The 70,012-nt window shown below is 42.2% G+C and overlaps 2 protein-coding genes across 4 annotated transcripts in view; both read left to right on the plus strand.

The window, feature by feature from the left end:
- Positions 1 to 26,060: 26,060 nt before the first annotated feature.
- On the plus strand, positions 26,061 to 60,546 carry top3b (DNA topoisomerase III beta). 2 transcript variants are annotated; one of them, XM_080739148.1, is made up of 19 exons: positions 26,061 to 26,325; positions 28,308 to 28,414; positions 34,299 to 34,430; positions 36,458 to 36,564; positions 37,466 to 37,540; positions 38,099 to 38,295; positions 41,060 to 41,216; positions 41,744 to 41,857; positions 42,407 to 42,497; positions 42,972 to 43,126; positions 45,388 to 45,493; positions 45,719 to 45,865; positions 46,826 to 46,999; positions 47,732 to 47,860; positions 48,758 to 48,907; positions 49,776 to 49,876; positions 57,246 to 57,447; positions 58,044 to 58,231; positions 59,987 to 60,546. In XM_080739148.1, the coding sequence occupies exons 2-19, from the start codon at positions 28,324 to 28,326 to the stop codon at positions 60,272 to 60,274; spliced, it is 2,604 nt and encodes an 867-aa protein (XP_080595274.1). In that variant the 5' UTR covers positions 26,061 to 26,325; positions 28,308 to 28,323; the 3' UTR covers positions 60,275 to 60,546. The 2 variants fall into 2 exon arrangements, with proteins under 2 accessions (XP_080595274.1, XP_080595275.1); XM_080739149.1 differs by lacking the exon at positions 28,308 to 28,414.
- Positions 60,547 to 62,725: 2,179 nt separating this feature from the next.
- Positions 62,726 to 70,012, plus strand: part of ppm1f (protein phosphatase, Mg2+/Mn2+ dependent, 1F) — a 17,957-nt gene continuing 10,670 nt past the window's right edge. Inside the window, exons 1-3 of one of the 2 annotated variants that reach the window (XM_080738266.1) lie at positions 62,726 to 62,813; positions 66,631 to 66,835; positions 69,960 to 70,012. The exon at positions 69,960 to 70,012 is cut by the window's right edge and continues 75 nt beyond it. In XM_080738266.1, the coding sequence (XP_080594392.1) occupies positions 66,654 to 66,835; positions 69,960 to 70,012 (235 nt within the window). In that variant the 5' untranslated portion in view covers positions 62,726 to 62,813; positions 66,631 to 66,653. Of the gene's footprint in view, positions 62,814 to 64,760; positions 64,836 to 66,630; positions 66,836 to 69,959 lie in introns of those variants that run through there. The other variant, XM_080738267.1, reaches the window with a different exon arrangement.

Below are 70,012 nucleotides of genomic sequence, written 5' to 3' on the forward strand. Positions count from 1 at the left end.
GGCTGCTTTGAAGGCCAGCATCAGTGTTTTGTACTCTGTGCGGGCAGCAACCGGGAGCCAGTGGAGGGAACGGAGAAGGGGGGGAAGACACGTGAAGACATGTGAACATTTTGATATTTGAACACCGTTTGGCACAACTTCAAATGGGGCTCTGTGGCCAAAATCCAAATTAATTTGGGGGTTGGTCCTAATGCAATTTTTCTAAAACAGACCTGTTAACAACAGTATCTTCCAAAAGGATTTCACGTCACCCAGCAGGGTTTAATTAGCTGGATAGGTTATATGAAAATTGTAAATACCTGAGTAATTCTGGACAGTGGTGTAAAGTAATTAAGTACATTTACTCTTTTTTCAGAGGCAAATATTGTACTTTTAACAATATTTTAAAACTTTAGTTACTAGTTACTTTATTTGATTATTATTACAAAACATGCATTAACTGATTCAGCCCTACTTTTCAATCCAATCTACAAGCTCACAATGCGTCGCGCAGGCACGTGCAAACATATAAAATGGGGCTTGAGCCTCTGCCCTTTTACCTGTATAAAAAGTGCCCTCTCCAGACCATGAATGCAGTTTTCACTATGGTGAAAGAAATGCAAATGCCCTCCTTTCCATGCCATATACCTGAAGGCAGCATTCAAGAGTATTGCCTTGTCCAAACTCTCCTGAACTTGAATGCAGCATGATGCATCTTATGTTGAAAGAATTGCCCTCTCAGTGTAGAAATCCATGATGTATGCAACATTTCGGGTATTCACTTGATTATGCTTATTTAGTGTGGTAAGTACCGAAAATAGCCGACCTCCAAGCGCAGCACGACGCGTTGTGAGCTTTGGGGTCTGCTATTTTCAATATTTTTACCATAGGGCCCTTTTAGCCATTTCAGCCCCTGCCTCTAACATTCTCTGCACGTCCCTGATGTTCGCAGTATATGTGTGTGATCTGTGCGATCTCTTCTTGCTCAACACATTGTAAATATTAACCTGTGCAATACAAACAACTGTGGACCCTGGCCATGCATTAGGCCAGTTGTTCTCAACCAGTGGTCCAGGGACCACCAGTGGTCCTTGGGGGGGGTTCCAGGTGGACCCCAGCTAAATGATGGAGAGTTGGTAACCAAATTGACCTTTATTAGATCTTTAACTTAATTTGATCTTTAACTCTTGAGGGCATAAAATGAAACCAAATGGGCCCATTTGCCTTTTGTATTATTGTCAAACATCAGCATTACTTAAGTCTACACAATTAAAGCTTGTAGAGGAATTGTTATTTTGATCAACGTTTGCCTGTTAGGCTGTTACCTATCTATACCACTTCAATACAGCATGGAATTGTGGACAAAATCTTATCCAGTGACAAACAAAATATTCAAAGTTTTGGGTCAAATGCTGAATGAAGAATGGTCCTTGATATGAAAAGGGTTGAAAACCACGGCATTAGGCACGAACACACTAAAACAGTGTTTAAAAGTGAGTTTCTCAAACTATGGGTTAAGAGTGTCCGTGGAAAAGATGACATTGACAAACTGAAAATGTATATCCTTCCCATTGGGTCTGTTTTGTTTTGTTAATGTATTTTCTTATTAAAGCACTGTTTCCTGTTTCCCAAACAGCGGGTGGGAACATTTTTTATGTTTTGCAAGTAAATATCTCCCTTTTTCCGTTTCCTACATAAAAAATAAAAAATACCTATTTTTCAAAAGATGAACAAAAACATTTCATCAATTAGCCTACAAACAATTACAACATTTTTCATAAGGATTTTGTCAACAAAATTAAAACAATCGAATAATTTCCAGAAATAAATTTTAAAAAAGTTTCACAAAGTATAGTGAAAATAGCAGATCGACAAGCTTACAACGAGCTTGTAAATCTGCTATTTTCACTAGTTTGGGTCCCTTGCAAAAGTCTAGTTTCTCTTTTACATTATGTCTTGAGCACTAAAGTTTGGGAACCACTGGTTTAAACTTCTCCCGGACCCCACTTTGAGAACCAGTGAAGTAAAGCAAACCAGTTAGCAAAAGGTGGCGATAGTCTTTAAGTGCATGTCAACCAAATTCTCCCAGCCGTCATGACCATATATGGGCATTGACTTCCTCTGGCCCACATAGCTCTCGGCTGCCAATTATGCACGCGGCTCCGCCCCCGTGTAACACGCGCGCACATGCTCAAAGAACTTCCACACACACACACACACACGCACACACACACGCACGCACGCACGCACGTACGCACGCACACACACACATACAGTGCACACACAGAGAGTCTCTATTGCGCGTGCACATTCGCGTGAGCGCGCATTCCTTACATAGCATCTCAAACACATCACAGCAGACATGTTTCATCTAAGTACGTTAGGGGCCAAACCGCCAGAGAGGGAGAGAGAGAGAGAGAGAGAGAGAGAGAGAGAGAGAGAGAGAGAGAGAGAGAGAGAGAGAGAGAGAGAGAAAATACTATTGACAATCATGTATGTGTTTTGCTGTTCTGCAGGGTCTGCACCATAGTATGCCTACTGGTCACAATATGGTGTACATATAGCCTACAACAACTACATATATATATATATATATATATATATATATAACACATAGATATATGACACACACAGACAGACAGACACACACACATACATACACACACACACACACACACACACACACACACACACACACACACACACACACACACACACACACACACACACACACACACACACACATACATACATACATACATACATACATACATACATACATATATATACATATACATATATATTTATGTATATATATGCGTGAAGCTTGCGTGAATCACGCAACATCACATATTATAGGCGACCACATTTGCAACCTTTCTATTACTATTGTTATTATTATTAATCTCTTATATTGTATTGAAATGAAATGTAGGCTATATATATGCACAATAATGTAACTTGTACTAGTAGGTATGCTAGTTCATACTACAAGTTACACTTGTGTTGTGTTCATATACATTTCATTATTCCAGTAGGCCTATAGGGCAATAACCATAACTGCACATGTGTTGCCTTTTGTTTTTTGTTTTATTTCAGGCTTTACTTCTGGTTTGGCAGTGTATAACGTATGTTTCCCATGCCAATAAAGCCCCCTTTTCAATTGAATTGTGAGTGTGTGTGTGTGTGTGTGTGTGTGTGTGTGCGTGCGTGCGTGCGTGTGTGCGCGTGTGTGTGTGTGTGTGTGTGTGTGTGTGTGTGTGTGTGTGTGTGTGTGAGAGAGAGAGAGAGAGAGAGAGAGAGAGAGAGAGAGAGAGAGAGAGAGAGAGAGAGAGCGAGAGGGGACACCTCTGCACGCTCTTGTATATGTCTCTGTGGTGTGGTATTCTCTCTCTCTCTCTCTCTCTCTCTCTCTCTCTCTCTCTCTCTCTCTCTCTCTCTGGTGGACATCAAACGACTCTCCGCCGATTAGCTGCACAATCACTGGGGGGAGGGGGGGCGGAGGCGGGGCCCTTTCCCGCCGGACAATGCCATTATTTCAGCTCCATTGGTCAGGAATGCCACATTTCACAGCCCAGTGACCTCCTCCTTTTACACCTCTCTCTCCTCTTCTCTCCTCCTTCTCTCCTTCACACCCCCTCTCCTCTCCTCTCCTCTCCTGAGTCTCCTCTCCTCCCCGCTCAGAGAGGAGTAGGCCTAAAGGCAGTGGTGGAAAAAGTACTCAAATGTTTCACTCAAGTAAAAGTATCAATACTGCAATATAGACATACTCTGTTACAAGTAAATGTCCAAAAGTAAAAGCAGGCCTACTCGTTACGCAGAACGTCCCATTTCAAGTTTTCAAATGTATAGGCCTAGGCCTACAAACATCTTTTGAAAATAGCAGATCTGCAAGCTCACAATGCATCGCATTGTGACGCATTGTGAGCTTGTAGTAAGGCTATTTTCAAATGGCTGAAATGTATAGGCCTATAACAGGGTTGAAGAGCTTATGTTTTGTAATACAAATAAAATCTACAAAGTAGTCTAACTAGTAACTAAAATATTCAAATAATTGTAGTAAAAAGTACAATATTTGCCTCTGTATATGAGATGTAGTGGAGTAGTAAGCAGAAGTATTGGACATTGGAAATGCTCAAGTAAAGTACAAATACCTCAAAATTGTACTTTTACTACTTAGTTACTTTACACTATACTGGGAGTAGGAGACTCCTCCTTACACCTCCTCCAGCCTAAAAAAAGAAAAGAAAACTGGAATAACGACCTTTACAACTCCACCCTTTAGATCTTTTACACTCTCTGCGCGGACTCGCCCTGTAGTGTAGCTTGTGTGATTCTCTGTCCAATTTACGCCATATAAGCTGTACAGCGTAGAGGCACATGGGCGTTAACATTAAGTTATAGGCCTATAGCTACCTTACCCTACACCAGCGCTCTTCAACAGGGGGTCCGGGACTCCTAGGGGGTCTTCAGAGTTCCTACTATACAGGGGGGCTGCCAAATCTTTGTGTGATATAGGATCATTCTTTTAAATGAACAACTTGCACCCTCGCATCCCTATTCTGAGGAGAACTTTAGCCACAAATAGCGCTGCGAGGCTTTGAGAGCTTGTAGATCAGTTTGATTGAGTATTTCCAGTTTCCAATACTTTTACTCCACTACATCTCAGATCCAAATATTGTACTTTCACTCCGCTACATTCATTTGAAAACTTGTTACTAGTTATACTTTGTAGATTGATTACCAGTAAGCCGCCCTATAAGGACGATAAGTGACCTCTCCCTAAAGAGCAATGTCGCATTGAAACAACAGAGACTGACACAATATGTCCATATATGGGCATTCCTCCAGGTATGGGCTTAATATGGATGACATCAGGGATCTGGGCATCAAAGGGACAAGGACGGAATTCCTTTTCAAGTGTGACTCGCTTTGTGGTTGGCAGTTGGACAAAATGTGGCCATATTTTCCCAAATATGGAGATGACTGACTGATATATGTCCATATATGGGCAGAGGTGTGACGGACACATACCTGATCTGTAGGTTTTCATACTAAATGCGGCCTAAGGTCGTAATTATTACAAAACGTAGGCTACAAGATTACCCACTTTCATTTGAAAATAGCAGATCTAAAGCTCACAATGCTCACCATACGATGCATTGTGAGCTTATACATTTGAAAACTTGAAATGGGACATTCACATTCTGCATATTGAATGAGTAGGCTACTTTTACTTTTGGTACTTAAAGTACATTTTTTGAGTAGGCTACGTTTCCCATCACTGTACAAATGGATACATTATAACACTGAGTAATTTTACACAAAGTCTTGGGTGGCCAAAAAAAGGGAGACTAAAAAAAAGGAAAATCTGGCACCTCCGAGGCGGGTAATCACAGATTTGTGAATGGGGAACCGGAGCATTTTTTTCTTTTTTTTTTTAGCAGTTCATTGTTAAAATTAAACCATATACGGTGACGCCCCCCTCCCCTCCCTCTCCCCACACCGCCTCCCACTCCGTGGCGGGACGAGCCAATCCCGATCGCGACGAGGTGAGGTCCCCGCCAATGGGGGCGCGGACGGGCGCGGGAGCGGACCAATGGGCGCGGGCATGCAAATGAGGAGAATTCGTCTCGGCAAAAGAGCTGAATGTCAACTAGTCAAAGATGGTGGTGCCCGGGGTGGCCGTGCGGTTCGATACCCTACCTTACCTTTAACCAGTCCATAAATATACCTTAAAGTAAAACAGAAAAAAAGGAAAAAAAGAAAAGGTGCATGACTTTGGATCCGCGCGCAGTGGACGGAGGAGGGTAAGCGACAAGAAAATGGAAAAGCGTCTGACTGTCGCGCAAAGGGGTTTCCAAGAAGAACAACATGCCTGCTAGATCGGCGAGTGGTGGTGGGGCGCACGCACACACACACACACACACACACACACATACACCACACACACGCGCGCGCGCGCACGTTGGAGAATTTACACCGTGCATTTGCGTGCAAGAAAGAAGAGCGATCGGCGTTCTCCATGATAACTACTCAACTTTACTACGTTTTTTCCTCTTTGATGGGGGGGGGGGGGGGTCTTGTGTGTGTGTGTGTGTGTGTGTGTGTGTGTGTGTGTGTGTGTGTGTGTGTGTGTGTGTGTGTGTGTGTGTGTGTGTGTGTGTGTGTGTGTGTGTGTGTGTGTGTGTGAGAGATTTTTTTTCCTCCATTCTTGGTGTGTTCCGTGGATTCATTGGCCCTCCTCTCGCTCTGGGTCTGCTGCTCTGCTACCATTCATGAAAGGCGGGGAGGGGATCGAGCACCAGGCTCGGTGGGGGTGCATATGGCGGGAGCCAGCGGCCGTTCTGTGCTCGGTGATCTGATCTGATCTGGTGTGCACGGTCTGTGGTCTGATGGTGATCTGGTCTGTGATCTGGTGGTCTCTGGTCTGGTAGGAGAGGAGATGTTGTGTTTGGTTGCATTCGTTCGTTCTTGCACGGATGCATTGCACGGATGTCGGTGGAGAGAGAGAGAGAGAGAGAGAGAGAGAGAGGGTCGCAGGCACAGCGGATTCCAGAATCTAATCTGGATTCATTGGGGAGGGGTTCGCATGCTGCTTCTCCGACCGGCATTCAAGTACTTTTAAGTGTTATCGTTGCCTAGCCCTACTGTGTGTGTGTGTGTGTGTGTGTGTGTGTGTGTGTGTGTGTGTGTGTGTGTGTGTGTGTGTGTGTGTGTGTGTGTGTGTGTGTGTGTGTGTGTGTGTGTGTGTGTGTGTGTGTGTGTGTGCACGCGCGCGTCTGAGGTGCACGCACGGGTCAGATATGCATGCTGATTGACAAGTGGCTATACTGTATTGTGTGGTGGTGGTGGTGTTGTTGGCAGCATGCAGTGTAGCCTACATTAGCCTAGACGTGCGTGGATGCGTTAAAAAAAACCACATCATGCACATCCTATATTCATGTATAATCGCAAAAATAAGTGCTATTTCCACGCAGCGTGGCTGGGTAATATTATTGTACATGTTTGTGGTCCTGTATTCCAGTGGCTCTCAAAGTGGATTCCAGGGACTATTTTGGGTGCCTTTAGAGGGGTCTAAATTGACCCATACAAGTCTGTAACTGACAGTGTACAAATGCAACCAAATGGACCCCAAAAAGGTCCATTTGGTTCCACTGTCAGAGTTAAAGGGGGGGGGGGGGCCTTGAAATGTTTAAGTTTGAGAAACACTGACTGCTGCATTCTACTTGGCATAGTGTAGCACTGGCATGGAGGTTTACCAGTTTTAATGCCTTTTTCAAATTGTGTCTCAGTCTCACTATAAGCCTACTTTTACTCACCAGTCACCAATAACAACAGTCAGGTCTTCTAGTCTACTGTAGGCCATCATTCATGTCGGGGGGGAAAGCTGTATGTAGGCCTACTGGTGCCTAAACAGAATCCACATGTCTTGGCTGTTACAAGGAAGGAATTAATGTAACCTCCTTATCTTCTGATACCCACTGGTGCAATGTCAATTTTGACTTCACCTTCAAGTCAAAGGAGATTGGCATGAATGAGAGAAGATGCCTTTACATTGCCAAAGCAAGTGTCAAAATATAATACAAAGTTGAAAATGGGGACCACATGTATACAGTTGGAGGGGCAGGGGTTACAGCATTGTGTTAAACAGAGCTGTGTGTGTGTGTGTGTGCGCGCGCGTGTGCGCGTGTGTGTGTGTGTATGTATGTGTGTTTGTGTATATATATATATATATATATATATATATATATAAAATGGGTATAAAGCTTTTTGGAACAAATATCAGCATTTCTTTTTTCCCTTTATTTTTTTTAACCTAAAGCCAGTTTTATATGCATTGTGGTGTGTTCATGCTATATTGAGGGGCCAATATCGCCTGTCAAAATGAGCTACTATATATAGCTCATTTTTTACATATGTGTGTTAGTTGGATCATGATTCTATTACTAGCCTACTCCGAAACATATCTCTTTTAAGGGAAATAACACCCCACACGACCCCTCCCCCTCCTCGTCTTCCCAAAAACGAGGAAGGGTTTCAAATTGCCACTTTGGCCTAAAGGGGACGAGAATAGTAGGTATTAAATGAAGGTTTCTGGTATTGTATCGCGGGGCGGAATGTGCTCTTTGCCCTATATATACGTCCCGGGCCCCGCCCTCGCTTCCTCCGGGGGCCAAGTCCCGTTCTGGAAGTTCTTTTAGCTTATAGTGTGTGTGAGTGTGTGTGTGTGTGTGTGTGTGTGTGCGTGTGTGTGTGTGTGTGTGTGGAGATAAAGCCATGTGAACAAACTCTTGTTATGATTTTTTGTTTTTTTTCATGGTTATGTTTTTATGATAGCTAATGTAACTGCTGAGCTCTCGGGGTTACATTAAACTCTGAGGATTTTTACTGCAAACTGTTTTGTTGTTGTTTTTTTTTTATTATTTTCACGGTTTTCGTTTTTATCTCACTTGTATTCCTTTTGCTTACAAAGTGTGTAGGCCTATTAGGCTTATAGGTCACAGTAAAATGGGTCCATTTGTTTTTTTTTAATCATCACTGAGGTTTTACTGTGTATAACAATGCAAAGGAATGTGTTCATTAGAAAGCTATGTAGGCCTTCTACGTGTGTGGATTTTGTTTTTGGAATGTTGCAAAGGATATTCATAAACCCCCCCCCCCCCCCCCCCTCTCCATTCTTAATAATGACGTGTCTATACATCTGTTTTACATAATAGTCACTGACAGGGATGTTTTCTTTCAAGTTGCACTGCTTATAGACTTATAGACAATTAGCCTTCCTATTTATGTCCTTTACAAAGCATTTGCACATAAGTGTGTGTGTGTGTGTGTGTGTGTGTGTGTGCGTGCGCACACTGCACGTGTGTGTGTGTTTGTGTGTGTGTCTAAAGTAAGTCTTTTTAAGCCGATAATAGTCAGTTTTGTTTCACGGTTCTTGGTTTTGCGTAACAAATCCAAGTGGTTGTATAGTTGTCAAGTTTTGGGGGTGGGGAGGGTAGAGAAAGGGGGTGCGGGCACCACGCACGGAGGCTGTCAAAATAGTTTAGCATTGTCAGGGGGGTGAGACGTATAATCGAGATGGATTTCAGGCGAAGCAACGTGTTGTCCGACGCCCTTTTTCTGTTGTACTACTGTGAAATGAGATGAGCAGTGCAATATTAAAAGGGCATTGGCTGATGACACACACCCCTTCCCCTTCCCCCCCCCCCCTGCTCACAACTTCCCCCACTATCAACTTTCATTTGAGTATATTTGGGATGGGATGATAGCCGATATTATCGTTTATCCTGATTAAAAAACGCTCATGATAATCATATCGTGGAGATTTAATTTATCGTGATTATTGTCCTCCGTCATGCACTGGGATCAATTCACCTTTTATTTGCCAAGTACCACTTAAACCCTCTATAATATACGTACTCGATATAGTTTTCAATATATCAAATGTCTTCGCCAAAAAATAGCCGATCTACAAGCTCACATTTGATTATTGCGATAATATCGTAAATCGGGATTTCCTTTCTCACAATAATCGTGATATGAAATGTTCATATCATCCCATCCCTATTTGAGATAGATTGTACAGATCTGTCTTCGATTGCATTGATGGGGGTTATATTTTATGGTCACGTAACTTTTATTGAACATAAGTAGCCTAGGAGGCTATAGGTAACTGAACCTGGCATTGTCTTGTCTTTTTTAAATGACCATGGCGGCTCCAGCATTTCTGTGAGAGAGTTAAGGTGCTACGAAGTGACGATTTGTTAAAACGTGTGTTAAATGGCTCTATTGCCATTGAATGTTTGTTCCGTAACAAGGGGTCTCCTTGTCCCTGAAAATGTATTTTATTTATTCATTAAAGTGCTGCAGAAATGTGCATGAGGCCCCTGTTACTGAACAAACATGGCAACCAACAACGATTGTTATCACAATATAGACCTTTAAGTTTTTAATAGAATACCTTTTGTGTTATAACAAAATAATATACCATTCAGTCTTTAAATGTTTTTAAAGACTCAATGGCCCCAAATTCTTTAAAATCCTGGCTGGCCAGTGTGGACTGTGAGTCCCATTGGGTCATGTTCTCTGTGTGTGTGTGCCCCTTACGTGCACTCCTGTCACCCTGCAGTGCGCAGAGGTCAGCTGCTTTGACGATGTTGCACTACTGTTCCATCCGTGTAAGCAGTGCAATAGTATTGTCATAGCATTCGGCCTTTGCCAGTTCAGCAACCACTGATCCACTAATATATGGGACCCGGGTTCGAGTCCCGTCCCGGGTATAGGACGTGACAGGTCTTGCGGGTTCATACCCGGTGGCAGAAGTCAAAAGGACACTCACTTGTCTTGTAACAGTAACTATAGGGGTACAACAGTGGTTCTCAAATGTTGAAATTCTAAGGTCACTTAACTTTGAAGAACCAACAGGTCCATTTGGTTCCATTTGTACACTGTCAAAGTTACATACTTGTAAGGGTCAATTTAGATCCCCATAAAGAAACCTAAAGAGTCTCTAAAATCCACGTTGAGAACCACTGCGTTAATCGAACTAATCTAGCGGTTTATTAAAAAAGAATCGATAGCTGTGGTGCTTGCAAGGTGTTTGGACCTCCTATTTCTGATTCATAATTTGACCAGTTATTAATAATCCAAATCATGCCAAGTACCCTGTAACTGAAGCTGTCAAACTCTGAAATGTAGTGTAGTAGAAGTAGCCCATGAAGCATCAAGAAATGCAAATACTCAGGGAAGGCAAAAAAAGTACAGTGAAATTAGTACTCGAGCCGAGTGCTTGAGTAACTGTGGGCTACTATGCTGCGGACTGCAGCTTTAAAACCGGACATCAAACAGAAGTGCTGGGAGTGAGATTCCTTTGTGGATTCCTAAGGAGCCCCCCCCCCCCCCCTACCCAATCCCACCCACCAATCATGATAGGTTTCTACCCCCAAGTCCACATATAGCTATTATGTTCAGTGTTAATTTAACTCGGGAAGAGCACACACTGTTTGTGCTCTCACACAGCTAAATTCACATTATATGTGGATATTTACTGTGTATTATTCACTGTATATTATGGATGGGACGATAATTGTTATCGTTTATCGTGATAAAAAAAAAAAACTCACAATAATCGTCTTGTGGAGATTTAAATTTATCGTGAAATTAACCTAGGACCAGTTCACCTTCTATTTGCTGAGCTGCATATCTGGTACCAGTTAAACCCTCTATAATAATTGGTAAAACGGACCTGGAAATAACATACTTGATAGTCTTTTTTTTCACACTCTACCAAATCTCTTTGCCAAAAAATAGCAGATCTACAAGCTCACAACGCCACCAGGATAATGGATGTTGGGGGTATTTTGATTATCGCGATAATATCGTGAATCGCAAATTCCTTAGGTCACAATAATCGTGACATGAAATTTTCATATAATTCTGCAAATAATATCCCTACTGTATTATTATTATTATATACTTGCTGTTAAGGGCCTCTTTGACCACAAGTCTGGGGGACAAAAAAAAGGAACATTTTGTTCACGGGAACTTCAGAGGCCTAGTGTGTGTGTTTAGGGCATGGCGGTCCCACATGTCAGGTTGAGCAATACACTTTGAAGTCACACTGTCAACCATTCACATGCTGCTGTTGAGAGATCCAGGCTGGTGATTGGCGCAATAGTGCATACCGTGTTGTTGCCTGTTGGGCTATAGCAAGGCCTGGTTAATTTCTTACAGTGAGTATTGTGTCCATGACTTTTCTGATTAATTGAATAATCTTAGAGGTGTGTTTTTAACTTTTTTCCATAAAAAAAAAAATCAACTAATCGAGAAGTGTGTTTTTAAATGTTATAACAAATGTTATAAAAAAAACAGAAAGAAATACACACACACACACACACACACACACACACACACAGTCACACACACACACACAGTCACACACAGTATAATCGATTAATTCATTTTACACTAAAGTGTCTTACAAAAATAGCATTGGCCATTTCTACTATTTTTTGAAAAGTTTCAACTATTTTCGCCTATATAATTTATAATTAATTGATTATTTTATTATGTAAGGATCGCCATTTGTTATAGAAATGTATTTAATTACAAGATATTAGATCTACTCCATCAGTCGAATGAACAGGATGTTTAGAAGTGTAAATTAGTCCATTTGGTAGAAAATGAGAAAATATAGAATAGCAGGCTGTATTTTGAAATAGATTCTAAATCATATGATTATTTATATGTAGCCTTGTGTGTGTGTGTGTGTGTGTGTGTGTGTGTGTGTGTGTGTGTGTGTGTGTGTGTGTGTGTGTGTGTGTGTGTGTGTGTGTGTGTGTGTGTGTGTGTGTGTGTGTGTGTGTGTGTGTGTGTGTGTGTGTGTCTTTATATATAATCATATTTTCTGTAATTTTGCCTTCTAAGCCAAGGCAGATGTCATTCATTGTGTAGGCCTGCTACATTTTAACGTAACATTTTGGTTCCATGCGTGACGCCTACACTTTCTGGGCCCTATTTCTGCTGGTGCCTTAGTCCTTATCGCTATACACTCTTTTTTTTTTTTTTTTTTTTCAATTTTGAAAAACATTTTGAAATAGCTCAAATAGACCATCTACAAGCTCACAACGTGTTGCCATTTGATTTATTTTAAAACGTTTTTCAAAATGGTTAAAAAAAAGGGCAAAGAAGTATAAGGATATGGGGTAAGGCGCGGACAAAAATGGGGCCATCTGAGTTAAACACCTTTTGGTTTCATGTGTGTAGCAGTGATGGGACGACAAGCTATATTATCGTTTATCGCGATAAAAAAACACTCGCGATAATCGCATCGTGGAGATTTCATTTATCGTGATATCATCCTCTGTCATGCACTGGGATCAATTCACCTTTTATTTGCAGAACTGCATATTCGGTACCACTTAAACCCTCTATAATTGGTAAAAGGTACTTATGTATTTAATAGTCTTTTTTCACTCCCTATCAAATGTCTTTGCCAAAAAATAGCGATTGTGAGCGTTGTGAGCTTGTAGATCAGCGATTTCTTTTGTCACAATAATCGTGATATGAAATGTTCATATCGTCCCATCCCTAATGTGTAGCCTACAATCCTCAGTGTTTATGTGACCTTTTGGTTCCATTTGTGCAGCCTGTAGTGCACTCTCTATATCAGTGGTTCCCAAACCCAAAAGAGAGATTAGACATTCGCCCGGGACCCAAACTAGTGAAAACAACAGATCTACAAGATCGGTTATTTTCACTAATACTTAAACATTTGTTTTAAAATGTGTGGAATTTCTCAGATTTTCTTTTATTTCTTCATGGAATTACTGTTTTACTGTTTTGAATTGAATTCATGGAAAATGTTGCTTTTGGGGGGGGGGAATGTTTTTTGAACAAATGTTTTGAAATAATATAATTAAAAACAAAATGTAGGAAACAAAATTTGACTGGACCCATAAAAACGCGTCCGCGACCCACAGACGGGTCCCGACCCACTGTTTGGGAAACAGCACTCTTATATGTTAAACAATCCTTAGTGTTAATATAACCTTTTGGTACCATGTGCAGCCTACACTCTCTGAGTTAAACAAACCGGTCACGCAGCACATTTTAAACGAGTCCTCCTCTCTTTTTTTTCCCTCCCTCTCTCTCTCTCTCTCTCTCTCTCTCTCTCCCACCAACAACACGTCGACTTTCCTTTCAAAGCCTTTTCTGTTTTGTTGTCGGCTCTGACGGATCCTATAGACGTGAGGACGTTACGGTGCGTGGGTGGGAAATGGGTGGCGGGGGTTGTGGCGGGGGTGGGGTGGGGTAAGTTTCCTATTTGTGGCAGGTCGTTGGCGGGGTGGGGGGTGGGGGCTCCTCGACCAGGAATGCAGAGGGCAGGTCCCCCCCCCCCCCCGATCTACAGCAGCATGGAGAGAGAGAGAGAGAGAGAGAGAGAGCAGGGGCCCGCCTTCGGTAGTATATGTTTCATTCTTGATTACCTACCATGTTCTTGTGGCGTGCGTGTGTGTGTGTGTGTGCGCGTTTGTGTGTTTGTCACAGTCATGTAGATGTGAGAGAGTGTGTGTGTGTGTGTCTGTGCGTGTAACACTTTCACACATTGCATTGTAACGGCGTGGTTTTAATGTCACATTGCAGTGCAATTGCACGGGGCTTGAACAAGCTGGCGTGTTGTCAAATGAGACGAAGAAGATGATGTGCAACGTTTTTTCTCTTTCAAAAGTGTAAAGGCGATTGTCCAACATCTTTTGAAGGTATAGCAGATCTACAAGCTTGTCGTCGTTCGTTGAGCTTTTAGATGGCCTGTTTTCGTAACAACGTGTAAAATGCAGCTCGATTGGTTCATGTAGGTTTTGTGAAGATGATCTAAAACCTACAAAGTGGCATAACGTCACTGTCAGTCAGAAACCTTGTTTCAAATGTGTGTGTTTTTTGGTAAATTAAAGCCCTGCTTCATCATACAAAAGTCTTGCACAAAAGTAGTGTAAATAGCAGATCTACAAGCACACAACGCCTCGCACCGCGAGGCGTTGTGTGCTTGTAGATCGGCTATTTTCACTATTTTAAATTGTTTTTTTTTAAATAACAAAAAAGGAAGGTTTTGGACATACAAGATTTCCACCCGAAAGCGACGATTAAATAAATAATTTGTAGCGATGTCGTGGAGTAGCGTTATTGGAAAATGTAAATACTTTCAAGTAAAGTAAAGTGCAATACTTATAAGTAAATGTACTTGTTGCTTCCCATCACTGAGGGAAAGGGAGAACGGGGCCCGATGTTTATGGCTACTTGCAACGTTGCAGCAAGTATAAGCTTGTTGCTCTCTCTCTCACTGTGCTGGCAGGCAAATACCAGACAGAGCCTATATGAAGGTTAACCTGTAGCAACATCATGCAGGAATGATGCCATTAGGGGTGGGACGATATGCAAATGTCATATCACGATTATTGTGACACAAGAAATCGCGATTTACTATATTATCGCGATAATGAAAATCTGTTATCCTGGGGCGGAACATTTGCCAAAAAAAATTCAGATCTACAAGCTCACTACGCGTTGCGACGCGTTGTGAGCTTGTAAATTGGCAATTTTTTGGCAAAGAAAAAATACTGTATCAAGTACGTAATACGTATATTATAAGTATCTTTTACCAATTCTGGAGGGTTTAAGTGGCACCAGATATGCAGCTCGGCAAATAAAAGGTGATTGATCCCAGTGCATGATGGAGGACGATATCACGATAAATGAAATCTCCACGATACGATTATCGCTAGTGTTTTTTATCACGATAAACGATAATATCGCTTATCGTCCCATCCCTAGATGCCATTTTGTTAAAAAAAGAGAAAAAAAGGCAAGAAGAAATTTGTAACCCACTTGTAAACACATTTCGTGTTTATACGAAAGAGCTGGGGAGAGACTCCTGTTAACGAATAAAAACTCGGAAGCAACGATTACTTGTCAGAATATGGAGCTTTAACCTTTAAACAAAAAACAAAATGTATCAAAATGTTTTGTTTTAACTAAAAATAATATCAGCACCTTCAAATGAACACAGGTATTTTAGGTTTAAATCGTCTCTGCAGTATTATCGTCGGTTACTTGGAAACTGTTAACTGTAACTTTTACCGTGAGTCCAAAACTGCGAAGTATCAGATCGACTAGCATGTCGCTTTGTGCCGCGTTTCAGGCTTGCCGTGCTTCTGTGTGACGCTGTACTGACTGTAGTAGGGTGTTAATTCATGAAAAAAAAAAAGTAAAAATATGGAGATGGGACATTTCTGCCTGACCTCAACGATATATATAAGCATTGCATATCGTCATTGTCGTGTGGAAACCTCGTATCTCCGAGTGTCAAATGTGTACGTTTTTTTTTGTAAAGTAAAGCCCTGCTTCATCACTAGAGACTGTTGCACAAAACTAGTGCAAATAGCAGATCTACAAGCACAAAACGCCTCGCACCCACGAGGCGTTTTGTGCTTGTGGATCAGCTATTTTCACTAGTTTAAATCATTTTTAAAGTGATAAATACAAAACGAACGGTTTTGGACATGCATGGTTCCCACCCGACAACGACAATATACAGCGAGTAGTGCAGGAGATGATGAGAGAGTCCAGTGCGTTGACAGAATGGTGGTGGGACACACAGAGGGCCTCTCTCTCTCTCTCTCTCCCCCTCTCTCTCGCAAATTTCTGGGAAACAAGAGGGGAGAAAAACACGGCGGAATTTCTCACATCTGCCCGGGTCTCCAACGTCTTTGCCTTTTTAATGGGGTCAGAGAGCAGTGTTGCTGCCACTGAAAATAATAGAGGCTCCATAGAAGCCTGTTTCTGTTTAAAATGACCCCGGCGTTTCCTCCTCGTCCTCCGCTGTGGAGACGCGGAAACGCACGCGGCGCCACGCAACAGCAGCAGCAGCAGGGCCTATGGGCTTTTAGCTGGAATGTCCCGCTGAATGTGCTCATTCCGGGGTTAATTGAATGACGTTTTTGAATTGCGTCTTTATTGTCAACCGACCTGTCTGTCTCTAGTCTACATAGGATACGTAGCTCTACATATACCTCTGTTTCACAGTAGGCCACACACACCACCTTGTAATGGTAGCTCTCCACAAGGCACGTGCACACATAGACATGAAAGGGGGCTTGAGCCCCTGCCCTTTAATCCGTCTCTGTAAAAAAGTGCCCTCTCCAGACCATGAATGCAGTTTTTTTCCTCTTTCCATGCCATACCTGAAGGCAGCATTCAAGAGAATTGCCTTGTCCAAACTCTCCTGAACTTGAATGCATCATCTTATGTTGAAAGAATTGCCCTCACTGTGTAGAAAATGATGCCGTTACGCCACATCTCCAGTATTGCCTTTTTTATGCTTAGTTTAGTGTGGTATCATAGCCGACGTCCAAGCTCACAACGCCCATTCAACAGCAGATGTTCTCCAACAGACACTTTCCAACACTGCACCGCCGATGTCAGTGGAGAGCTACATCTAGGCCTACAGGTTCAGCAGACTATGGAGGGTGTTGATTTGTTGGAGATGACACAGCCTTGGAACCTAGAGGATAGTTTAATACAGCCGTTCCCAGCCAGTAGGCTGATATACAGGCTCACGAACGCGGCGTTGCGTTCTCGCACCCCTTGCATCAAACGGGTGACAGTTTGGGGACAGGATTTGACCGTGGGGCCACCCGTCCCTTTACATTAGATGTCATGTCTGGAGTCTGGACTAACAAGTGTCTTTGAATTGACTTTGCGCCACTCGAAACAAGTACCTTAGCGTCCGGTGTGAGCTTACCTCTATAGTTAGTCACAGAACCAGAACTTTTCAGGGACCTCTGGGGGTCCCCTGGACTATTTTTTTAGAACCACTGCTCTATACCTGTGGTTCCCAAACTTTTCAGGTCGAGACTCGAAAGAGAGATTAGATGTTTACCCCGGGACCCAAACAGGTGAAAATAGCAGATCTACAAGCGGCCAACGTGGCACTTTGCTCTCGGCTATTTTCTCTACTTCTTAATTATTCTTTTTTTATTTGTGGAATTTCTTAGTTTGGTTTATTTGTTTGTTTTGCAACAATGTATATATATATATTTTTTATTTATTTAATTGAATTTAATTGAATTATATATACGAACCAATGCTCTACAGTCTTGGCTTGTTGTGGTGTTGGCGTTTTTTGTTTTTGTTTTTGATGAGTTTGTCGATGTGGTTGTTGTTTTTTTCTGTTGTCTTTGTGCTCAGCACATGCAGCCTCTGAGACGAGACCCTATCGATATTGCCTCTGCTTTTTAGAGTGTTGAGGGAGTAGTGCAATATTGCTTATAGGGTCTTGACTTGGAGGGTTCAGTCTTCACCTGTCGGTTCACTCCCATGATCCTCCTCTGTTCCCATAATCCTCCTCTGTGCAGACGCAGCGTGCTTACTGCATAGTTCATATTGTCCGTTGTTCATAGTGTGTCTAGTATATGTGTTAAGGGGAATAATCTCTAATAAAATCATGTATAGTTGCAACCCTAGGTAATACCCTCTAAGACAGTGTTTCTCAGCCTTTTTTCTGCATGGGCACACATTTCATGTTCCAAGAATCCATGGGCACACCAACATAATACGGGGGTGTAAATATCGTCACTGTCGGGAAGAAACCTTGTACGTTTCTTCGCAAAGTACAAGGCATCATACAAGGCTGTCGCACAACAGTAGTGAAAACAGCAGATCTACAAGCACACAACGCCTCGCACCGCGAGGCGTTGTGTGCTTGTAGATCGTCTGTTTTCACTAGTTTAAATAATTTTTAAAATGATAAATACAATACTGGCTTTCAGGCAGTTGCAAGGGGCACACTTGACCCTTCTTCAGGGGCACACCAAAGGTCCCCAGGCACAGTGGTTGAGAAACACTGCTCTAAGAAATGTTCTATAATAAAGCATAATTTCCTGATGGTTTGTGCATGGCATGCTTTAGAGGTGTAACTAGACTGGCTATGAATGTATATTTTGTTATCTGTTTTTATTTTGTTTCATAATGGTATTTGTTTTTCACTGACTGATTATGCGCCATTGTTGGTTGTACAAAACGCTTTTTTACTTTTTTAAGTTAAAGGTTCAGTAGATATACTTTAAGTATTTGAGTGAAATAAAAACGTCTTGGTCAAATAAGATTAATAAGAGTTATATTAAAAGCCCTGACGATTAGAATTCCACCCCTGTCCATGAAATATATTTCTTACAACCTCTATAGAAAGTATACAGTGTGTTATAGTTAAAAAGGACCACAAAAAGTATATTCTGGTTTGTTATTGCCTTGTCCCTCGAACCCCAAAGTGAACTTTGACCTTTCTACCCCTCCCTCTACTTTAGATGAGCTGTGCTGTGTGCAAACTGAACTCAACATCCTCACTGTTCATTTAAAGGGGGGTGTACATGATATGTTGGATTAAAGTGGTGACCCACCAGAACATCTATTTTCTGTTTACAAAAGAGCTGGAGAGACAGGGAGACACCTGTTAAAGATCAAAGTAAACGCTCATTGATTGCTGTCAGAGCTTTTGGGTCCAATATGTTGATACGGTGTTATGTCAAAGTGAAGCCATTTGATTTGTAAAACCTCTTCAATGTGTTTTTATAAAGGCTTTCAAAACAGCTTTTACTTTATCCCCAAAATATCACTTACAATATCTTATACTCTGAGGTGTTCAAATGGAACCACGTGACATTGGCACACTCTGAGTTTCAACTGTAGATTGACTGTTTTCACATTTTTGTGTTTGGAATTTCTTTTTGTATTTATTATTTGATCTAACATAAGTAAAATTATAATTATCATCCACATCGCCCAGCCTTAGTAGAAAGGTACACTGAGGACCATTTTGATTGATTGATTACATTTTGTATATAGTGTAAATATGTGTTTGTTTTGGGAGGTATTGTATTATAATGGATAAAATGGAATTGTTGCTGCTGGGTGAAAACTTTGTACGTCCAAAACGTATTTTTCAGGAAATGCATTTTTTTTACCTGTATTCCAATGGCTCAGTTATTTAGTTACAAGCTCTCGTCAATACTTTTCATTGGTTACAAAATCCACAGGCGTGCTTAAACACTTTCACTTTCAAAGTGTTTCAACAATGGCAAAAATAGCTGAAGTAAAAGCGCACGATACTGCGTGCGCTCGTAGTTAAACTGTTTTTGCTATACTTTTGCGCCACACTCTTGTAAGACAAAGTAGTTCATTAATTTAAAAAAAAAAAGTTGAGATATACATGGTTTCCGCCTGGCAGCAACGCTAATGTAGCTATGGGTGTTGGGCGTGGTTGAGGTGAGGCTTTAGGATGCCGCAGCAGCGGTGGGTGGAGCCCTCTGCAGGTGTGGATGCTGAAGTCTCCGTCGCGCAGTGCAGCGCCACCGTGTGTTCTGGAGGAGGAGGGACATCCGTGCTGTAGCGCTCACTGCTTGACACTCTTTCCCTGTTGCACTACTGGGAAGCTGCCAGCGAGCAGTGCAATAATGAAAGGGCATCGATCAGCTGGGCCTCCACACAGCACAGCACAGCACAGCGCCCTCTGCTGCTATACTGGAGCCACGCACGTCAGACATGAAGGCATGTGCACACACACGCACACACACATGCACTCACACACACTAACACGCAAACACATGCACGCACAAAGGCAAATATATATCCTCAAGTTTCCAACGTCCCATCGTGCATTGCGCAGTCACAGCCGAGTGTGATCTACTAGCTCACAGCGGTTGCATCTGCGACGGGATGTGAGCTTGTATGTCTGCTGTTAACCGGATGTGTCCCACACATAATTCTACAGTAAATTCTGGGGGAAACGGGTGGATAGACACGCACAGGCATACGCATGGCGGGTCTTCACCCCACACACACACATGCATGCATGCACATATTGTAATACTATTAGTGGACAGAAATGCATGTGTTATAAATGTTTTTACCTTTTCTATTGGCTATTTTTAACCCTACAACGCTGTGGCGAAAATGGCAGATCTACAAGCTTTTCTACCTTGTAGAGATGCCATTTTCGGTGGCGCACACGCCACACACTAAGTATAAAATCAGACAGAACTCCTACCCAGACCCCTAAACCAAACATCTAAATGTCTAATCCGAACCCATAAAGCCGGAGTTATACCTTAGTTGTGCGTGGGGGTGGTCACATACTGAAAATAGCAGATCTACAAGCTCACAACGCAATGTCACAGAAACTTGGTGAACTCTATTTTCAGTGCATGACACGGGCGTGCAACTAAATATACACCGGGCATAACTCCAACCCTAACCCTTAAACCTGTAACCTCCGAATGCCTAAGGCGTGAGCAATCCATAGATAATGTCATTTTCGAGGTGAATTATTCCTTTAATCGCAACCTCAAATCTTTTACTAATTGTAAACCCAATTTATTATTGTGCTTGTCTATGTCTAATTCTCAAATCCTGCTATATTTGTGGGTACATTTGGCCCTCACAAGTATAGAAAATCAGTACATATACATGCACACACACACACGAGTCAAACCTCACAAGTGACAGTGACCACACACGTCTCTTAACACATCAGATTTCTGCCCAATGTCTTGTCCTGATCGTCAATGATTTAATAAACACTTTAAAGGAGTAAAATGTTGTTGTTTTTTTCTTTGTGGTTAATTTTTGACTTTTTCTCAAATATGGGGGTAAAATTCTAGGCCTACCCTAGGATACGCATGGTTTCTATGAAGGTAAAAGTTTTTAATTTAAAGGGAAGGACCAACCATTTTCAACATTGTACTACCGGTATGTCATTAATATACCTTTTGAGTTGTTATGTGGCAATAAGAAAAGTGTGTTCTGCGTTGCCTAAAACTGGAGGATTGATTTGGGGTTTGGCTTGCAAAGTACACTGTGATCACGGTGTACTTTGCAAGCAAAACCCCAAAATGGTCAAACAATTCACAATTCATTCCTCTTCTATTATTTCTATTATATCTATTATTTGGCCAATGTTTGACAAGTTTCTATATGGTTTGTTGATTACTTTTTTTTTAATTAAAAAGTTCTAGTCAGGTAAATGGTATACTTGGATTCAGTAATCACAGAAAGGGGTAATCACAGAAAGGGGGTTATAAGCCAAAAGAAAGGTTTGAGGCCACAGACCCTCATTGTACACAAAATAGTTTATCATCATGGGACCCCAGGCTGTGTTCATTTAGCTCGGAGAGTTAAATTAAAGCCCATTGTAAAACTAACTGGCTGTTTGCTGTAACAGTTAAGAAAGCCGCTCCTCAAAGTGGGTGCTGTCACTGCTGTGGCAGTGGTTTTCAAACATGGGGCACCCCTGTAAATGTTTTCATCCACGACACCCCTGAATTACATTATTACTTATACCTTACATTTGTTTCAAATGTGTAAGTATTTCCCCTTAAGATGCAGTACAGTGAAAACTTGAGAGAATATCTGTTTCCATTATAGAAACGATTGAAAATAACTTTTATACTTGGCGTTTAGCCAAGCATCCCTATTCTGGAATTCACCTAAAATAGATGATCTACAAGCTCGTTGTGAGCTTGTAGATCTGCTATTTTTGGTGCAGACACTTGGTGTATATATAGACTGAAAAAGAACACACCAAGTACAGTGCAACTCAGGTCTGTTTTACTAAGTATAAGTGGTTAAACTGAAGTGATATTGATCATTTCCAAATATTATTAAAATATTATTCTGAGGCACCCCTAAACTTGAGTCACGGCACCTTAGGGTGCTAGGGCACTTTGGGTGTGCTGTGAAGCACTTTGATCTGCAACTCTGTATGAAAGGTGCTGTACAAATAATAATAATCATTATTAGTATTATTATTAAATACGGGGAACTGTCACAGGCAATCCCAAACATTTCCAGTGGAGTGGTTGCTATAACATCCCATTTGAAGGCCTCTGACGCCATCTAGTGGCTAACCAAATGTATTATTAGGTCTACATAGATGACAGAACCAACCCTCATTTACAATGGAGAGAGAATGAGAATAAAATACTTAAAAACAACAATTACATTTAAATTAAGAATTAAAATGAAGTTACATAATTATTACCATTGTGTAGTAATAACCGCAAATTACTTAAACAATTAGACTCAAACTAATTGACTAACTAAAGAGAAATGTCCAAGAGATATGGCCAGTGTCAAGCGTACAGCAGTAAGGGTTTAAGGCACAAAACAAACAAAACATATGAACAAATAAACAACACCAACAGCAAAGTGATAATTCCCTTGAATGTCATAACTTGAGTGGTTTCCACACTGGGTCTCGGCCGGGAGTCGGGACTCTGGAGTCTGGACCCCCAGGGGAAGGGGGTCCCCAAATTATTTTGGGCGGTCCTCAGATGATATAGTTTAGGCCTAATGTGCAAAAATCAACCACCAACATACAGGTCCTTCTCAAAAAATTAGAATATTGTGTAAAAGTTCATTTTCTTCTGTAATATAATAGATTTTTTTAAACTTTCATATATTTTAGATTCATTGTGCATGCAGTGAAATATTCAAAAGCTTTTTTTGTTTTAATTTGGATTTTTATGGCATACAGCTCATGAAAATCAAAAACCCATATCTCAAAATATTAGAATATTCCACATGACCACTCAAAAGAAGCATTTATAATACAGAAATGTCAAAGTTCTGAAAGGTTATGTCAATTTATGCACTCAGTACTTGGTATGGAATACTTTTGAACAAATTCCTTCATCAATGGGGCGTGGCATGAAGGTGGTCAGCCTGTGGTACTGCTGAGGTGTTATGGAAGCCCAGGTTTGATTGATTGAGGCCTTAAGTTCATCTGTGTGGTTGAGTCTGGTGTCTCTCATCTTCCTCTTGACAACACAACACAGATTCTCTGTGGGGTTCAGGTCAGGCCAGTTTGCTGGTCAGTTAAGGCTAGTAATACCATGGTCACTACACCAGTTACTAGTAGTTTTGGCTATGTGGGCAGGTGCCAAGTGCTTCTGGATAAAATAAATTATCATCTCAATAAAGCTTTTCAATCTACGGAAGCATTAAGTGCTCTAAAATCCCCGGGTAGATGACTGTCTTGACTCTGAACTTGATAAAACACAATGTGGGCAAAACCAGCATTGCAATGTATTGCAGGTGTTGGTCCACTGTGTTTCATCAAGTTCAGAGTCAAGACATCCATCTACCTGGGGATTATTGAGCACTTTGCGCTTCTGTAGGTTGACAAGCTTTATGGAGATGATGATTTCCTTTAGCCAGAAGCACTTGGCACCTGCCCACAGAGCCAAAACTATAAAAACTGCTGGGTCAAAAACAACTCAACTTGGGTTATTTTTGATCCAACTCACGGGTCAACTAGGGACCGATGCCCAGTTTGGTTATTTTAACGCAAGAAATTTGGTTATGAATGTTGACCCATAATTTGGGTCAAATAAATAACCAAATTATTTGTTTAAAATTACCCAAGATTGTAGTCAATATAACCCAAGTTTTCGGTTGAGTGGGCTAAATGAATACAACCTACATATGCATGGTCTGGAGAATGACAATATTATCTGACATTAACATAATATCAGAAATGTTTCAGGGTTTCTTCTCAGAATCAGATGATTTGTTCAAAGTTTAGTAATAACATAAAAGTGCATAATTAAATATGTATGCAACAATGTTGATAATCCTATAATCAGAATAGTTTAGAGAAGATAAACAAAAATAATCTCAGAATTACCATGAGTTCTTCTCTTTCAGACCAGTTGGGGGAGGGAGCTCAACCCTAAGCTAGCAGCCAAGCACTTTAGGTTAGGGTTTAGGCTCAAATACTGACAAATCAAATTCAGACATATGACAGTCAGCTTGCCGAGATAGACACATGGATATGACATATTTAGCATTTTTAGTTCCCAACAGCTTAGAAAATGTCTCTGGAAACCTAGACAAATGCTTTTCCCAGCATGCTTTGCAAACAGGTTTATGGTGCCTGTCCCCTGATTGGCCCAAAGCTAGACCACTGACCCAAGTATAGGCTATGGGTTACCACTAACCCCAAAAACGGGTCACCCCCAGATAAATATTACCTAACTCGAACAACTCTGGAATTGTGTCAAAATAATATCCCAATAACTCAAGGAAGGGTTGTGGCTCTGAGAAATGACCCCGAAATTTGACCTAACACAAATGACCCATGATTTGGGTCAAGAAATGACCCATGAGTTTTTAGTGTGTACAGTAACTGGTGTAGTGACCATGGTATTACTGGCCTTAACTGACCAGCAAACTGGCCTGACCTGAACCCCACAGAGAATCTGTGTTGTGTTGTCAAGAGGAAGATGAGAGACACCAGACTCAACCACACAGATGAGCTTAAGGCCTCAATCAATCAAACCTGGGCTTCCATAACACCTCAACAGTACCACAGGCTGACCACCTTCATGCCACGCCCCATTGATGAAGACATTTGTTCAAAAGTATTCCATAACAAGTACTGAGTGCATAAATTGACATAACCTTTCAGAACTTTGACATTTCTGTATTATAAATGCTTCTTTTGAGTGGTCATGTGGAATATTCTAATATTTTGAGATATGGATTTTTGATTTTCATGAGCTGTATGCCATAAAAATCCAAAATAAAACAAAAAAAGCCTTTGAATATTTCACTGCATGCACAATGAATCTAAAATATATGAAAGTTTAAAAAAATCTATTATATTACAGAAGAAAATGAACTTTTACACAATATTCTAATTTTTTGAGAAGGACCTGTACAGTGAGTGTATGAGTACCTGCTCTACGTCGTCCTGGTGGGGGCTCCTCACTGGCAGCCAGGTGAGTCGGTAGGATACAACAGCAGTGACAACAGAGATGTGTGCGGGGAGGAATCAGTTGGTAATGGTATAACGACTAAATTGGGCCGAAAAAGGGGTAAAAAAGAATTGGTTAAATCCACTCTGGGACTCAAATTAGAAGAAAATAATGGTTTTTAAGACCTTTTTAATACCAAATTGTCAAATATTTCATAAGGCAAACATTGTGTTGTGAAATAGCCCGTTCTCAACACCTTGCACTGAGGCTCTGAGCTTGTATTTTTTGTTTATAATTATTAGTAGGGCTATAACAGTGTGAAACAAAATGTAATGCTTACAATTTCTAAAGTGGTTCTCAGGGTGGGGGTCCCTAACCTGACTTTCGCCAGATGGTGGCAGCATTGCGTTGCATTGCTTTAACGCAATGCTGTCACCATCTGGCGAAAGTCAGGTTAGGGGGTCCCAGTTAAAATATGATTCTTTTGGGGGGTTGCGGCCTGAAAAGTTGGTAAATCTGGGTCTCAAAGACTTTGAGGCTGTGTATTTTACAGCAGAGTTGAATTTCAAAATATCCTTATTGGAAGTCAAGAGCAGACTTGAGTGTATGGTCAGTTCCATAGAGTTATAATAAGAAGGTCAGTTCTAATCTAGTAAAACAGCCAACCCCTCTCCAGTGGAGGGCAGCCTTGCGCACCTCTCAGTGTACAGCCTGACGGAAACCGAATAGAAGAGAAAGAAGAAGAAAACTGTAATGGCGGCTGTTTTGGTGCTGTGGTTGTTGTCAGTAGCATAATTTGACTGCATTTCTCTATAATAATAACAATACTACAAATAATAATACTAATACAAATAATTGATATTATTATAGACGTGTCGCCTGAAGCTGCTGTTTTACTTGAAGCGGCAGTCTGTTAATTGTCATGTTTTAACTGGAGGTTTGGTTAATTGAATATTGTTGACAATGAGGACGGTGTTGATGGTCGCAGAGAAGCCGTCCTTGGCTCAGTCCATCGCCAAGATCCTCTCCAAAGGTTGGTATTACTATTACACCCCTTCAGCCAAGCTGTGAGCACTGAGCAGTGGTGGAAAAATAACTCACATTTTATATAGTTGGAAGAAACAGACGCCACATGGCTGCCTGCTGTGCTGTCACTTTTCATTGAACGTGGCAATTTGCCACTGGCAAACATGTTATAGGTGCAGAAAGTGACATATATCCTGTTAAGATTTTTTGGAGCTGTGTGAAGCACAGGCTCCCTATACGTGGCTGTGTGGGTCTGTGTGTCTGTCTGTCTGTCTGTGTGTGTGTGTGTGTGTGTGTCTGTATGTAGCCTGAACTTCCTAAACTTCGGCACGCCACTAGTCCCACAGTTTTGCCACCACACACTCGCGCCATATGTCAAATCGACCGGCTTACTCGGGAATCGTGGGCTATTACTTTTCTAAGAGAAAGGTTCTATAGTTTAATTGATATTAATTTATTAGTGAATTAATTTTCCCCATTGACTTATAATGGGAATCGCAAAAACTCACATTCAATTATTTGTCTCTCGCAAACCATAGGGGCTAGAGTTTCAAGACTTGGAGAGGAGGTTCATAATGATTTCAAGGATTAAATAAAAAATAATTGTGTCATTTGGCCGCATGGTGGCGCCATAACACCCCACTTTACGTTTTGGCCTGTAACTCTTGAACCGTAGGTCGGAAAATTAAAAATATTTTTTCCCTGGATTCCTTGGGTCATGACGCATCTCCCCATATAGGCCACGCCCATTTGCGCCATGATAGATTTTCCGCCATCTTGAATTTTCTCCAAAACACACTTTTTGCTCCTTTTCCTACATATTTTCTTCAAATGTCACAAAAATCGGTACACATGATCCACACACACACACACACACACACACACACACACACACACACACACACACACACACACACACACACACACAGCTCCACTTCACACGGGTGTGATTTTTGTATTTATCGCAGTTAAAGTGTAATTAATGTGGGGGGTCACGGCCTGAAAAGATCAACGTCAAACTCACCAACAGGCTGTATGGAAAGCTTGAATTATCCTCTTTCTATCTGCAGTGTTTGTTTAATACAAATCCATAGTAATCATTTTATTAACTGCTTTCTGTCAAGAAATTCTGTGCATGGGATTATGTTGGAGTTTGGAACTTGGAAGCACTCGTGGGAAATCACTCAATGGTCCTGCATACCATCTGTTTCTAAATTGAACACAATGCATTATGCAGGAGGCAGGACGTTGTCTTATAGAAAACGAGCGCTTCTAAACTCACCTGAATGGAATTTCTTGACAGAAAATAGCTCATAACATGTCTACGGTGTGTTTTTATTAAACAAACAGTTTGCAGATAGAAAGAGGACAATTCAAGCTTTCCATACAGCTGCAATGTTGGCGAGTTTGACGTTGTTTAATACAATCAGATAGCAAAAAATAAAAAAAAGTTTGGATGCATTGGCTGCCAATGGGTGGTATTGCAACCCTAGATTAAATATATTAAAAAAGTTGCAATTTGCAGCTATGTTTTCAAAAGAGCTGGGAAGAGGCGAGACATATCACTCACACACCCTTTAACATAGAAACAGATTCAAACGTGAGTTGAAGAAGCACATGCCAGTAACACAATTTAATGCAAAATGTCTTTGTTTACTTAAACCGATGAATTCGTTTTGGTAAACAAAATGATGTCTGACCTGTTTAAAGTGATGCTGGTTTAACAGTGATGGCTATCTTTCCTCGACCCATTCCACAGAAAATGACTTCTCTGCACACGCCAGGAAGCCTTGAATTCATGGACTTTTCAGATTATTTTCTCCAGCATTCCTAAGCCAATAATTTGATAACATGGTGGCTGCTCAGACTGAAAGAGTGTCTCCTATCACACTCTTTCCCAAACAGTGACTGTGGGTCTGGACCCATATGTGGGTCACAGACACATTTTCTTTTTAATGATTTGTTTTTTTTTCTGCCTTTATTTGATAGGGTAGACTGACAGGAAATGGGGAGAGAGATGGGGAATGACGTGGCAAAGGTCATCCGGATCGGGAATCGTACCGGCGACGCCAGCAGGCATCATAGCCTAGTATATGGTACGCGCCTTGACCACCAGGCCAGCGGGCGCCCCTCACAGACACATTTTCATGAGTCCCTTTATTTTCTGTTTCCTACATCATTATTTCAAAACCATTTTAAAACCATTCCCAGAAAAGCAATGTTTTTCGTGAATAAATAACAAATAATCTTTTTTTCCAGTAATTTTATCAAGTAATACAAGAAATTCCATAAAATGTTTAAGAAGTAGTGAAAAATGAAAATAGCCGAGCTACATGTATCACACCATGTTGTGAGCTTGTAAATCTTCTGTTTTCACCAGTTTGGGTCACGGGCAAACGTGTAATTTCTCTTTTGGGCCTCCAGCTAACTTTGGGAACCACGACCTTGTCCTACCACATAGACACATAGCCGGTCATCAAAATCTTGGCTTAGGAATGCAAATAAAAGAAAAACCTCTCCATGAATTCAAGGCTTCATGGGGTGTGTAATTGATAGAAAATAAGTAATCTTTTGGAACAAACTACTCCTTTTTAAGCTGGATATTGGTTCTAAATGTCAGTTTCGATTTAGTTTTTTTTTGGGGGGGTTAATCGTGCCAGGTCCTTGGATTATAGACCCTTAACGTTTTCTCTTGGGAGCTGGCGGTGCGGTCATCAGCTCTGCAGTCTGGAGGTGGCACAGATGCAGGCTATGTTGATGGACTCGAACTCCAGGGAGTAGATGGTCTTGGGGAAGCACTCAGGGTTCTTCTTGAGCACGGGCAGCCGCAGAGAGATGGGCACGCTCTCCAGGCTGGTCATGCTGTCCACCACGCCCCGGCACGAGTGGCTGCTTTGGCACACGGCCTCGTGGATGATCTGAGGCACCCGGTTCAGGTTTACGTTCTCCCTGTGAAGAGATAGGCGATATGGAAAAATACAATATCACAATATTTTTCCAAGCTGTATCACGATACACGATCGTATCACGATCCTTTTTCATGTTGGTTTTTATGGTTCATTTTTCCTACAATACAAGGTAACACAAACTAAAAGAAAAAGGGGTAACAGACCATTTAGATCAGTGGTCCTCAATGTGGGGTTAAGGGACTCTGGGTTCCATTTAGGAGGTCTAAATTGATCCTTACAAGTATGTAACTCTGACAGTATACAAATGAACAAATGAAATGGTTTCATTTGTATACTGAGTTAAGGGGAGACCTTCTAAGGTAAAACATGTTAATAACATGTTAAAAGATAATAACATAAAACACAGTAAAACCCTAAAACAGTAATATTTGTATTAATTGAGTATAAAGGGACCCCAATGCAAACAAGCCTAACAGCTTTCTTGTTATGAGTGAACTTTACTGTCCTGTACCTTTTTCTTATGCAAACTTCTAATCAATCAATCAATCGCCATTGATTCCAGATAATACAATATACAAAACAAACAAGAGACCACAAGGCCAAGGCTCTATTGAAAGCCAAGTGGGTTTTAGAGAGTGAGAGGTTTGCAGTGTGCAGTACTCACTCGTATCTCCAGGTGGCGACACTGCGCTCATTGATGTGGCTGGGCAGGTCCAGCAGCTGGCTGTAGTAGTCCTGGAGGCTGCTGGTGCAGAATGACTGGTCCACGCACTGACTGGACAGTGGGATGGACACGCACTGGCACGCGGCCAACGTGCACAGGACAAAGAGACGCAGGATCTGCGTGAGATGGATCAAAGATAGCAGAGGTGTCAGGGCGAGGGTTATCGTTTTCTTTTGCGATGCTATTTCCTAGCAGAAAATAGTTACAACCTTTTGGAGTGGATCGAGCGCCACTCATCAACGTCACGTATGGTCCTGCTGGCTGTGTTTGAAAACCTGGTCATTTATCACCGGACTAGTTACCACAAGTCCTCAACCATAAGAGTTCCATGTTTTCTGTTATTTCGGTCAGGCTATACAAATGTGGAAAGAAACAAAACATAAAGATTCAAATAATGTCTGATACATTGCAAATCCAGGGGCGCCCTCCTCAGTCCCCACCAAAATGAGTTAAAGGAGAAATCCGGCCTAGAAGGTTTTCTTAGATGGTGTTATTCTCTCCCCAAAAGAGTGGTCTAGGTGTTTTTTCTCTAGTTTTTTTCATAAAGGGTATTCTTGCCCATTCACTTGTCCACAGCTCCAAACAGGAGCTCTCGGTTTCAATTATAATCCTCTTATTTCTATTGCTTATAAATAACATTTTCGGTAGATATGTCGTATTTAATCGGCTCCACACTATAAGATTTTACATGAAAAAAGTTTTTGAGTACCACTGCTCAGATTTGTCTCCTACCTGGAGCTGTTCCATGGTTGAGTTGTGGATGGGGTCTGGTTGCCTTGTGTGTGTGTCTGTGTGCCGCCTCTGTTGGGGTCCTGGAGCTTGATCTGTACCGATGGCTCCCCAGACCCTGTTGTATTTATTGCTTTGGGGGTCTGAGTAGGAGACTCACCGCTGTGGCATGGGGCTATAAGGGGGTGCATCAGATGATGGGCTGTATTGCGTGGCAGGGGTCGGTCATTGGATTTGTGCGTCACAAATGGTCACTTTTCCATTAGCGCTCATCCTTGAGAGTGGCATTTCATTAAGCAATCTGGCGTCATGCATTTGCATTTTTAGCCCCATGTAGCCGATGCAAACCAGCTCGGTGGCCTTGCAGGGTAGAGTGTCCGCCCTGAGAACGGGGAGGCCAGGGGTTCGATCCCCCCGCCCCCCCGGGCTGTGTCATACCGATGACCGGAAGCATTAATACGTAGATGCCACCAGTGGTGGGAAAAAGTACTCTCAAAGTATCAATACTACTGCAATGCAGACATACTCGGTTATAAGTAAAAGTCTGCAATTTAGAATTTACTTGAGTAAAAGTACAAAAGTACCGGTGTCAAGATCTACTCAAAAGTACTTATGCATTATGCAGAATGTCCTTTTTCAAGTTATCAAATGTATGAAATGTATACAAATCTTTTAATAATAGCACATCTACAAGCAAGCTCACAATGTGTCGCATCACGAGCTTGTAGATTGTCTATTTTCAAATGGCGGTAATATATATAGGGCTGAAGTGGTTATAGTATGTTTTGTAATAATAATCTAAATCTACAAGGTAACTAGTAGATACGTTTTCAAATAATTGTAGTGGAGTCACTTAAAAGTAGAAGATGTGCCTCTGAGATGTGGCGGAGTAGAAGTAAAAGCACTGAAAACTGGAAATACTCAGGCAAAGTATGATGACATCATCACAGAGTACTTTGCAATACAAATCCCCAAATCAATCCTCCAGTTCTAGGCAACACAGAAGGGGGGGGGGGGGGGGGGGTGTTCAAAGGTATATTAATGACATAGTTCATTGTTGAAAATGGGTGGTTCTCCCCATTAAGTATAAGGTTGTCAAATATGTCAGTAATATCTTTTTATATTTAGGTTATGTGTCACATCTGCCATGTGCAACTTCAAAGCCTACGAGCCAAACAGAAATGTAATTGTCAACGACAAAAACACAATTAAATCGTTAATCGGAATTATTTGAGTGACAATTAATCGTCCTGTAAAATGTCATATTCACCCTAGTAGCTGTCTACCTGATTAAATGTACTTAGGCTACTTTACACCACTGGTTGCCACATTGCCCACTGGGGCTGTATGTCAACGCCGCCCCCATATTAAAGCAGCTTGCCATAAGTCCACTGCAAGACATACTGTATGCCTGAGTCGTATATAAGGTTTTTAGTGTAGAGTAAAAACGGGAGGGGGCCTAGCATTTAGCCCTGGGGAACTGTGGTATATATGGTTTAGCCAATGCAATCAATGCAAGCCGGGCGGGGACAGATTAACACACTTTAAGGTTAAACTTCTGTACCACTTTGAAGCTCCATGTCTTCTGCATGTTTTACTCTTGCTTGTATCCAGTAGTAGTTTGATAACTGTTGATTTATCAAATCAGTTTCAAATCAATATGGTGATTAGGCCTGTGACGATTCACTTTTTCCCCGATTCGATTCGATTTCGATTCATAGGGTGACGATTCTATTATATCACGATTATTGCGTTTTCCTGCGATTTGCGATTCGAATCACGATTATTGCGATTTTTCCCCCAAAGTTACATCTTTTTTATATTGAAACATTTTAAAACAATTCTAAACAATATAAAACATTAAAATTTGAATCATAATCATAAATCAATGCAGCTAAATAAAGTCAGTCAAACTTTCTGACATTTATTTCAGCCAAAGTGCCAGTGGTACAACATTACAACAACATGTTCCTGGTCAAGATGCCAGAAAACACAGAACACAACAGTCATAAAAAATAAAAGAAAATTGCTTTGCTGCAGGACTACAGCACTGTGCTAGCTTTAGCCATAACATGACATCCTCATGACCTTTTTTTTTTTTTTTTATATAAATAAATAAAATCGGGAAAATCGATTCTGAACTTTGAAAATCGATCAATTGAATCGCCAGCATTAACGTCACGATAGTGAATCGATTTTTTTGCACAGGCCTAATGGTGATTTGTCAAATCAGTATCACAACAATATGTTGATTGCGACCGTAGGTCGCATTTACTACCAAAACCTCCACAGGCTGTCTGTGAGTGAGTGAGTGAGTGAGTCAGTCAGTCCGTCACACTTTTGCCCTGCTCATATCTCCACAACCGTTGCCCCCATCCATGCCAAATTTTGCACACACACTCCTTGACTGCCAAACTACAACCTCCAAGGAGCCCCAGGTCCCTGGGGGACCCCCAGATGTAAAAAAATGACCAAATGTGCTCACACGTCACACGTCACACTTTTTCCCTGCTTATATCTCCGCACCCGTTGACCCGATCCATGCCAGATTTTACACGCACACTCCTTGCCTGCCAAACTACAACCTCCAAGGACCCCCGGAGCCCCAGGGACCCCCAGGTCCCTGGGGGACCCCCAGATGTAAAAAATGACCAAATGTGCAAAAAAGACCAAATGACCACCCCAACGGGGCTGCTCACGGGGAATTCCCGGGGACCACCGACTCCTGGTGCTCCAGAACGGATGCAAAAGTGGTGGCGCCCCCAGTGGAGGACCCCCTGCCACTGCAGCGCACATAAAATGCCGTAACTCGGGCTAGGAGCGTCCGGGAGAGCCGGGGCCGGTACCTATTCGTCCGCCAAGGCAACGCGGAGACCACACCCCTCATTTCTCACATGGCCCTATTCTAGCGCCACCTTCAGGCCGATTTTTAAAACACATTTTTGGACACTGCTCCTACAGTTTTTGCCCTAAAATCACGAATATCACTACACAGCATGTCTACACTCATGTCATCAACATGGATCAGGAAGATTTTGGAAAAACACATTTTTGCCCTATTTGTGGAGATAAGCCACCTACGGTCGCTTATCTCCCGATTAGGGAGTCTTACTGGTTTATCATACTAACATTTCAGACAAATCATGAATTATCTTAATAAAAACAATTATTCAAAATGTTTTCCACGTTCAACTGGGAGGCTTAAGTACAGATGTCCATGGCATTTTGTTAGCTGCCATTAGTCTGGGAGTAAGATGTGTTACTCACACACACACACACATTTGCATTACTATTGTTGTGAAGTTATATACTGTACATTTTAGGATGGCGATTTTGTAATTTCTATTATTTTTAGCAATTTAAATAACCTAAACCCTTTCCAAAAACTCGTCGTATTTGGGTCCCCAGTTCAAATATGATTATTTTGGAGGGGTCCCCAGTTCGAATACGATTATTTTGGAGGGGTCCCCACTCCCCAGTTCAAATATGATTATTGTTGGGGGTCGTGGCCTGAAAAGATTGGGAACCACTGTTTTTCAAGGTGATTTGCCTTTTCAAGCACCATTATGACCAGAAGAAGCTGTAACCTGGCCCTCTGTTGTCTCTGTTGCTCGCCAGGAAGCTGTTCCAGTCGCAAAGGGCTGAACGGAGCGTGCTCAGTGCACGACTACACCGCCACCTTCAATGGCCAAACCGCGCGCTTCAAGATGACGTCCGTCTGCGGGCACGTCCTGAGCCTGGACTTCATTGGTTGGTATCGTCCATAATATCGTCGTTGCCGGGTGAAAACCCTGCATGTCCAAAACCGTTCGTTTTGCATCTGTCATTTTAAAAATGATTTAAACTAGTGAAAACAGCCGATCTACAAGCACACAACGCGTCGTGTGCTTGTAGATCTGCTGTTTTCACTACTTTTGTGCGACCGCCTTGTATGATGAAGCAGGGCTTTACTTTACGAAAGAACATACAAATTTGTGCGTTTCGCGTGCGCAAATGTCGGCTCAAATAATCCACGTATGACTCAAGAGTAGATATGAGCATTTTCGCTCGCATAGCCCCCAGCACTCCTGCTATACTAGCACTAACGTATAAACAGAAAATGGACGGCTGCTGGGAAGCCTCTGCAAGGAATGGACCTGACGTCACTTCTGCTTCATTGTCAGACGAGCCATGCGCTATCGATGGACGAGTGGTGACTAGGGAAGGTTAGACGATCGCCGATTTTCGGATAAAAATCATTTATTTCGTTTTTAATGACCCAGTACGGTAAAAGACGGCGATGCTGAGACTCCTTGCTCAGATGTCCGGTATATTCCGGTTTTAATATTAACTCATACAGTGCCCCGGGCCACAAGTGGCCGCTAGAGTGCCAGAAATCTCTCTATAGACCTTCGCTCTAGCTTCCGTCGACACTGTCCCAAGTGCCTTGGGATTTCACTCCAGCCAATGCTATGTGGGACGAGAGGAGGAAGCTAGCTGACACGTAGCCAAAATGCTAACCCCTTTAGAAGCCCGATCTAAAGCTATTTCAGTCGCAAAAAACTTTCTCTTTGGGTCTGGGAACACAATCCGGAGAAAATCCTGTCTAAAGATGTGATTTATTATTGGAGTGGGCGGCGCGATGCGGCCGTTAGCGCGACTACGGCCCGTGTATGGCCGAGTGTTGGCCCGGACCACGGATGGACGACCGGGGCTTCGTTGAGGCCTCCGATTAAATAATTCATTTTATTAAATATCCCGGACTACTTCGGGATAGGCACCCCGGAATACGTCGCGCCGCCGACAGTATAGATTGAGGTTTTTTTGGGGGGCTCTAAACTTAATTTTAAACCATTTTCAATGGAATAAATCGTCGGACCATCTAGCGTCTCTCGTTGGTAAGCGCTGGACGAGCAAGGACCACCCACGTTGCTCCAAGCAGCTCGGGGTAAGTAAAATAGCAAATAAAAGGCACAAAAGGGTTAAGGGGCTCCCCGTGGCTTGCAAAGTGTTAATGGGTTAAAGAATTATATTGATATCATGATATGAGACTAGATATTGTCTGATTGGTTTGTTTCATATCGTCATATGATATATAAGCGTTGACCTTTCCTGGTTTTAATCACATGCTTTATTTTCTAATGCCAAAGATAGACGATTTGCGCGCTCATAACGCATGCGTTGATCATCTAGATCGGCTATGTTTGAATGTTTGAAAAAAAAGAACATTTATATTATCATTACAATGCTATATTATTATCGTTACAATTTCTATATGGAAGGCATTTGGCCAAACATAATGTGATATTTGATCAAATATCGTAATATGACCAAATACCTCCATGTTGATATGGGCTAAACTTTAGCCCAGTGGTTCTCAACCAGTGGTCCGTGAGTTCCAGGTGGTCCCCAGCTAAATGATGGAGAGTTGGTACAAACAAATGGACCCTTATAGATCTATAAAATGAAACCAAAAGGACATCTGCATTACTTAATTTACAAGAAGTCTACATAATTACAGAACGTAGAAGAATTGTTATTTTGATCAACGTTTGCCTGTTATCTCTCCTATACAGCATGGAATTGTAATTGTGGACAACAACGTATCCAACGATAAAAGCATATTCTACGTTTTGGGTCTGACAGGCTAGATCTCATCAAATGGTGGTCCGTGGCTCAGAGGCCGAATAAATAATGGACCTTGATCTGTAAAGGTTGAACAGCACTGCTTTATCACATGAGGCTCAGCCCTAGATGAAGGCATATTGGTCATTAAGGTGGTCATTGTGTCCCTCCAGGGAAGTACAACAACTGGGACAAGGTGGACCCAGCAGAGCTCTTCAGCCAGGCTCCCACTGAGAAGAAGGAAGCCAATCCCAAACTCAACATGGTTAAGTTCCTCCAGGTACATGTCATTCATTCATTATGTCTAACTGTCTATAGCTAGACATACATGTATATTTCTCTCTTTGCACTCATTGTGTTCGACAGTACAGTTCTAGGACTACGATCATGGTTTTATTTTTAAATATCAATGAATCGACGCTAAACGATTTGAAAGAAAACTCGGGAAACTCGGGCGTGGCGGCGTCAGAGTACGGGAATAACTCGGGGAAACTCGGGAGGGGGCAGCAAATGAGTTAACTCATTGACTGCCCGCAAAACGGCGATTTTTGCATTATATGGCCTAATATTCGATCTGATCGTGCACCATCCGCATACACACCTTGGCCGTGATTACAAAAGACCCCATGTTAGGAAAAATGCGTTATTATGGATATAAATAACTAAACACTGATTCTCTAACAAATACATGGACATTATTTTTGAACACATGGGCAAACCAGCACCTTGACATGAAAACAGAGATTACACACAGATAGACGAATAGACGAAGAGTAGTATATGGAATTAGACCCTCTTCATTGTTCTTCTTAAAAATTGCTAAATACAAGGCGCACATACAGTACTTAGTATCCATACAATCAATTATTTTCATTGCAAAACTATTTGATACAAGCCTATTTGCATATCGATAGATAGATTGGTAGGTTGTTGCAAATTTAAATCGATTTTTCAATTCAGTTACTATATCAGTACACCCCTATTAGTAACCTAGAGATCTAATTGATTAATAGCTCGAATAACTCTGGCCTGGCACGCAAAGACATCAGGAATTCTCAGGCTCAGGCTTGGACAGTAAATGAATTAACCCAATTTATATTATCAATTAAATTGATTAGTTTGATTAACTGTTGCAACCCTAGAGAGTAGCCTTTTGACATGTGTGATGTTGTGTTCTACAGGTTGAAGCTAAAGGATGCGACTATGTGGTTCTGTGGTTGGACTGTGACAAAGAAGGAGAGAACATCTGCTTTGAGGTAAGCCATCTTTTTGTCGTAAACAAATTGCGAATTTACCTTAAGTAGCCGCAAACAACGGAGGGTACCCATAACCTCCAAGTTGCAATTCTAATCTGATTGTATTAAACAATTATAAACTTGTCAAACCTCTACAGACATCTTGGGTTATCCTCTTTGTCTCCGGTAAGGCTTTGTTTCACAGAAATCCACAGTTGTTTTTCATGAGCAACGTTCTGTCACTAAACTGTCACAAAAGAAGAAGTGCTGCTTCTTTTTCCATGTTTCACACCTGTATTACCTTTATACGCCAGGAGTGTGACTGAATTTGTTTTGGAGAGCACTGGTTTTGAATCATTCAACGTCCAGTGTAGAAACCTGTTAATTCAGTGGTTTTGAAACCTTTTCCTGGCAGTGACCACCAGATTTTGCATGTATGTACTGTATGTAGGCATGAATTGATTGAATATTTTATTAGACAAAAATGTCTAGAACAGCACAGGTACAGTCAAAACAAAAAATATGGGGGACCCCACTTTGAGAATCACTGGTTTAAGTAATCCTTTCACTGTCTCTCAGGTCTTAGACGCCATCCAGCCGGTTATGAACAAGCCGTACGGCAATGAGAAAACGGTGTACCGCGCCAAGTTTAGCTCCATCACTGATACGGACATCTGGAAGGCCATGAACTGCCTGGGGGAGCCCAACCGCAACGAGGCTCTGTCAGTGGACGCACGTCAGGAGCTGGACCTGCGCATCGGCTGTGCCTTCACTCGGTAGGTAAAACACTAGGCAGAGCTCCACTGTGCCTTTACTCGGTAGGTAAAACACTAGGCAGAGCTCCACTGTGCCTTTACTTGGTAGGTAAAACACTAGGCAGAGCTCCACTGTGCCTTTACTCGGTAGGTAAAACACTAGGCAGAGCTCCACTGTGTCTTCACTCGGTAGGTGAAACACTAGGCAGAGCTCCACTGTGCCTTTACTCGGTAGGTAAAACACTAGGCAGAGCTCCACTGTGCCTTCACTCGGTAGGTGAAACACTAGGCAGAGCTCCACTGTGCCTTTACTCGGTAGGTAAAACACTAGGCAGAGCTCCACTGTGCCTTCACTCGGTAGGTAAAACACTAGGCAGAGCTCCACTGTGCCTTCACTCGGTAGGTAAAACACTAGGCAGAGCTCCACTGTGCCTTCACTCGGTAGGTGAAACACTAGGCAGAGCTCCACTGTGCCTTTACTCGGTAGGTAAAACACTAGGCAGAGCTCCACTGTGCCTTCACTCGGTAGGTAAAACACTAGGCAGAGCTCCACTGTGCCTTTACTCGGTAGGTAAAACACTAGGCAGAGCTCCACTGTGCCTTTACTCGGTAGGTAAAACACTAGGCAGAGCTCCACTGTGCCTTTACTCGGTAGGTAAAACACTAGGCAGAGCTCCACTGTGCCTTTACTCGGTAGGTAAAACACTAGGCAGAGCTCCACTGTGCCTTCACTCGGTAGGTAAAACACTAGGCAGAGCTCCACTGTGCCTTTACTCGGTAGGTAAAACACTAGGCAGAGCTCCACTGTGCCTTCACTCGGTAGGTAAAACACTAGGCAGAGCTCCACTGTGCCTTCACTCGGTAGGTAAAACACTAGGCAGAGCTCCACTGTGCCTTCACTCGGTAGGTAAAACACTAGGCAGAGCTCCACTGTGCCTTCACTCGGTAGGTAAAACACTAGGCAGAGCTCCACTGTGCCTTTACTCGGTAGGTAAAACACTAGGCAGAGCTCCACTGTGCCTTCACTCGGTAGGTAAAACACTAGGCAGAGCTCCACTGTGCCTTCACTCTGTAGGTGAAACACTATAGGCAGAGCTCCACTGTGCCTTCACTCGGTAGGTAAAACACTAGGCAGAGCTCCACTGTGCCTTTACTCGGTAGGTAAAACACTAGGCAGAGCTCCACTGTGCCTTTACTCGGTAGGTAAAACACTAGGCAGAGCTCCACTGTGCCTTCACTCGGTAGGTAAAACACTAGGCAGAGCTCCACTGTGCCTTTACTCGGTAGGTAAAACACTAGGCAGAGCTCCACTGTGCCTTCACTCGGTAGGTAAAACACTAGGCAGAGCTCCACTGTGCCTTCACTCGGTAGGTAAAACACTAGGCAGAGCTCCACTGTGCCTTCACTCGGTAGGTAAAACACTAGGCAGAGCTCCACTGTGCCTTCACTCGGTAGGTAAAACACTAGGCAGAGCTCCACTGTGCCTTTACTCGGTAGGTAAAACACTAGGCAGAGCTCCACTGTGCCTTCACTCGGTAGGTAAAACACTAGGCAGAGCTCCACTGTGCCTTCACTCTGTAGGTGAAACACTATAGGCAGAGCTCCACTGTGCCTTCACTCGGTAGGTAAAACACTAGGCAGAGCTCCACTGTGCCTTCACTCCGTAGGTAAAACACTAGGCAGAGCTCCACTGTGCCTTTACTCGGTAGGTAAAACACCAGGCAGAGCTCCACTGTGCCTTCACTCGGTAGGTAAAACACCAGGCAGAGCTCCACTGTGCCTTCACTCGGTAGGTAAAACACCAGGCAGAGCTCCACTGTGCCTTCACTCCGTAGGTAACCTTGCGTCACCAGACTTTCCACCTCGGAGGAAAGCCTGGTATTAGTTTTAAACAGGCCGTGTGATCCGGTCTAGACGCTTTGTTTCGTCCTCCCTGTTTGTTTCCCCAATCCCTATTTAAATGCTCGAGGAGTGTAGTCTTGTCAGTCGCTACGAGTTGGACTAAAAGATGGATATACCAAACGAACTATTCCAAAATAAGCAAAACTACGCCGCATCATGGATTTTATTGGGTAGGCCCTAAAATGATGGCCTTGAGTGTGGGGAATTATTTTGGATCAAAACTGTTTCCGGTTTGATCTTTCCAGCCAAAGTGTAGTCCGTCTATGACTACAAGATGACGTAGTTTTTTTCCGCTCCCAACTGGATCAGAAACCCAAAGATTATACTGATTCCAGGCTACTCGGTAGATGATTATTATTTTTTATTTGTTTCAGTTTTAAAATGTTCACCTATATACTATATACCCCAAGGTGAAAATGGTTAAAAACTGGGACACATGCATAATTGCAGATACCAATTTAGTCAAAAAAGTAAAATAACGGCTGATATATCTGAAGGTAAAGCACTAGCTCAGCGGAGCTAGAACAATGGAGAAACCCCAAGCCTACTCAGTACCGATTTGAAAACAAATCATATAGTCGTCCCATATGATGGCTCAGTGTCAGTCTGAGCCCATGCATTGAATTTAGACATCACCAGACATTACCACTTTCCTACCTTTAGTTTTTTTTTTATAAACATTCCCTAAAAACCTTAATTTTTCATGAAGAAATCAAAGAAGAATCTAAGAAATACCATAAATTAGAAAACAAGAAGTAGTGTCTAAGAAGTAGTGAAAATAGCCAATCTACAAGCTCTCAGCACGGCCCGTTGTGAGCTTTTAGATCTGCTGTTTGTCACATGTGATCTCAGTCTTGTATTTTGCTGTTCACGTCCGGTTCAGGTTCCAGACCAAGTATTTCCAGGGTAAATACGGTAACCTGGACTCCACGTTAATCTCATTCGGACCCTGCCAGACCCCAACGCTGGGCTTCTGTGTGAAGCGCCACGACAAGATCCAATCCTTCAAGCCAGAGACCTACTGGGTCCTGCAGGCAAAGGTAATCCAGCTAGTTTCAGTGCGTGTGCATGACCATATGACACACACTTACAAATTCAATAATGGTTTGATTGGTCTTTATTTATGCATCGGTATCTACGGGAGAATGCGTGTCATACAGTTCAATTCCTAAGTATAATAGAACACAGCATCCAAACAAGACATCTGTTACCAGTGAACCGGCTATGTAACTAGGTATGGCCTGATTTTTTTAGTTTATGTCGCATTCCTAAGCCAAACATTTGATGACCACATTTGTTCCCTGCGGAGACACAAAGAGTCTCCTCAAATTATTGGCTTAGGAATGTGACAAAAACGTATCCATGATTTCAAGTCTCCATGGGGTGAGTAATCGATCATTCAAGGGGGTGAATGGAGGGTGGATGTATTGGGATTTGACTATAGTCTGTGGGCCTTTCTTTTGCATCAAGACTCCCCACTGTGACCCTGAGGGTGACGGTTCTTTTCCTGCTGAACGTCACTAGGCCAGCAGGGTGCGCTGATGGACATGCTTGTGTTTTGTGGCAGGTGTTCAAAGGGAAGGACAGCCCTCTTACACTGGACTGGGACAGGGTGAGAGTGTTTGACAGAGACGTGGCTCAAATGTTTGTCAACCTGGCCAAGACCGCCCGAGAGGCCCGGGTAAGAGACCGTCTTATGTTCTTTACCTTCTTATATCTTACAATAAATGTGAGAAGTCTCTGCGTGCGTGCGTGCGTGTATGTATGTAATCCGCGTATCTCGAGAACCGTTCGTCCCACCGGCTTCAGATTCGGCACGCGCGTTCCCAGCCGCGGAGTGCAGTGCCGGGCCTCGACCCGACCCGATGCGTGGTTTTCCCGAACCGGCGCGAAGCGTTCGGAATCTCCGTATGCGGAGATGATTGTTGACATCAGGCTGTTTCTGAGGAAACCTGCGAAACTTGTAGATCTGCTATTTTTGCCACTTTTGTGTGACATAAAATGACGGAGTAGGGCATTCATTTACGGAAAAAGGTTATAAGGCGGAGATAACAGGTTTCTGCCTGCTCTGGAGTGAGTGTGGAAATATAGTGGCCCTCTCCATCTTTAAAGTTGCCCAGCACTGATCTACACTGTCTACAGCATAACTTTGCATCGCATTCCCAGGATATTGCAGATGCACTGAAAACAACAGAAGTGCTAAATGGTGATTTTTGTCGTTCTCCTGTAGGTGGAGTCAGTGAGTAAGAAGGAGAAGGCGAAGCAGCGACCGCAGGCCTTGAACACGGTGGAGATGCTGCGTGTGGCCAGCTCCTCCCTCGGTGGGTCAGCAGCCAATAGAACATGAACTAGGCTATATGCACAGCAGTCACTAGAACATGAACTAGGCTATATGCACAGCAGCCATGTTGGAGAGAAGTTGGGTCTCTTCTCACTTCCTTCAAAGGGTGTGACCAATGATACTGATGAAGGCTCTGTTCCGTTTCATGCAGCACAGTGGTTCTCAAACCGTTTATTTCAAGGAACTCTGAGAGTGTACAAATGGAACCAAATGGATCCATCTCCATTTGGTTCCATTTGTACACTCTCAGAGTTACACCCCCTAAGGGGTCATTTGGAACCCTCAAGGAACCATGAGTGTCAGATCATGTGCGGTGCTATTTGTAAGCACTCGTGAGGAATCAATCAGGGCCCAGTATGCAAATATGGGACAGGTTTATTACCAGAGATTAAAAAAAAAATAAAACAAACGGTGATGTCTAACATTGTGATGTGTCTCTTTAAATGTTGGCCAGGCATGGGCCCGCAGCACACCATGCAGATAGCAGAGCGCCTGTACACCCAGGGCTACATCAGCTACCCCCGGACGGAGACCACCAGCTACGCCGAGAACTTTGACCTGAAGGGAACCCTCCGACAGCAGGCCAACAACCACTTCTGGGGAGATGAGGTACGGAGCCACGAGCCTAGAGTCTGAGGACTCACCTCTTCACCCTCCACCTCACCCCCCTAGCACTCACCTCTTCAGACTCCACCTCACCCCCCTAGCACTCACCTCTTCAGACTCACCTCTTCAGAAGCACAACGGTGGGGGCCCATGGGCAAGGAGGGTTGCGAGCTTATAAGAAACAACTAAAATAAGACCTTAAACCTGGCGAAAACAGTTTAGCTCAAGATGACAATAAAGGATATCATTAAAGGGAAAACATTAAATGAACTTCTGAAAAGCCTATAGGCCTTAAAACCTGGTGAAAACAGTTGTGTGCAGAGTGCATTAGCGCAAGATTAGATGAGGATAAAGGAAATCATTAAATGGAAAACATTAAATTAACTTCTGAAAAGGCTTCTAAGCCTACACTGGCCTACTAGTAAAACTAGTGGAACCGCGATCTTGCCACACGTGAATAATTGTGGTTGTAAACAACAACACAGACAATATAAATCCTTAGTCTAATAATGGGAAGAAAGGGTTATCATCATGGCCCCAAATAACTTTTAAATATCTTGCAATTGGCGACGAGTCTCTTACGAAATCGGCAAGAGTGCCTCTCAATACATAAAGCTATATAACCTCTCCATCATCGGCAATAGTCAGTTCACCGGGAAAACCGCGTCGCCTCCACCTCACCCCCCTAGCACTCACCTCTTCAGACTCCACCTCACCCCCCTAGCACTCAACTCTTCAGACTCCACCTCACCCCCTAGCACTCACCTCTTCAGACTCCACCTCACCCCCTAGCACTCAACTCTTCAGACTCCACCTCACCCCCTAGCACTCACCTCTTCAGACTCCACCTCACCCCCTAGCACTCACCTCTTCAGACTCCACCTCACCCCCTAGCACTCACCTCTTCAGACTCCACCTCACCCCCTAGCACTCAACTCTTCAGACTCCACCTCACCCCCTAGCACTCACCTCTTCAGACTCCACCTCACCCCCTAGCACTCACCTCTTCAGACTCCACCTCACCCCCTAGCACTCAACTCTTCAGACTCCACCTCACCCCCTAGCACTCACCTCTTCAGACTCCACCTCACCCCCTAGCACTCACCTCTTCAGACTCCACCTCACCCCCTAGCACTCACCTCTTCAGACTCCACCTCACCCCCTAGCACTCAACTCTTCAGACTCCACCTCACCCCCTAGCACTCACCTCTTCAGACTCCACCTCACCCCCTAGCACTCACCTCTTCAGACTCCACCTCACCCCCTAGCACTCACCTCTTCAGACTCCACCTCACCCCCTAGCACTCACCTCTTCAGACTCCACCTCACCCCCTAGCACTCACCTCTTCAGACTCCACCTCACCCCCTAGCACTCACCTCTTCAGACTCCACCTCACCCCCTTGTATGCAGATATATCTTGGTCACTTGTTCACTGTTTTTGTTACTAGTTTTTCCTCAACTATAAATGTACAGAATGTTATTGTGATGTTATGTTGTTTAGACAGATGATAGGTTATCTGTTTACCTGGTATCCTATACTGTAGTCTCCTATAGTTTCAAATGTACATAATGTTATTGAGATGTTATGTTGTTTAGACAGATGATAGGTTCTCTGTTTACCTGGTATCCTATACTGTAGTCTCCTATGGTTTCAAATGTACAGAATGTTATTTAGATAGAATGATGTTTAGACTTGATTGATTCATTCGTCGAAATGCATTACTTACCTGCGCTCCTAGTTTCTCTGAGGCACAACATCAGGGCTACTCAACTTAGCAAAACAAAATGCAAAAAAGTCCAAGGGCCGCAAGCTAGACAATGGTTTTGTAACACACTACATGAGTAGTCTAAAAACTAATGAAATCACAGAAAACAGCCACATTTCCACCTACAGTCTAAGGCCCAGATTAAACCTCATTGAACATAAAGGTTGTCATGGAATGACTAATGATGAAAAGATGAACTTTCTTCTTTTGGAACAAACAAAATAGCAAGAAAGGTATTTCATGAAACAAGACAAAAATTGTTTCCTTGTGGTTTTGAAGAGAAACTGAAACATTATTTGTCCACACTGAAAGTAGACAAAATATGTTTTATTGGTATGACCATGACGGGCCGCATAAACATGCCGCAGGGTTGAATAGTGCTGCACTACATGGTTCTCTCTCCGCTCTACCTACTGTATGTGACTATTTACCTCGCTGTTGGTTAACTAGAGTAAATGCCTAAATTGCAAATCGGGTGTGCGTTGTGGTTCCACCAGGTGAAAGCCCTGCTCTCTGACGGACTGAACCGACCTAGGAAGGGCTCCGACGCCGGGGATCACCCTCCCATCACTCCCATGAGAGCCGCTTCAGAGGGAGAGCTGGGTGAGACAGCCCTCTAGACTGGTGGTTCCCAAACATTTAAGCTTGTGACCCACAAAAGAAATCAGACGTTTGGCCAGGACCCAAACTAGTGAAAACAGCCGACCTGCAAGCTCACAATGTGGCGCTTTACCCCGCGTTGTGAGATTGCAGATCGTCTATTTTCACTACTTCTTAATAACATGACATGCATATGTAACTTCCCGCCGTGGTCTCCTCGTCCCACAGGGAGTGACGGCTGGCAGCTGTATGAGTACATCACGCGCCACTTCATCGCCACCGTCAGCCAGGACTGCAAGTACCTGCAGACCGTCATCGACTTCAGCATCGGCACCGAAGGCTTCTCCTGCACCGGCAAGACCCTCTTGTCAGCAGGTAGAGGGAAGCTGCATATCGGGGGACTGGCATTTCGCCTACCCTGAATCTAATTCCTGAAAACACCCCTGACGCGGACAAACGTATCCGTGGCAAAGACTTGGTCTTGTCAAATTTATTTTTTATTTTTACATGTTATCTTATTTTGATTACAAGAACCAGTTACCGAATATCTCCAGGTTTCCTTCAGAATATGTATGACACTGATTTACTACGACACTATGGCAGATTAGGAATCCGACTAGTTCTTCATCAGGGGTCTTCAACGTTTTCAGGCCAAGGACCCCTTAGTTGAGAGAGATGAAGCAGGGACCCCCACAACCTTTTCATAGATTCCATATAGTTTCATTGTTTGACAGCAAAATCATCAGTGTATTTTGGATTCAGTTTGTGTTTTCAGATATTTAACCACTTGAGCCGTCATTACCGAATAAACTTGACCTTTTACTCTGTACTTAGTCTGCTCTTTTTCCCCTCAAACCTCTTTGCCGAAAATAGCCGATCTACAAGCTCACAGCGCGCGATGCCTTGTGAGCTTGTAGATCTGCTATTTTTTGGCAACAGTTCTCAGAATATGGACACTAGGATTCAAGTTGTTGATATAAAAAGGAAGATTTGGAGGACCCCCTGTAGTAACTCTGAGGACCCCCTAGGGGTCCCGGACCCCCTGTTGAAGACCCCTGTTCTAGAGGTTATCAAATTTGCCAGGGCCCACTTAACTCTGAGAGTTTGGTTCCATTTGTACACTCTGAGTTACAGACTGATTGAGTTACAGCTCATTCAGGGCTCTTGTCAGTCTTTATGTGTTTCTGCTAATAATATTGCATTTTTGTAGTTCTGTGGCAAGAATGGACTTTTGACAATAATGTCCTCCACAAGCCGGCATGGCGATGACCCCTGCAATGAATAAAGTCAACTCAAGTGTGACGGGTGTTCGATCCCCCTCCCTCTCCTTCCCAGGGTTCACGGCGGTGATGCCGTGGCAGGGCATCCCCCTGGAGGAGGCGCTGCCGGTGTGCGAGCGCGGCGACGTCTTCACCGTGGACGAGATCAAGCTGGTGGAGAAGCAGACCAGCCCCCCCGACTACCTGACGGAGGCCGAGCTCATCACGCTGATGGAGAAGCACGGCATCGGTACGCATGTCTCCTCCCCTTGGAACACCGTGGTTAATACAAGTGATCCATTATGTATACGAAAAATACACAATTCTTTTAAGGCAAATAATTGATTTTCAAAAATAGCAGATCTACATGTGACGCATTGTGTCATAGTAATTTCTGCTAGTGCTATTTACGGGTCTAAACTCCCGACTATTGTGTATTATATGAACCATACATAATAAAACTATCAAAAATGGTTTATGCTGGCATCTCGGGCACCCAGCATCAAAGCCAGGGTAAATTTTGGCCAGCCTTTCATTGGAGTAGTGGAGTCTATGAGTAATCTTGAATTGAATGAGTCCATGTCTTGTGCATTGGTTTTAAACAACTAGACCAAGACTCGTCCGATAACTCAATGCCCAAATCAGTTTTGTGAGGGAATTGCAGAATTTAAAATGATGTACATGTATGATTATTTGTTGAAAATGAAAATAAAGTGTTAAAAAAAAAGATGCCATTCTACCAGTGTATGCCAGTTATAGGCTACTTTATAAGGGAATCTAGCAGTTATGTAGCAGCCTACAATAAAAGACAATTCAATCGCATGTTTTCACTTTGATGAAGAAGGAATCCATGGTTCGAGTGGACTCGTGAAGACCCCTTATGTCTCAGAGGTATCAGAGGTCTATGACGTGATGGCTGGTGATTTGTATTTTTTATTTTTGTACATTCGAGGGATTTATTGATATGTATCATTGGTTTTAGGTACGGATGCCAGCATCCCCGTCCACATCAACAACATCTGTCAGAGGAACTATGTGACGGTGGAGAGCGGACGCAAGCTGAAGCCCACCAACCTGGGCATCGTGTTGGTCCACGGCTACTACAAGACAGGTAATACAACCCACCATGCTGTTGGTCCACGGCTACTACAAGACCTCACCAAGACTGGTCGTGGTCACGACTCACAACACAACAGCCCTCGCCGGGAGGGCTGTTGTGTTGTGACCAGTCTTGGTGAGGCATCGTACCCCCCCATAATATTTCTTGTGAATGTGTGCCTGCTCCCAGTGCTGAACGGCATGAATGTTGTTATATTGTTAACACAACACTAAACATGAAAGGAAGCATTCTTAAGGTACTGATTTCTGGTCTAGGACTAAACAGGAATGTGCATACGGGATGTGATTATTTTTCAAAAAGGTCGATATTTCACTGAAAGCATTAGCTTAATATGATGTAAGCCTTCCAGAGCCTATCTGCTGTTTCCGTATCGTGAGGCAGCTTGATGTACAAGCACACCCCCTGGACATGACGCTTTAATATGTCACAAGGACTTACTGTACTTACACCCAATCTAACCCTTGATGCTGAGTGCCAAGCAGGGAGGCATTGGGTCCCATTTTTGTTGTCTTTGGTATGACCCACCCAGGACATTGAACCCCGACCTCCAAATCTCAGGGCGGACAATCTAACCACTGATACTTCTACCCTTCAACGTGTATGAGGGGCATTACCAAATGAATTGTTTGATGTGAAATGTTGAAATGACGCATTTTCAGATCATTTATTAGTCATGCTTCTATAAGGGCCTTAAAGGAGTAGGTATGTATATTTTTATATAATTTTGTTGCTTTCCAAAGCAAATAATTCTGCTTTGTAATTATAATAATTCAAATTATTGACCTAGGAATGCAAAAAAAAAAAAAGAAAGTATGTGAATTCAAGACTTGAACTTTAAAGGTACAAATGAATAAAGATGTTCACAAGTATAGTGTGTGTACCTTCCAGATGCGGAGCTGGTTCTGCCCACCATCCGCAGTGCGGTGGAGAAGCAGCTGACCCTCATCGCTCTGGGCAAGGCCAACTTCCAGCAGGTCCTCCAACACACCCTGGACATCTTCAAGAGGAAGTTCCACTACTTCGTCGACTCCATCAACAGTGGGTCCCCTGGCTGCAGCTTAGCTTATATAGGGACCATGGGGGTCCCTATATTATTTTGGGGGGTCCCCAGATGATTAACTTAATGTGCAACATTGTTTTCTCACTCAACAGTAAACAAACCAACATAAAGTTTAAGTGTATAGAGGGTATTTGCACATTTCTAAAGTGTCAATTTAAGGACTTTTTAATACCTCTAAAATGACAAATTAAACATTGGCCAAATTGTAATATATTGGAGACAGAAATCGTGTAAAATAGCCGATCTACATGCTCACAACGCCTTGTGAGCATGTAGCATCTTCTATTTTCACAATAGAACCATGTTATACAAAATGTAATGCCTCGACTATGATTATTTTGGGGGTCGCGGCCTGAAAAGGTTGACAACCACTGTTATACTGTACTGTGGCTGGTCTTGATTGAGGCTGGGCTTTCCCATGCATGCATTATTGAGGAGAGTGGAAAAACTGTCTGAATAATTTGGGTCAAAAATGTACTTAATTGCAGGTTGTAAATCATTCACCTAAAAGTCTGTACTGAAATCGACGCGTGAAAATGAAAATAGCAGACTTTCATTTAATCCTCGGCTAACAATATCTTATTTTGATTATCGACTTTCATGTGAAATGAAAGAAGCAAACATTTTCAAAAAAAGAGCAGCTTCATCAAACCCGGCCACAACGTACACAGTATGTGAGGAATGAATGCACATAATGCAGAGTGTACATTTAATGTACTGCTATGTGTCATATGATTAAACCCAGCACCTTTGTTCGATAAATGTTGGCGGTTCGTTAACAGTACAGAAGTACAGTCAAAAAGGCTATGCTATGTTTCCAAAGTGTGGTTCTCTTGTCTTTGGCAGGCATGGATGAGCTTATGGAAGTGTCCTTCTCCCCTATCGCTGACTCCGGCAAGCCCCTGTCCCGCTGCGGAAAGTGCCATCGCTTTATGAAGTACATCCAGGTCAGTGGCACGCGCGCACACACTCACACACACACACACACACACACACACACACACACACACACACACACACACACACACACACACACACACACACACACACACAATCAAAAGCGTTGCTGTCGGGTGGAAACCTCATTTGTCCAATAGGGTTCAATTGGTCCATTGTAGTTATAATTTAGTCAAAATAACGTGTTACTTTTTACTTTTCATTGGTTCAATTAACCCATCCACACACGTAACCACTTTGACTTTCAAAATGTGTTTTTTATTTATCGTGAAAATGGCCGATCTACGAGCTCACCACCCGTAGCAGTGCGACGCGTTGTGAGCTTGTAGATTGGCTATTTCCGCTGCATTCATTTACAAAAAAGAAAGAAAGAAAGAAAAAAAGTTGAACTTTGAAGATACAAGGTTTCTACCCGACAGCAACGATATATGACACTCGTGGACGACCGCGGCAATTTGTTTCCGGCGCAAACCATATCAATTACTTCCCCTTCAAACCCTAACTTTAATAATCATTACAACTAAAATGTTTAACCTTGAATTCTTAAACCTGGCCCTAAAAATAAAGCCGGTAAAACGGATGCACGCAGAGTGGTTTTCTAACGGAGCCAGACGGTGACGCATGCACCTCACACAGGTACGGCCATGGCGCCATGAATGCAGCTTCCTCTCCAGCCAGCTCATGTAATGCGTGGTCCTGTTGGCTGTGGCCTTCAGCACCGCTTTAAACCACTTATCAACCCAGCAGTGGGAGAAGAAGAAGTACTCTGATGTTTTACTTAAGTAAAAGTATCAATACTGCAATGTAGAAATTGTCCCAAATAAAACATTTACTTGAGTAAAAGTACAAAATTATTGGTGTAAAAAGAAAAAATTACTTAAAGGGATATTTCACTTTAAAAAACACTTTTGGTAATTTTATCATCTAATCTGGCTTTTATGAATACCCTGAACAGTTTTTGATTAGCTTGATTGAATATTTAGATATTTTATGTAAATGTTACCAGGCCGTCCAGGCCCAGGGCCTCTCCCCATGCACACCCATTGTAACTTCAAACTTCATTTTAACCATTATAGATTCATTAAAAACACCCATTATTTGTTCTGGTGACTCATACTACCCTCCTAATATGTGAGCAGGCCGTGTTTTTTTGATAACTTTTTTCATTTATGTTTAATTATTATTTAATTTTTTCCATTTTCCCAAATAATTATTAAAAATAAATGAAAAAAATCAAACCTTGGTTCGAAGTGAAGCGGTGAACTTTTATTCTATGTGTTCTAGAGTTATGAACTCTGTGATCTACACATCTATACAGTTATGGACTCTGTGATCTATTCATTCTTTATATATTCTGAATTCTACATTCTTTATATATTCTGAATGAATATATAAAGAATGGAGGGCTGAATTATCATGTGAAGCTTGACCAATCCTCAAAGTATCCATTCATCTGACCGGGAGGGACACACATATTCTGGACGTACAGGACAGATAAAGCATATTCATTCTAAACTGAAATGGCCATATATGGACATGGGACACACATTTTGCTTTTTGAAAAACCTGTTCATTCTGGCCTGGAGTGACCATATATGGACATGAGGTGACATACATTGTGTTTTTGAAAAACCCTGTTCATTCTGGACTGAGATCACCATAATATGGAAATTAAACACACATTTTGTTTTTGAAAAAACCTGTTCATTCTGAACTGAAATGACCATATATGGGCGTGGGACACACAAAGCCACTCATAGGAAGCGGTTTTCACCGCTTCAAAAAGTTATCGAAAAAACACGGCCTGCTCACGTATTAGGAGGGTAGTATGAGTCACCAGAAATAATAATGGGTGTTTTTAATGAATCTATCACAGTGATGTCATTACGTGCGCATCCCGCATCAAAAACTCATTCAAGTCGCCCAGGGACTCATTCATGTCATGGTCCTGGGGTCCCAGGGATGCGCCTCCATTGGAGTCCATGTTAAAATAATTTACCGGGTCGCGGTAAAATAAAAACATTTTAACATTCCACAGACGCCACCATTGTTCATGGGTGAAAGCATCCTACTTTACCCTACGTTAACACAAATAAAATCCACGTAGAAAGTCTTAAACAGGCGATAGAAACGTCAATGTTTTGATTCCACCGACGTCCGACGCCATTTTGCGCACCCGAATTCATTAGGGGCACATGTTTTAGTAGTTTTAGTAGTTCTAAGTTCAAACATTAGCCAAATTGTAAAATAAATATAAGAAATAGGCAAACATTTTGAAAATAGCTGATCTACAAGCTCACAGCGCTCGAAAACATTGTATTGAGGACTCATAAAACTTTTCTGGGACCCATTTGAATGACCACCTGTGGGTCCCGGGACCCATTACATTGAAAACCTAGTAACATCACTGGTTAAAATGGAGTTTGAAGTTACAACAATGGGTGTGTATACGGAGAGAGGCCCTTCCACTGCTCCCTGTTGAAAGTGGAATATCCCTTTAAGTACCAAAAGTAAAAGTACTCAACTATGCAGAATGTCCTGTTTCACATTCCCCTCGCTGACACACGCTGAGAGACACATGCTTGCTGACTGAGAGCAGAGCAGACCTTGTGCTCCGAACACCCATCCACCCACCCAAAGATGAAATAGCTGTTCTCCTAAGCATGAAGCAAAGATGGATTTCATCGCAAACCGCCAAAGCATCCATACTGCAATTTCTGGGTTTGTTACATTGAGACCAGTTCAGCCCGTCCGCGACGTGGTCACCGAGCTTGTTCGTCAGAACACAAACTCCGATTGGATTTTCCAAAACAAACCCTGTCACCCGTCGAATCGAACCCTGTTTTAAAGAGGAAAAAGAAGAGCTTAAACACAACTTGCTAGTGTTACCGCTTTTAATAGGTAAAATAGCGCATGTTTTAACACATTTCCTTAACGGTTATGTAACCGATAAGGCCTTACAATATCTCCATTTGGCGATCCCTAGTCTGGAGACATGCTTGGCCAGTCCATCGCCTTTACCCTCAGCTACTTTAGCAAGGCAGTGGTCGTCTTGGAGGTGTGTTTGGGGCCGTTATCATGTTGGAATACTGCCCTGCGGCCCAGTTTCCGAAAGGAGGGGATCATGCTCTGCTTAGCAAATGGGGGAGCAGCGTTGGCACCAATTAGCACATGCAGACAGCACTCATCAACCTACTTGTGCACTCTGCTGGCACACAAGTAGGCCATATTTGGCTACTGCACGAGTGCACAAGACACAATTTGGCACCTCCACAGAGTGCAGTCTTATTTTTTTTTAGCGGTGCTACCGCTCCTACATCTGTCTTTGTCTGTTTGTACGTATGTATGTCCCACAAAGCTTGCCATTGGCCAAGCTTCACAGGACGCTCAATGAAATGAAATCATAAAAAAGAAAAACACCACCCGCTTCAAACTGGGCTGCACTGGCTGCACAGAACAGGATTTATCAGCCTACAGCCATATTAGGTGTGACCACGTTGGGTTTTTTCCTCCATTGTGCAGATGGTGGTTTTGGTTTTTCTCCAGTGTGGATACGCTGGTGTGTCTTCAGGTGACATAACTGACTGAAACTCTTGTCACACTGTATACAGTGAAAAGGTTTTTCTCCAGTGTGTATACGGTGGTGTATCCTCAGTCCTTCTAACAGACTAAAAGTCTTGGAACACTGTTTACAGATGAAAGGTTTTTCTCCAGTGTGGATACGCCGGTGCTTCTTCAGATCACCTAACTGTCTGAAACTCTTGTCACACTCTTTACAGTGAAAAGGTTTTTCTCCAATGTGGATACGCTGGTGTTTTTTCAGGGTATCTAAGACCGTGAAACTCTTGTCACACTGTTCACAGTGAAAAGGTTTCTCTCCAGTGTGGATACGCTGGTGAGCCTTCAGGTTACCTAACCGACTGAAACTCGTGGCACACTGTTCACAGATGAAAGGTTTTTCTCCAGTGTGGATAGGCTGGTGTGCCTTCAGCCCACTTAACCGACTGAAACTCTTGTCACACTGTTCACAGATGAAAGGTTTTTCTCCAGTGTGGATAGGCTGGTGTGCCTTCAGCCCACTTAACCGACTGAAACTCTTGTCACACTGTTTACAGATGTGAGTTTTCTCATAAGTCGGCTGATGTGTCTTGTCTTCTCCTGGTTGAGTTAGTCTTGGTAAACTCTTGATGACTGTAATGTATTGGTTTGTCTGTGACTCCTTGTTCCTGGCTGGTTACAATTCTGGTGATTTGCCGGAAGGATTCTGAGGAGATCTGTCCATTTATGGGCATTTGGCAGTAGAGGTCGTCATGGCTCGATTGAGATCTGAGGTATGTACAGTCAGAACAGCAGATCTTAGTCTGTGAAGATTGAGACCTCACTCCTTCCTGGTTCATCATCAGATCTGCATCTATGCATGGACTGTGATAGGAACAGAGTTTTAGGTTCTGTTGGGTAACGGACAATTTATTTATCCTCTTCCTGCCTCTGTATGTTTTCTATCTCCGTCCCTCACAGCGGTGTCTGTGGAATGAAGTGGAATTCAAAAAATATTTTCAAATCTTATACATGCTGGGCAGAGCTCTGGTCTGACCTCACTCACACAAACGGTTGCCGTGCACGCCTGACAACAGCCCCCTCCATATTTGGGCAAGAGTGACATCATCAATATCACATCACCACCATGATGGAAGAGATCCACGTAGATGCCACGCCGTTATTAGACCCAGTTTTTTTATTTTTTTGGAGCGGTGCAAACCGCTCCTACGTTTCACTTTGTGTGTATTAGTACGGATCTCCATGTATGTCTTGGTTCTCATATACCTGATTAAATGAACATTTAGATATCAAATATCTAAATGTTGAATCAAGCAACTGTCTGAGGTGCACACGCAAGTCAGAATAAACATGAGAATTACCACAGAAGTCGATTAAATTAAAATATCATCTAAATGTGTATTTTAGATGTTCAAAGATGCCAAAAATACAGATAAGTAGAAAAGAAAGTCTACAGTGTGTGGACCCCTTTGCGTACTAAACTGTTTTCTGTAATGGTGGCCCCTAAATTGCATATTTAGGAGTAAGCTTACTTTACAAATACCTTACACACATTGTGTGACCCTCAGAAGATAAATATGTACTGGTATCCACTGGTATCATTTAGGAGACCACGCAACATTAGAGACCAGGTGGTACATAGTTTTATGCCCCCAACAGCCACTAATACCTGGCTACCACGCCCACCCGCTGGTTTTTATTGCTGTGGTCACTGCTCACACTGTTCGAGCTCCAGTAAAACTACATTCTTTTATCACCCTCTCAAGGGGACCAAATATGAGATAAAAGATTTTATTAACTGTCAGTCCACCCATGTTATATACATGCTTAAGTGCCCTTGTGGCCAAGTGTATGTGGGACAGACTAAGAGAGCTCTAAAAGTTAGAATAGGTGAGCACAAGACCGCAATACGTCATAAAAACCTAGACTATGCCATGGCGCGCCACTACGTGGAGGCAAACCATGGCTCAGCCGCATCTCTAAAATTTGTTGGAATAGAAAAAGTCACTCTACCCCCTAGAGGGGGTGATATTATTAAAAAACTGTTACAAAGGGAAGCGTTTTGGATATACACTCTCAATGCAGCATCTGCTGGGGGAGTAAATGACCAACCAAGCCTATCATGTTTTTTGTGACCGCTATTTTCACCTTAGTTCTTTTGGGGCCCTTATGTGGATGTAATACCCAGAACTTCAATATGTGTCATTACTCATATTGACCTTTTCAGTGTTTATCAGGTAAATTAATAAAAATGAAGAAACAACTATTAAATACATTTAAAATAAAAATGTGTGGATATCTCTAAAATCCCACAGTCCTTAATACCTGCCCTAATTAGGGTTAACACTGACTGTATAGTTACTATGTATTTATTATATGTATGTATAACTGTCTATTTATGGTGGTGGTTATCTACTTTTATATGCTTGTTATTTCATTCTCTGTATATTTATTATGAAAAAATGGCTGTCACTGACATCACCAAGGGGAGGGCCTATACAGTATATACCCTCCCCTTTCAGTGTTCTGGTTGACTCTGAGGAAGACTAAACGTCGAAACGTCAGTCACCCTGTCGCTCTACAATAAATGAACGTGCAGACCAGTTGAGTGCTCCATCTTTTTTATCTGGGTAGTCATTTTTGAAGTGCCCAGGTAATGTCTTTTTTTGCCAGACCCATGAAATGGGTAGGCCTACATAAGCAAATGTCGGTCTGTCCCTTTTCTATATAAAGGGTATATATGATGATGACATGATGATGACATGCCTACAAAAGGCATGATGTCATAAATGATGATGACAGACAGGTGGTCTGGCACAACCAGGTTGACCTGGTCTAGTTTAAATATATACTGTATTTGTCTGTTTTGCTTGATTTGTTATAGCGTTATTGAAGAAATCATTAAAAATGTTGTTATGCAAATTGGAAGGTTAAAAACTACACACATTTTGCTTGGGAACCATGTTTGTCAGATTCAACACCCTTGACTCGTGTAAAATGGCCTGGTTCCCCACTTTTACCCCAAAATCACTGACGTGCAGAGAATGTTAGAGAGGCAGGGGCTGACATTTCTAAAGGGGCCTTTTGGTGAAAATATTGAAAATAGCAGTCCTCCAAGCTCACAACGCGTCACAGCGCGACACGTTGTGAGATTGGAGGTCGGCTATTTTCTGTGTTTGATAGCACACTGAGCTATGCATAATCAAGTAAATACTTGTGAAGTGGCGTAACGGCATGGATTTCTACACAGAGAGGGAAATTCTTTCAACATAAGATGCTGCATTCAAGTTTAGGAGAGTTTGGATAAGGCAATTCTCTGAATGCTGCCTCCAGTTATGGCATGGAAAGAGGGCATTTGAATTCTTTCACTATAGTAAAAACTGCATTCATGGTCTGGAGAGGGCACTTTTTACGGGCGGATAAAAGGGCAGGGGCTCAAGCCCCCTCTGATGTCTATGTGTGCACGTGCCTGCCCGAAATGCCTCTAATTATCACATTTTGATCTGATGCCATCAGGCAGAAGGTACAGATCGATAAAGTCAGGTACAGCCAGGTTTAGTAACAGCTTCTATCCCGCAGCGGTGCAATAGGGTATGCAATGACGGAAAGTATGGTTCTGTGTATGTTTTGTTTTATTGTTTTAGAATATTTTTAGTGATGCACTGATCGTTTGGCACTTTTAATTTCGTTGTACCTGTGACAATGACAATAAAGATCTATTCTATTTTCCAGAAGCCCCGCCAGTCTATAACCATCAAAACGTTTTATTCTGTCCCCCCCAAAAAATCGACCCATGTGCAGGCCAAGCCCAGCCGGCTGCACTGCTCGCACTGTGACGACACCTACAGCCTGCCGCAGAACGGAGCCATCAAGCTGTACAAGGAGCTGCGCTGTCCGCTGGACGACTTTGAGCTGGTGCTGTGGACGTCCGGCGCCCGCGGGAAGAGCTACCCCCTCTGTCCTTACTGCTTCAGCAACACGCCCTTCCAGGACATGAAGAAAGGTGGGCGTTTTTATCTTCAACAGGGGGGGTCCTGGGGAGCCCTAGCTAGGGGGTCCTCACAGTAAATGACTTTTTTTCTATTGATTAGTCACGCCATGGAGACTAGAGTTCAATAATATTTTTAGTTTTTTGTCTCATTCCTAAGACAAAAATGTGATAACAATAAATGTACAACGGATGGGGACCCGTTTTGAAACGGGTCCCCGTCTGGAATCAATGGGGGTAAATTTACTCTAATCACATTTTTGTCTTAGGAAAGTGACAAAAACCGAAAAATATTATTGAACTCTAGTCTCCATGGCATGACTAATCAATAGAAAAAAAGTCAAAAATAGCTGATCTACAAGCTCCGAGCTCACAACGCTGTTGAAGATCTGCTTTGAAGAACAGCGTCACACAAAAGCGTCAAAAGTAGCAGATCTACAAGCTCAAAACGTGGCACGATTGAACATGACGATCTGCTACTTCTGCTGTTTTTGAATTCGAATCCTGAAAAGTAACAGTTTTGGTACATACAAGGTTTCCACCCGACAGGGTCAGACGATCAGGCTTTTCCCTCTCACTCCCCTTTCTTTTGACCCCTGTGTTCCTCCCAGGTATGGGATGTAACGAGTGCACCCACCCGTCCTGCCAGCATTCCCTCAACTCTCTGGGGATTGGTCAGTGTGTGGAGTGTGAGGGTGGCGTCCTGGTGCTCGACACCACCTCGGGTCCCAAATGGAAGATGGCCTGCAACAAATGCAACGTGGTCGTACACTTCTTTGAGCACGCACACAGGGTACAGGTAAGCACCAGGGTGTGTCTTGACCACAGGGTGCAACAGTTAATCGAGCTAATCTATTTAGTCAGTTATATAATTATTAGTATTTTGAAATCGATGACCGCTTAATAATCTCCCTGCTTTGGGCCTGTCATTATATGCGCGAAAGTAAAAACTAAAGAGACCTAGTATAGAGCCTGCGGATCCCGGTTAAAGTTAAAGGGATATTACACTTTCAAAAAACTTTTGGTCATTGTATGGTCTAATCAGGCTTGTATGAACACCCTGAACAGTTTTTAATTTGCTTCATTCAGTATTTAGATATTTGATGTAAATGTTACCAGCTCCAACACGCCCAGGCCCTCTCCACATACACACCCATTGTATCTTCAAACTTCATTTTAACCATGATAGATTCAGGGTTAGGGTTAAAAAAAACACCCATTATTTTTTCTGGTGACTCATAATACCCTCCTAATACGTGAGCAGACCGTGTTTTTTCAATAACCTTTTTCATTTATTTTCAATAAAATATTATTGTATTTAATGTTTTCCATTTTCCCAAAGAATTATTAAAAATAAAAGAAAAAGGTTATTGAAAAAACACGGTCTGCTCACGTATTAGGAGGGTATTATGAGTCACCAGAAAAAATAATGGGTGTTTTTAATGAATCTATCATGGTTAAAATGAAGTTTGAAGTTACAATGGGTGTGTGTGTGGAGAGGGCCTGGGCGTGTTGGAGGTGGTAACATTTACATCAAATATCTAAATACTGAATGAAGCAAATTAAAAACTGTTCAGGGTGTTCATACAAGCCTGATTAGACCATACAATGACCAAAAGTTTTTTGAAAGTGTAATATCCCTTTAGGTGAGTGTAAGTGATATTACTTTTTTGTTAAGACATTATAGCTGATATAAGTAGATTTGTTGGCGATTGCTTTTTTTAAATTATTATTATTATTATATTCAGACGGCTAACAATGCTCTCTAATGGAATAACACTCCCTAGGGGCCGCAAACTGCCTATTGTTATTTGTGAGAAGCTTTGTCAGTAGCAGCTCATTGGTGTATGAACCGACCGATCCGGATCTAAAATGATTGACAGAAAAGGTCTAACCAATCCAAAGTGAGGCGCCCTGATTGGTTAGTCGCAAGTGGAGCACGCACTTTTGGACCAATGACAGAGCTTCTCACAGATAAAATGATAGTTTTGGAGGCAGATTGTGGCCCCTAGAAGTGTCACAGAGACCAGATGTCTTTAGGCAGCATCTGAATGTAATAAAATACAAATTAAAAATAAAAATGTTAGTGTTTGTTCAGTAGCAGGTGTTACTGAACAAGAAAATAAAAGAAAATATATTTTCAGGTGAGTTACAATTTTCAGCCAATCAGGAGGGAGAACCCCACAAACACAATGTACTAGCTTGGGTTCCAATTCTAAATATCTGCTCATTTCTTTCCTGTATCTGTGTCTCTATGGATCAAATTGGTATCTCGACCTGAAAATGTATTTTCTGTTTACTAAAAAGCTGGACAGATGCACTAGTTATTGAACAAACACTATACTGTACTAGCAATGATTGCTATGGTAATACACATTTAGACACACAATCTACCTATGTTATCAATTAGAGCACCTTTTAAAGTATAGGTTCAAGTGGTTAATGTATTTCCCCAGGTCTGTAATTGTTTTTGGACCTATACGTACTGTGTGTATATGATGGTATTCTGTGACTGCACTAAGCCGCTTGTGCATTTCCCTCCCCTCTCCCCTAGGTGGCACAGGAGAGCTGTGACTTGTGCGATGCCTCCCTGGTGGCGGTGGACTTCAACAAGAACAAGAACAACCCGCTGCCGGGCAGCGAGACGCAGCACACGGGCTGCGTGTTCTGCGACTCCATCTTCCAGGACCTGGTGGAGCTCAAGCACGCCACCATGAGGCACCCCATGCACCGCGGGGGAGGGGCCAGGCGGGGGGGCCGCGGCGGCAGGGGCCGAGGCCGCCGGGGGAACCCCAAGAAGCCTAAGGACAAGATGGCCGCCCTGGCAGCTTACTTTGTCTGAACATCTTCTGCTTTGCTTTATACTTTTGTTCAACTTGAACATGCGTCTTCCAGTCATAATGTACTGTACCGCGTTATTTTTTACTCTGTGTAATGAGATGAACCTTAATTGGTTGTTATTAAAAACATGATAATATTGTTTGAAATTGGTTGACACCTGCTGATGTGATCACGCATTACGTTTTCGTTTGACAGGAAGTAATTCATATTTAGGGACTTTTGATATCTCTCTATTGGCCTATGTCTTCAATATGACCACAGTGTGAGAAAAAGGTTTTTCATTTAAGCTGGTCTTTAATACATTATACGTTAATGTATTTACTAGTATGAAAGGTACATCTGCTGTATGTTAATCATGGAAAAGGCTTATCTTGGTCGTCAAAAGTAAAGTAATCCAAAAAAGTGTGTCTTCTGTTTGTGGTAATATTTGTCATCATAGTTGTTTTTTTCAGTAAGACAAGGTGTTAAACACCTACGTTTTATGCTTTGTCACATGACGCGTCAAACCCTGAAACCACACGTCTTGAGCTATATAACTGCTTTTTTACCACTATTTTTGAAAATCTTTTGAAGCGTTTTCACCTACGGAACAATTGTGTTGAAACACTTTCAACACAACGGTCGTGCAGACCTTCCTTATGCAATGATGCCTGAGGAAGGTCTACGTCAGTAGTTCTTAAACGTGTTAATGCCAAGGACCCCCAAATGTATTTGACCGTGGACCCCCCAAAATATTCTTAAAAATAGCAGACGCACAAGCTTGCAGTGACGTGCTGTGAGCTTGTAGGCCTATCTGCTGTTTTTGAAAAGGTTAAGCAGGTTGAAAGTGGTACAAATGTTCAGCTAGTGTGACAGAACACAAAGTATTTTAATATTATCCAATCCAACTATTAGTGAGATAGCTATGGATGGGTTTCTTGTTTACAAACATTGAGACTAAATGCACAGCTGACTGTATCATGTAATCAATTCCGTCCAATCCCCAAACCTGTTGTTTTGGGGAGCGCTGGTTTCATTGGCTAATTTTGGTACGGACCCTGCGCACGCATCTAGTTTTATCAGTGTAACGTGGACCAGAAACCCGTCTATAGCACGCATCAAGAATGGCTGTTAGTCCTTTTTCTCATTTTGATATTAAAAAATAATTACATTAATAGTGGGGGTGTTTGTTTCAGGTGTTAATGTGTGCCCGCATGAACCAGCACCTGTACAGTACAGTTCCTTCATGCTAGCAAAAACACACCTGCAATTAACATGTAGTTAACTTAAGTTATTAAGCAAACAGTCGTTGCTTAGGAGGATCTAAGTCTAGACCAATGAAACGTGTCTTAGATCTAGTAATCATTTGATTGCGTAAAATGTTATTTGGTATGCATAATACTGTACACTACAGTAGTATTTATGCATAATACTTCATACTTTTGAGAAACATGGTAGCACACAGTCTAGTAGTGTTCCACACATGGGTACTACTAGTACTACCCTTAGCTTACTACTACCCTTAGCTAGCCATAGCCGGGGTACTCTATAGGGGTGGCTATTCAGAAAGTAACAATTTTATTAAAATTGTCTGATATTGGCTATAACATTTTTTCCTGTGTTAAAAAATAAAACTTAAATGCTTTTTATGCCATATATTTTCAATACAACCAATTTGACAATTACTCTGTCAATAAGCAGGGCTGTAATATGCATATTTTTCATTAGAGATAAAAAATATTATTATTAGTCTATTATTATTAGTCTATTACCTTTTAATAATTATTATTGACAATGGCTGCACTGCCTCGAACCAAAATTACAACTTCCGTGCATTAGGTACTTATTTTTGCCTGAAAGAAAATGTTAATGCCTGTACTTGTTTCCAGAAAACCACCACCGCACGCATGAAGAGCCAAACAAACTACACTACACTACCCACATCTCTCCACTTCAGAACACTGGTACTCAACTACCCCAGGAGCCCCGCCTCCTCGAACCCTACGGGGATCCATTTGGTTCCATTTGTACAATGTCACTCAAGTTATAAAATAATGATTAGAAACTTATTGGAGGAATCCAATGCTTTACTCACTTTAATACATATTGAAATCAAGGCAAAAATATGTACCCTATGAAACTTCCGTGCAGGCGTGCAGCAGTAATTTTTTCAGTGTTGCCATGACGGCTTTTTATAAGCAACTTTGGGCTTATTTCAAGATTCATACATTTTCTATTAGCAGACTTGCAACTTGTCGCGATGTGACGCGTTGTGAGCTTGTAGATCGGCTATTTAAAAACAAATTGACACATATTATAGGATTATACTTTAGTTTGAAGAGCTCATGCGGCCTGGCTAGTGGCTAGACAGTGTAACTGTCTAGTTTATTTTCTTCTTTTGGGCTCGTTTTCCTAGACCATGGTTCCTCATTTCTCTCACCCAACATGGCAACGCATGGTCCTTTTGTGTCTCCAGGCAGTGAGACAGACGGGCGTGCTGCTACAACCTGAAGGGAGTGTCTGTCTGTCTGTACTGAAGCACAACACAGCATATCAATAAGGTAAGGTATGATCCACATTCCTGCTCTTTCGAGACCCTTTTAGATGAATATTGAAGTTTAAACACACATGGCTGCTATGTCTAGCTTCTGTGTTGCAGGGACTCATGACTGTCAGTTGTCTGCTGCACGTAAACAACACAACTGTGTCTGTGTGTCCAGAAACACATACTGTGTGTGCTCTGAACTTTATATCACTGTATGTTTAAACACAGTGCTTTAACTTATTGACAGTATGCTATTGTAGGCTATACGGTATGTGCCAGGCACATTGGCGAGAGCCAACGCACATAAGGTTTGGGTAAGTGTATTTTCGGTTTAAACAAAAAAGTTTTCGGTTTAAGGTTAAAGCACTATTAGTTGTTCATTGCTACAGACTCTACGGGCTGTATTTTGATCCATGCCTTATGCCTAAACTTCTTTGCCTTTTTTTTTTTACTATTTTGTAAAACATTTTTAAATATTTCAAATAGCTGATCTGCAAGCTCACAGCGTGCAGATGTAGATCAGCATTTGAAGTATTTAAAAATGTTTTTCAAAATAGTAAAACAAAGGAAAAGAAGTTTAGGCATAAGGCATGGATCAAAATAGAGCCCATATGTCTCTATCCTCCAGCTCTTTAATGCTGTGCTTCTCAAACTTTTTCATGTCAAGGACCCCCAAATTGACACTTATTTGCCCACGCACCCCCACCTGAAAAGACATGCCAGGGACCCCCATAAGAGAAGATTAGTGTATTTTCGCTATTTTTGGTGTTTTCACTGTTTGTTTTGCTGGCCCAAAAAAAAAAACATATCAAAACTAGAAGCAGTGCTCTTCCGAGCACAGGTCTCCACCAGGCTGTGCATCCTGGTGGTGCTACTGTATAATAGGCCAATGTAAAAAGGGTGGCATATGTTCTTCACCTTAGATCTTTCATGGCAATCGGACGCTGCATGCATGATTTGAAGCATTGTGTTCCAAAAATGTGTTTTGCTAAAGTCTACCTGCTGGTGGCGCTATAACAGGCCAATGTGAAAAAGGTAGCATTTGTTCCTTGACCTAGTGGGAATATGTGTGGCAAATTTCACGGTAATCGCAAGCTGCGTTGATGATTTGAGGCATTTTGTTCAAAAACTGAGCAATCCTGCAAACTTTGGAAGCCAATATTAGCCAATCAGGATGGAATATGAAATATCAGACGGATCGTACTTGATCACATGACTATAGAGATACTGTGTACCGATTTGCATGTTTTTTGGATAAAATCTCAAGGAATAATAGGAAAAATTGTGTTTTACTTAAGTCGGCCTCCTGGTGGCGCTATAAAAGGCTGATGTGAAAAATGCAGGGAAAGGGTTTTTCCTTGGCCTCTAGGGAATGCGCTTACAAAGTTTGAAACTGATCGATGGAGTTATAGGTAAAACCTCAAATCGGCCTGTTATAGCGCCACCATGAGGCTGCTTTCAAAGATTTTAAGTGGCATTTCTTCTTCGACCTAGTGGGAACGTGTGTGCGCGATTTCATGATAATTGCACTTTGCGTTTGGGATTTGAGGCATTTTGTTCCAAACGGCTCAATCCTACAAACTTTGGAAGCCAATCTTAGCCAATCAGGATGGAATATGAAAAATCGGACAGATCCGTGTCGATCACATCACTGTCGAGATACTGCCTACCGATTTGTAGGATTTTTGGACAAAATCTGTAAGAGTAGTGCACAGAAATGTGTCTTGCGAACATCGGCCACTAGGTGGCGCTAGAAAAAGCCCATTTGAAAAATTTAGGGCAGAGGTTCTAGATTGGCATCCAGGGAATGTGTGTGCTCACTTTGGCAGCGACCGGGCCAACGGCGACTGAGATTAGCTGCACACAAACTGCGAGGACACACACACACACACGGACGGACACACGGACACACGGACGGACGGACGCACGGACGGACGGACGGAGGGGAAAACATACTCTCCCCTCAGCCTTCGGCTGGTGGAGACAACTAACAGTGGAAACACCAAAAATACAGAGAGAGGGCAAAGTGTTTCTTCAGGTAAAAACCAGCACACTACTGAGGGAAATGATTGGTAAAAATATGTATATATTCAAATTTTTAGATTTATTTATTTCTGATTTGTTATACTCACACACAGTAGGCTAATAGGTCTATGCCTTTTTGAGGGGTGCTAGCCGCTCCAATATGTGACTTTTCATTTTATTGCATGACATAAGTATTACCAACCAGCAAGAATTCCAGCAAGAATGCACTTGAGAATATGTCTGTTTTCTGATTTACAATGTCTCTTTTCAGATTGGACAATTTAATGAAGAGCACATATGTATGTCATCATCATAGTGTACTTGGCATGCTCCTCGAACCCACACTGTTTCTTCAGGAACAGTATCTATGTTCTAGGGTGAAGTGATTGAGCACTGCTCACTTCACACTGGTGTGGTTTATTTTATGTGTTGCACCATATTACTTAGCACTTACGCTACCCAGGTGATTATTGTTATGCATTATACACTACATTACATCACTGTAATGTGATATACTTTATCATGCAATGCATAGTAAACATTGCCATGCTATCTGTTTCACTTTGTACACTGACCTGTAATGGTCCATTTGCTAGCTTCCTCCTTAATATGAATAACTTAGCTGGGGACCCCCTGGGGGCCCCTGGCCCCCTGTGCCTCACATTGAGAACCAGTGCTTTATATCACTTAAGGTGGTAGTTAAGTTAGATCACGTTGGACACTACTTCTGGCTGCGTTATAATCAGAAATGTACAGTTTAGCCATTTTGCAGCCCAGAGTAATTTAGCCATGTGTAATATCAAAGAAGATGAATGACATCCTAGTCAACAAAAGACAGTGTACATTCTGAAACTAGGATACCAGGTAAACAATGGACCTGTCGAAACAGCATGCCATCTCTAAATAACATTGAGAGGTGTGCACTGTTATTTAGGTAACGATTCCATTCTACGATGCATCTTGATGCAGCATCACACTTTTCTATAATATTACTGCACAACATGGCAAATTCTTCATCAGTCAATTCAAGCAGTCAGATATACTGAACAACATATTTAGATATTAGATATATATTATTTAGAGACTGCTGTGTAATCAATCACTCTCGTCTCGTCTATTGTGTAAAAAATAAAATGTATAGTCTGGTACAGTCTATAATCAATTATTTCACGTTTCTGCATCGAATCACGATGCATTGCTGATTCTATTTATTTATGTATTTATTTGTTTATTTATTACACCACTAATAACATTCTGTGCATTTGCAGTTAAGCTGCAGTATATTAACTAACATGTAACAAACATACATATCTGCATAGTTGGTATTAGCCTGGCTTGGCCAGACTATATACTAATGCAGCTAACTAACTGCAGTGCAGTATACATCCCCTCCTTGTTTTAACATGGGTGGTTTGTCTAGCTGCGCTAGGCTAAGTTGGTATAACTAGCAAAATCAACAGTTGGGCCCGGAGGCGGGAACATATGTAAAACTACTACTGTAGAACACCTCTTTTTTTTTTACCTCTTTCATTATTTACCTAGGGTAGGTATGCTGAGTGAGCGCTAGTTCAGCAACGCCCTGCCTCACAGCAATCACACAGTTGCAGACATTACAACCTACTTCACAATCACACAGACACAAACACATTAAAACCTGGGAGCTGACCAGTACAACCACAGTCTTATACTCAGTGGTGGAAAAGTCTGTATTTCGTTTTCGTCATTAAAAAAAAGGTAGTCGACAAACATTTTCTGTTCCGACAAAATGAACAGCACCATCAACTTCACATTGTTGTAACTTGTGACAGGCCTTCTAGCCGGTGGTGTGGGCATGGGTGACAGCGCGGAGGAAGCAGCCATGAAGTCCTTCCTGGGCCGTTTCCTGGAGGAGTTCCCGGCGGCCCTGGGCCCAGACGACCCGCTGCCGCTCTGCCCGCTGAGCCGCAGCAAGCTCAGCCTGGACGAGCTTCCTGGAGAGAGCCTGGAGCTCGGCATGAGACTGACAGCTGCCAGGTGAGACTCTTGGTATCAGTGGAGGGATGTGAACCTCCTATTGTTGTCTGGTAGTAAAGCCTGCAGCAAAGCCTGACTCCCGTCCCGACACGCTGTCAGGCTGCTTGTGCCCTGTGTGTGTTTTCTTTGCACCTAATGTCTAATCCCATGTAGCCTACGTACCTGCTGCTATGTGGACCTACCAATGTCTTACCACTTTTGTCAGTGATTTAAATCAGTGGTTCTCAACCTATGGGTCGGGACCCCCATGGGCGTCCCCAAATTATTTTGGGGGGTCCCCAGATGATTAGCTTAATGTGCAACATTGTTTTATCTCTCAACAGTAAACAGACCAACATAAAGTTTGAGTGTATAGAGGGTATATGCACATTTCTAAAGTGACAATTTAAGGACTTTCTATCACCTCTAAAATGACAAATTAAACATTGGCCAAATTGTCAAATATTAATATTGTCAAATATTAGATTTAGCGTTGCGAGGCGTTGTGAGCATGTAGAACTGCTATTTTCACAATAGAACCGTGTTGTACAAAATGTAATGCCTCAAGTCTTAGTGCTCGCCAGGATGGCAATTAAGACATTATTATTTTGGAGTCGCGGCCTGAAAAGGTTGAGAACCACTGATTTAAATGAGAGCGGATTTGTCATGCAGCTGTTTGGCCTCATGGCCTGGCGTTCAGAGATAATTATTTAGTCTTTAGACAATTATTACATAATCGCCTAATCGCAATTATTTGAGATAATCACAATTATTTTTGCGTAATCGTCATAATCGTTTCCATGTTGAAAAAAATGCATACATTTTCAAACGTTTTCCAAAAATAGCAGAAATAGCAGGTCTATAAGCTAAGTAACCTTGTAGATCAGCTATTTCCGCTATTTTGATGTTTGAACTTTTTTCAGTCAGTCATTTCTTTGTATATTTAAGTAATTTGTCATAACTGCCCTGTGCAATTTCTGATTATGAAACCTAAAAAGTTAAAACCAAACAAAAACTATATATACTGTATTCACATGTTCATGGTATGTTCAATGCCAAAAATACAATTTGTTAACCGCAATTATTTGTGACAATTAATCGTCAACTTGCATTTTTAATCGTGATAGCCCTACTTTAGATGCAAGTTCACTCACTCACTCACTCACTTCACTTCACTCACTCACTCACTCACTCACTGACTCTCACACACATGTATGTGCTAGGGCATTCACCAAATATTCGAATATCAAAGTCACTATTCAATGTTGTTCACCAAAGTCAAATATTCGCTTCTTTTTTTTTTTTTTTCTCTCTCTTTAAAACACCCTGACAAGCACTTGGAATTGTAGGTATTACTTCCGCAGATAAATATTGTGAAAATAGCAGATCTACATGCTCACAACGCCTCGCAACGCGAGGCGTTGTGAGCATGTAGATCTGCTATTTTCACAATGGTCGCCTCTTGCTGACTTAATATTTGACAGTTTGGCCAGTCCTGTCGAATATTCGACTATTCGAATACTTTGAGGTTGAATAATTCGAATACTAAAAATCACTATTTGTGAATGCCCTAACATGTACGTGCACGCACAAACAGCTGAAGTCAAGACACATCCCTTGCCTCATTCGGCTCAAAGGAAACAAGCTGAAAGGTCCTCACTCCTCAGTCACTCATGACAGACGCAGGGAACACGGTGTCTGTCTTTGCACTTGCACTCTTCCTCTGAGGCGCTTCCTGTCAAAACGACATCATTTCCTGCCTGTATACCAGCCATTGTTCTCCGTGCTTCCTGTGTTTCCCTGCCCTCCTGCTCAAGGATTCTAAAAATGAAGGATGACACAGAAACGCCACGTAACAATTCCAGCTGGCAGATTCGCCAGGCCCTACTGGGAGGCAAACTGGAGGTGGTAGTGTGGCACAGAACGCATTGAAGTCAACGAGAGCTGGTTGGACAAGCATATGAATACATATTATCTTGTAAAAAGTCATTGTATTATACCGCCCTTAGCATAAACAAATACACCCAGTCGTAGTGCCATTGCATTATACCGCCCTTAGCCTAAACAAATACACACAACCAGTGTCGTTGCGACATTGACATAATACACTGATATTAATTCAGTGTCAACAGTATTATTGGTACAATAACCGCACCCTATGGGTGTTATTGAGGAATGGAACATAATGACAGTATTACAGTCTCCATGCAAGTATGTCAGAGTCGGTATCGATAGGGTACTTTTACTGGTGTCACTCCAGATGTTTTAGTTTATTGACCGAGCAGATTATTTGATTAATCGGAAAAATACTCGATGGCATAATTGCAAAGGAAATATAGTTGCAGCCCGAGTCACATTTAAGTACAAGATTTTCAGAACTTCAAATCTAATCCTATATTGCGCTGAGCAGTGCTCCACCTGTGTGCAATTTAGTTTTTTTTAGGTGTGACTATTCTCATCTCCGACTCCTGAACACTGTTTGGCCCAAGTTTGGAACGGCCTGCTTGGAGAAACGGAGCGCCTGCTGGTGCGATGCGTTACTCCAAAGCAGGGGGAAAGTTTGTTTCCCAGAAGATTTGCGACTGACCAAATGATCACAATAATCGATGCCACTGCATCTTCCTCATAGCAGTGGTGTTGAGTACATTTACTCAAGTACTGTCAACCACTTCAGCCCTAATATCTACATTTCAGCCATTTGAAAATAGCCAATCTACAAGCTCACAATGCATCGCCATTCAACGCATTGTTGTATGCTGGTTGGAAGTAGCAAGTTAGTTAATAAAATGACTTTTTTTCTATTGATTGCTCACTCCATGCATGGAGACTTTAAATCATGGCTAAGCCAATATTTTGAGGGGACTCTTTGTGTCTCCATAGGGAACAAAGCAGGGAGTACTTTCTACTTTTCGTACTACATTTGGATGCCAATACTTCAGTAAATAAACAAATACATTTTGAATTCCATTCTTTTACTCTTTTAGAATATTTATACATTGCATTATTGATACTTTTACCTTAAGTAAAAGTAAACAATTACATAAAAAATAAAATCCACCACTTTCTCACTGCCATCATCAATAATTATATTCTGTATATTCATACTCTATATTTATAGTTAGTGTTTTGTTCTCCCGGTGGTCAGGCATGCCCCGGCGGTGCTCGGTGCCATGATGTGCCACAAAGCGCTGACACAGC

Source organism: Nannobrachium achirus (assembly GCF_963921795.1).
Source record: "Nannobrachium achirus genome assembly, chromosome: 12".
Taxonomy (NCBI): domain Eukaryota; kingdom Metazoa; phylum Chordata; class Actinopteri; order Myctophiformes; family Myctophidae; genus Nannobrachium; species Nannobrachium achirus.

Excerpts from the sequence above, each read along its gene's own strand:
- top3b (XM_080739148.1), top strand. The coding sequence starts at position 28,324 with ATGGGGAGAGAGATGGGGAATGACGTGGCAAAGGTCATCCGGATCGGG. Across the intron at positions 28,415-34,298 it reads GCATCATAGCCTAGTATATG|GAAGCTGTTCCAGTCGCAAA; the intron begins GTACGCGCCTTG and ends GTTGCTCGCCAG. Across the intron at positions 45,866-46,825 it reads CAAGACCCTCTTGTCAGCAG|GGTTCACGGCGGTGATGCCG; the intron begins GTAGAGGGAAGC and ends TCTCCTTCCCAG.